At 40.5% G+C, this 72,089-nt stretch overlaps 2 protein-coding genes across 5 annotated transcripts; both read left to right on the top strand.

Annotated features, from left to right (window-relative positions):
* The first annotated feature begins 18,111 nt into the window (after positions 1-18,111).
* PLAG1 (PLAG1 zinc finger) lies at positions 18,112-43,812 on the top strand. 4 transcript variants are annotated; one of them, XM_032796893.2, is made up of 5 exons: positions 18,118-18,229; positions 25,654-25,727; positions 33,612-33,711; positions 36,630-36,988; positions 37,533-43,812. In XM_032796893.2, the coding sequence occupies exons 4-5, from the start codon at positions 36,747-36,749 to the stop codon at positions 38,794-38,796; spliced, it is 1,506 nt and encodes a 501-aa protein (XP_032652784.1). In that variant the 5' UTR covers positions 18,118-18,229; positions 25,654-25,727; positions 33,612-33,711; positions 36,630-36,746; the 3' UTR covers positions 38,797-43,812. The 4 variants fall into 4 exon arrangements, with proteins under 4 accessions (XP_032652783.1, XP_032652784.1, XP_032652785.1 ...); XM_032796892.2 differs by lacking the exon at positions 25,654-25,727 and having other exon boundaries at positions 18,112-18,229; XM_032796894.2 differs by lacking the exons at positions 25,654-25,727; positions 36,630-36,988.
* Positions 43,813-60,423: 16,611 nt separating this feature from the next.
* MOS (MOS proto-oncogene, serine/threonine kinase) lies at positions 60,424-61,473 on the top strand. The gene has a single exon (XM_032796911.1). The coding sequence runs from the start codon at positions 60,424-60,426 to the stop codon at positions 61,471-61,473; it is 1,050 nt and encodes a 349-aa protein (XP_032652802.1).
* The last annotated feature ends 10,616 nt before the right edge of the window (positions 61,474-72,089 follow it).

The following is a 72,089-nucleotide window of genomic DNA, read 5'->3' as shown; positions in this document are numbered from 1 at the left end:
GCAAACAAAATTGTTGTTAAAACCAGTATTTTTTAAAAGCTAAATTTGTAAATAGCAACTTGCTGCTGGTAGACACTCAGATTCTACCCACTATTTGTACCTTCTCTCAGGTGAGCAGTGAAGTGTTTGTTTTATTTTAAATGAGTTATATTCCTGACCCCAAATGTCTTATATTGTATATTAAAATTTTTCCAGAAATATGAGCATTTTGGAGGCTCATCTGAAGTAGAGTTACTGATCCTGCTCAGAGTTCATCTTCCATATTTTTGTTTCTTTCAATCACGTATTCCTCTTTTTAATTTTTGTATAAGTGTCTTCTGTTGCTGTGTAAAATACCCTCAACAAACATAATGGGGAAACAGTGAAACAGACTATGCACACAATTCTGAGAAATGTATAAAGTACAAAATTAGATATTTTCCTCATCTTTTGACTTCAGTAATTTTAAGTTACTTGTAACAAAAGTAAATTTAAAAAATGAGGTTGGTGTGCCTTTCTTTTTTAAGATGACAGTCCCTTTAAACTAGAACCTGCAAGATGTTAAGCTGTTTAATACAAGGACATTAGCATGTACCTAAATTAATTTAGATTGCAAAGTCTATTGAAGGAGCTTAGCAAGAACAGTTTTCATTCTAAATTATTCTCTAACAACAAAAGGCAGAATATCTGAGAAATGTTCAATTAGTTATTACTACTTGATAGTAGTAGTAGGCTGTCTGTAGGATTTAGTCATACTAAACCACAGGTTAAAGTACATAACTTTATTCCTGGGGGAATTCTGTGCCCAAAAATTAAAAAATTCTGCACACAATGTTTTAAAATTCTGCAAAATTCTGCATATTTTATTTGTCAGAATAACACTACATAATCACACCAGTGTCAATTATTTTGGTAATATATTTCAGAATACCTATCAGCAACTATGTTTGTAACAACACAGACACAAAATAATTCCTCCAGGATTAGAGTGTTAATGAAACCCCTATGACAACCCACTTCCTGTTTCTATGCCCCCTCCCCCCGAAGCCCAGCAGGAGGGCCAGATATCTACAGCTCCTCCCCTCCAGATCCCAGCTACAGTCCCCCTCTCCCCCAGTTCAAACACTCACATGCAACCCTTACCCCCCACCACTCAGAGCCCAGCGGCGGGGTCCCCCCAGGCCAGATACCTGCACCCCTCCCTCTCATAGCCCATCTGTGGGGCCCCCAGCCCAGATACTCACACTCCTTCCCCCTCTCTCTCCCTCCCTCCCCCGCCACCCTCCGAGCCCAGGGATCCAGTGGGAGAAACAGCCTGATGCTGGGTCCTGGGCTTGTATGGAGTTACCTGCGTGGCGCCACCCTCTCATTCCTTGAGGGCGTGCTGGGAAGTGCAGCTGCCAGGAACCCTCCAGCTCCCTCCCCCTTTCCCTGGCAGTGTCTTCTATTTGTGAGCTGGGCTCTGCGGGGGACCACTGCCCCCTAGTGGCGGTCAGCAGCTCTGCAGCCCATTTCAGAGGGGGCAGAAATTTTGCAAAAAACATTAATTTCGGTGCCAGTTCTGCATTGCACAGTGGAGCAGAATTCCCCCCAGAGTAAACCTGGAAGTCCTCCTGCTGCCTGACTGGTGAGCTGTCATATTATCCCCAATGATGTGCTATTGCTAAGAGGTCTGAGGAGCATATCGAGCCAAACTCAGGCCTATTGTAACTTCACAGAAACCAGCAGAATTACACAAAGGATGAATTTGACATATACTGCGTACTAATGTACTTCACTCCTTTTGAAATAAGAGCAGTGAATTTTTAAACTGAAGAAAATTTCAAATAAGTCTTACAAATTTTGCTAATAAGTTAAAAAAAAAAACAAACAAACCTCAACAATGTTTCATTATTGTTTTATTTCAAAGCTGCGCCTACATTCACAGCATGGGTGTGTGAAATTAGTGATCACCTTCATCCACAATCATTTGTCACTCAGTTAGGAATCACAGAACCGTGAGGGTTGGGGAAAACCTGGGAGATGAGGTAGAAGTATTGATAAACATTTAAGGGTAAAGCCGCAGTGCCCATACTGAGAAAATGACAAGCTAAGAAATGTTGTTCTAAGAAGTATTTTGCTGTAATCTTGTATGTTATATATGAAAATACTTATTAAATTGTGTTGAGAGGGATATAGCTAATTTAAATATTTTTAACTTTAGTCATTTTATAAACCAATATCATGGTGTTATAGCAGAAGAATAGCAAAAGACAGATGTCTTTAAATAGGCTGTTGAAATAGGACTTGTCTACACATACAGCTGTGCAGCAGTAGTGCTTCAGTGAAGATAGTATTACGCCAATGGGGGAGCGTAATCCATCTCCGCAAGAGGTAGTGAAGCCTTCCCGTTCACATAGCACTCTTCTAAACTGGGGAGTTAGGTCAGTATAAGTACATCACTCAGGTGTGGCTTTTTCACACCCCAAGTGATGTAATTTTACCAATGTAAATTCTTAGGGTAGACCTGGCCTAAGACTATTACCAATACACATTCTGAACATTTACAATTTAAAGCCTTAATAGGAAAGCCATTACATTAAGCTGTTCTGTTTCAAAGCTGTGCAGCTAACCTTTCTAGCAGATAGTCATAGAAGACCCAAACATCCTATCTCTTAACTCAAGCTAATTCTGCAGTAATCTACACTAAAATTAACTCCTTTCTAGTTAGGTTAGCTAAAATGAGAATGGCCATGCTGCAAAATGACACTCAAGCAGCACAGTGTAATTGAATTAAGAATAGAGAGTAGCCATGTCCCAACTGCATTACTGGCTTGAGTGTCATCTGCACTTAAACTTCAGCCTATGCTCCTTTATCGTCCAGCTAGCTTGAGTTAGAGATATTTGTGTGTGGACAGGATTGGGTTAAGGGCAACACTTGAGTTATACCTTGAACTAACTTCATTGAAGACAAACCCTAATATTAGTAAGTGGTGTATATGTAGCTCCCTAAAGCAGCAAGTGGAGTTATCTCAATTATCAGCTCTCCAGCAAGATTACAGAGGACTACTGTATGCATAGTCCCTTACTAAGCAGACAGGATAAATGCTAAATCAAAGCTTTCCCCAAAAATAACTGAAGTGCATTTACTCAATAAAAGCATGATATTGGATAAACTTAGAATGGTAGCTGACGGTTTATCTGTCTGGTTGGCTTGTTGGTTTCTTTGTTTTTGTTGAGGTGCAGGAGGTGTTAGGAAACTTAAGACTGACTCACTTCTCTCAGGAGCTTCTTTTGGACTTTTGTCATCTCTCAAACACTCTCAGTAATCTTATATAAAATTAAAGTAGACTATTGCTTATTTGCGGACGCTAATTCGTGCAGATAGCAGTCTCTCTGCCAACCAGGAAAGACTTCCGACCACTGTAGTGAATTAGATTTCTTAATAGTAACACTTGATTGTTTTTTTTAAAAAAAATACTTTACAGTATGTTTAAATCATGAAATAATTATTAAAATGATCCAAAAATTGGCAAAATAGATTCTTTTTACTTGTTCACTTGCTACTTTGCAGAAGTATTGTTCATGATGGCTTCCCAATCTGTATGAATTTAAGAGGTTACTATGTCCTCAAATTTCCTGACACATTAATCCATGCTAGTATAACATGTATTATCTTTACAGAGATTCCTCAACATTTCCTTACCTTAAAATATCATAGTTTAAATTATTTTTATTAAGAAACTTGTTTCTTAGGAAAACTGTTAAATACTTCTAAATATCTTGCCCTTCATATCTAATGTTTTTGCAACTAAGTATAGATTTTTAATTTAGTATTTGTGGGTTTATTCTCAAATTGCCATATTGTTACATATGTCCGTATAAGTAATAATGGTCTTAATCCATTGCTGTGTACCTCACCAGAACTGATTTCAATCAAGACATAGCTTGATTGTCACAGTCCAGGGTGAGTTTGCAGTTAAAAAACAGCACAAGAAACAAAAAAAAAAAAGCTAGCAGCTCAGGGGAAAAACCCATAATTTTACTTGTTACTTGACTAAGTTTGAGACAGAAAACAGGACATGAATGGGAGGCTTCAATGCTATTTTTAGTCTCCGTTTTCAGAGCAGAACTGTGCTTTAAAGACAAGAATCTACTTACCGAAAAAGTTTATATTTAAACAAGACATGACAGGCAACAGTTCAAGCCTGCAATAAACATATTATAGTAAGAGAACGCCAGGAAGACAAATTAGTTTTTGTTTTGTTTTGTGTTTGTTAATGTGGATCGAACAGGTTGCTTTTCTTTCTTTGCTACGTAATCGCTGTTTCTGAGAGTTTCTCCCTCTTTTCTCTTCCTTATTTAATGACAACTTCTTTTCCATACATTATTATTCTTTCATGCTTTATTCCACGACCTATTACGTTTTCCTCCTTGACCGTTGCATACATACCTTTAATATACTAAACAGGGAAAACGATAAAATAGGGTAAAACTGTCCAAAAACTTTGTCAGCGCCTAAACTGCCCTTTCAAAACATCATCCATTGATTTTTGAATTTTTGTTTTAAAAAACCTCTCCTCCTCTTGATCTCTCTTTTACATCCTTTTACATAGATATAATCATTAAGAAACAATGTCTTCAATATTTCTCTGAAATATTTGATTTTGTAAATTTCCATTTATTCCTCAATTCATCCTTTATATTCTCTCTCTATACATATTATTCACCGTTTCCATTGCTTTTTTCAGTATTACCTTTGTGTTTAATGTATATCTTTTTCCTGTGAGAGTTTGCTTATCTCATTTTTTCTTTCCTCTGCTCAGATAGAGAGTATAACTATCTCCTGCCTCTCAGAAGAAAAACATTAGGGCCTTGATTTCTGTTCTGCTAAGCTCCAGAGTTCTACCTGTCATAGGAGTGCTATGTAAAAGAGAAATGGGTGTGTGTGTGTAAATAGTGCTAAACACTATGCAGTACTGTTTTGAGGTTTTTGTAGGAGCAGTACACCTGCTTCTGTTGCAGTCTAGTGGTGTAACTAGGACTGTCAAGCAATTAAAAAAATAATTGCAATTAATTGTGTGATTAAACAATAGAATACCATTTATTTAAATAGTTTTGGATGTTTTCTACATTTTCAGACATTAATTTCAATTACAACACAGCATATGAAGTGTACAGTGCCCACTTTATTTTTGATGGCAAATATTTGCACTATAAAAAACAAAATAGATAGTATATTTCAATTCACATAATACAAGTACTTCAGTGCAATCTCTTTATAATGAAAGGTTAACTTACAAATGTAGAATTATGTACAAAAAATAACTGCATTCAAAAATAAAACAATGTAAAAGTTTAGAACCTACAATCCACTCAGTTCTACTTCAGCCAATTACTCAGATAAACAAGTTTGGTTACAATTTGTGGGAGATAATGCTGCCCACATCTTGTTTACAGTGTGACCTGAAAGTCAGAACAGTGATGCTGGCTATAACAGTGCCATGCGAACACCAAGATATTTATGTGCCAGATGCGCTGAAGATTCACATGTCCCTTCATGCTTCAACCACCATTCCAGAAGACATGCGTCCAAGCTGACGACGGGTTCTGCTTGATAATGATCCAAAGCAGAGCGGACTGAAGCATGTTCATTTTCATCATCTGAGTCAAATGCCACCAGCAGAAGGTTGATTTTCTTTTTTGGTGGTTCAGGTTCTGTAGTTTCTACATCAGAGTGTTGCTCTCTTAAAATATCTGAAAGCATGCTCCATACCTCAGTCCTCTCAGATTTTGGAAGGCACTTCAGATTCTTATACCTTGGGTCGAGTGCTGTATCTATCCTTAGAAATCTCACCCTGGTACCTTCTTTGCATTTTGTCAAATCTGCTGTGAAAGTATTCTTAAAATGAATATGTGCTGGGTCATCATCTATAACATGAAATATATGGCAGAATGTGGATAAAACAGAACAGGAGACATACAATTCTCCCCCAAGGAGTTAGGTCACAAATTTAATTCCTTATTTTTTTTTTTTTAAATGATCATCATCAGCATGGAAGCATGTCCTCTGGAATGGTGCCCGAAGCATGAAGGGGCATATGATTGTTTAACATATCTGGTACGTAAATACCTTGCAACACCGGCTACAAAAGTGCCGTGCAAACACCTGTTCTGACTTTCAGGTGAGATAGTAAATAACAAGTCGTCAGCAGTGTCTCCCGTAAATGTAAACAAACTTATTTGTCTTAGTAAGTGGCTGAACAAGAAGTAGGACTGAGTGGACATGTAGGCTTTAAAGTTTTACATTTGTTTTGTTTTTGAGTGCAGTTATGTAACACAAAAATATCTACATTTGTAAGTTACGCTTTCACGATAAAGAGATTGCACTACAGTACTTGTATGAGGTGAATTGAAAAATGCTTTTTTTTGTTAGTTTTATCAGTGCAAATATTTGTAATAAAAATAATATAAAATGAGCACTGTCGACTATTCTGTGTTGTAATAGAAATCAATATATTTGAAAATATAGAAAAACATCAAATATTTAGTACATTTTCAATTGGTATTCTATTGTTTAACAATGTGATTAATAGCAATTAATTTTTTAAATCACGGATAATTTTTTTAGTTAATCGCGTGAGTTAACTGCATGAGTTAATCATGGGCCAATCAAAGTGGGAGTACATTTCTTGATAGTGAATGATGAATGATCAGTCATGAAGGAGCCCTGAAAGTGAAGACAAGCGATTTATTTTTGATGCAATAGAGAAGAGGGAGTCACTGGAGGAATGCAGAGAGAGAGGTGACATGTTCAAAGTGATGTGCTAGGAAAATGATATCTGCAGCAGCATTCTGAAAGGATATGAACAGGGCAAGATTGCATTTGTCAAGGCTAGAGAAAAGGATGTTGCAATAATCAAGATACGAGATGAGAGCCTGGGCGAGAGTTTTAGCTGTGTGGAGAGGAGAGGTCATATTTTAGCAATTCTATGCATAAAGAATCCAGAGTCTGGATGTGAGAACTAGGTCAGAGTCCAAGATGATGCCAAGGTTATGGGCCAGAGTGATAGGTAGAATGATGATGAGGTTCAGAGTGAACGAGAAATGGCTAGTTGGAGAGATTAAGAGCTCTGTTTTAGTCATGCTGAGCTTGAGCTAACAGCTAGACCTCCACAAGGAGATGTCAGAGAGACGGGCTAAGACTTTAGTACGGATAGGAGGCAGTAGTTTAGGAATAGTGGAGATACTAGCCCTGTTGAATTTTCTGTCATGTTCCCAATTTTTACATGTAAAAATCTATGACTTTTGTATCATTCCCCATGACCTAGGTCCGATAACACAGCAAATAGTGTTGCAGGGGCATTCTTGACCACCAGCCCTGTGGCAGATGCACAGACTGCGCAGTGAGAAGTCTGACAGGAGGCAAGCAGTGGCGGTTTTGAGTGGGTTTTAATGATGTGCCAGATCCATCACCTAGGCTGAGTGTTGCACTTTAGCTGCCCGTGTGCAATTGCTGGATTACGTTAATGTGCTCTAGATACCTTGTAGAGCATGCCGGCAGGATGCACACTGGGCAGTTGGAGCACAACACGCCGCCTGTGACTTGGGTGGTGAATCCTATGCCCCAAACTCAATTCAGAATCGTTGTGGCTTGCCTACTATCAGATCTGCTGCTGTGCAGTCTGTGTGGGAGGAAAAGCCAGAAGGGCAGAAGGAGGCAGTTATGGTAGAGGAGGAGAGAGGGAATGGGACACTGGAGGGAGAAGAGGAGGATCATCCCGGGAAGCAGGTCTGGGCCTGGAGCTGGCCAAGGTCATTAAGGAATCTAGGTAGCATAGCAGGGTGGCTTTCCTAGGACCGATCCTCCCCTTCTTTCAGTTTGGGGTTTAGGGTGCAGTAGGGGGGCTTGACCTTAGACAGGAAGGTTGGGGGGGCCACACACACACACACACACACCTCTCTCTCTCAGGCTCCCTTCTTAGAATCATAGATGTGTAGGACTGTAAGGGACCTCAGTAGGTCATCTAGTCCAGGGGTTCTCAACTTTTTTCTCTCTGAGTGTCCCTCCTCCCCGCCCAGGCTATTAAAAACTCCATGGCCCATTTCTTCCACACCACTGTTTTGCTGCATATAAAAGCCAGGGCCAGCGTTAGGGGGCAGCAAGCAGGGCAGTTACCCAGAGTCCCATGCCGCACAGAGTCCCGTGAAGCTAAGTTGCTCAGGTTGAGCTTCAGCCCCATGCAGTGGGACTTCAGCTTTCTGTCCTGGGCCCCAGCAAATCTAATGCTGGCCCTGCTTGGCGGCCCCCCTGAAACCTGCTTGCAGCCCCCCAGGGGACCCCTGGCCCCAGGTTGAGAACCACTGATCTAGTCCAGCCCCTGCACTCAAGGCAGAATAAGTAATAACTAGACCGTCCCTGATGGGTGTTTGTCTAACCTGTTCTTAAAAACCTCACTGGAAATTCCACCAGACGTCCTAGCAAGGCAGCTTTCCTGAGACCAATCCTTCCCTTCACCCTGTTTGAGGTGAGGAGTGCAATGGGGAAAATTTGAATTGCATCTCTGGTGAGAGTAGTGCCATGCAGGCAAGTAGGCACGATTTTCTTTCTACACCCTACTTGCCCCAAAGCGTAACCACCATCGTTTATCAAAACGACTTGGCGGGTGATAAAAATGAGCCAAATATGCCAAAAAAACACTCAAAAAGGTTTCAGAAGTTCAAAACTGAACTATACAACCAGATGTGATTAAGCTGTCAAGAAAGGGCAGTGATTATGTGTACTGTCAGCTTTGGCCCATGGGCAAACTGTTGTACATGCCAGTCATAACTGCGAAAATTCACGTTGGCATGAAAAAGCATGTTGAAACTGCAAAAACAGCAGCTAGGAGAGCACAGATATAAAGCAGTTCTTCACCATGGAAGTTGACAACAGCATGCTCTATACCAGAATGTTGGTAACAGGATTCCTCATCAGCCATAACTTGCCAGCTGTGGCGAGCAGTTTTCAGAAAATCTAAGATATGATTGCATTTCCTGATTTTGAAATTGCCGGAAAATATGAATGTGCACACACACAAACAGCCATCATCAAAGTGATGGCAAATGATGATGTAAACCATCTAGTAGAAAGCATTCACCATTTAGTCTACCTACTGATAGTAGCAGTAGAGCAGACACCAGCAAGCTGTTCCCAATCGTGGTTTGACATTTTGATTACAGCAAATGTAAAGTGATCACCTGGTTGCTATTGGTCCCAGCAGGTCCAGAGAGTGCCACTGGAGAGAATATTTTTCAGCTCTGAATCCAAATATGGAGACCAGGAAAATCCTATTTGGCTTTTGGAAGTGATAGTGCCGCTGTCACAATGAGCTTGCACAAGGGTGTTGCAGCATTAATTCGAGAGCAACAGCTGTTTTGTTTTTTTTTTTCTTCCCTGTGCCACCCCTCCCACCCCCCCACTCTATGGGCTGCCTGTGTCATCTTGTGCACATCATGGTTGAGAAAAATGTGAAGTGCCTGTACATCAGTGTTAATTTTTAGCCTTGCGTGCGCTTCATCATTTGTGCCTGAAGGTAATAAGCATTCTTATTTTATTTGCTCGCTGTCTGGACTTTTTACTGCCGTTTCTTATGAGTGTGGGCCACAAACTCATTCCACCTAGTTCCAAGTCCTGTGAGCCTTCTGAGCTAATATTCCACCCAATTTACTGTATAGAGTAATTGCCAAGAACACCATGCAAACAATCAGATAGTGTATGGTGATCCCTGTTGCACTTTCATATGGAAATTCCCACTAAAATTGGGAAAAATAACTTCTTAACTCATTGTTTACTCTCAAATGACTAATAATACTTTTGAAACTTCAGGTTTCTTAATCAGAAGGACTATCCTCTTTTTTGGACTAAATAGTCTCGAATGGTGTTCTCCAGTGTAAGTGACACTCAAATACCACATTGGTGGGTATGGTAAATATGGATACACCTATTCTCCTTTGCTTTATGGCTTGAATCCTTTATTATTTTAATATGATAGTGCCTGCAGGCCCCCATCAGGATCCATTGTGCCAGACGCTGTACAAAAACACACACACATCACACTACAGTGTAATCGTGAGACTAGATACAACAAACATGGGGAAGAAAGATAAAGGTAATAAAGTACTTGTACTGCTTGACAATTACTGAAACTACCAAAAATTTAATAAATAAATAAAATCAGCTATCCCTTACTAATACACAGCTAAACCATCATTCCTCCCATCTGACACCAGGAAAGGATTCTGAACAAAAAATTTTCTGGAGGGAAACTTTGTTGTGAAGAACTAGAATGGTCTGCTGAGACAAGCAACGTGAGAATTCAGTCACTTCTAGAAAAAAGTTAACATCCAAGTTGTCAAACCCCAGGCTATGAGGGAAGATATACAGTAGGGTGCGAACAGATGATTTTTGAAACAGCCTGAACCCCATCGAGGGTGTGCTGCAGATTGGAGCTTGTGCAGTAGTTGACTGGGGATTTCACTGTTCCCATTAGGGAACAGAACATATTTCCCTGGAGCTTTGGTCACCAGCTAGCTTGATTGTCTGTCCTTTCCCCTGGGCTCTCTGCATCCTATCCTCTTATAAAACATCCTAGTGCACATGCACTGTGCAGGACAAGACTGAGCCTGAAGGTTCAAGTGAATGGTACTTCTGGTTTTTAGGAATCAAATTTGTATTGCATTTTGACAGGAATGTTTTAATTAAGGGATCTGATAATTCTGTCAGTTATGCTTGAACAACAACTGTTGAGGTCAACTGACAGGATGACCGGGCCCATAAGTTCAACAAATCTAGGAGCATTTTGAAGAAAAAATAATTTTTTCTATGTGGCGCATTCTCAAAAAATGTCATTTCTTCAAGAGTACTTATCAACTGGAAGAGGGTGAAGTGAAACAAACAGGTAGTTGCAAAAAGGCTGCTTTCAAGCTGCAGCTATGCCTTCTAAATGTAAGGGTTATTCCCAGAAAGGCATACTAGGAATATCTTTCTATCAGAAGGCAACCCAGTTTTACAGAGGGTCAAGAAGAAATCCCCAGAGAAAGTGTTCCCAAGGAAGGAGCTGTTTTTGTGTTGTATGCAAATCCACTGTATTGTGATTTTACTTTTTAAATTATTTTTTGCAACATATAACTCTGTGCATGATATGCTATACCTCACCTCCCACATGTTGGTGAATATTAAAAAAGAACAGGGACTGAAATATTCAGTCAACCAAGCTGCTTCAAACAATGCAGTGTTTTCCAAATGTTTTGAAAGGTGAGCCTCTCTTCAGGAAAATGAAACAAATTCCACACACAATCCTCCCTTCTCCCCCAACTGTGCCATGTGTTGTTTAAGGCCTACCTGTCTTAATTTATATATTTTAAGAATACCCCAGCTTATCTTTTGTACACCATTGGGGGGGGGCACATCTAGCACTTAGGGAAATGCTGAGGTAATCTAACTATTAGCATCTCCCCCTCTTCTTCCTCTTCTGTCCTGCGTCTCACCCCCAAAAAGTGAGAGATCAGCAATCTGTTCCATTCAGAGGCAGACTGACTAGCTTGGATGTGGCTGAACTAAAAATGTCACTAGTGAGTAAAATATGGTCTACAGTAGGGATTGGCAACCTTTGGCATGCGGCCCGTCAGGGAAATCTGCAGGCGGGCCGGGATAGTTTGTTTGTCTGCGGCGTCTGCAGGTTCAGCCAGTTGCAGCTCCCACTGGCGCAGTTTGCCATCCCAGGCCAATGGGAGCTGCAGGAAGGGCAACCAGCAGCCCCCATTGGCCTGGGACAGCGAACTGCAGCCAGTGGGAGCTGTGACTGGTCGAACCTGCAGATGCTGCAGATAAACCGTTCTGGCTCACCAGCGGCTTTTCCTGACGGGCCACATGCCAAGGGTTGCTGATCCCTGGTCTACAAAGACCTTCAGTGGCCTCCGATAATGCCTTCTCTAAGTGCAGAATGAAGGCAAAGCAGATCACCTCCAGCCTCTATTACTGAATTCAGACATTTTCAGTTCCTCTGCCATGGAAAAGTAAATACTGTTTTGAGACTTTATTTTTTATTTTTAAAATGTACATTTGCATTATAATTTTATCACTTAAGTTCATGGCAAATTTATCTGTTAACTCTTACTTTCTATAGCCTACGTCACCAAAGCATGTAGAAGTTAGGCCTTAAAATATTTTTTTAATTGCACTACATAATTGACTGCCAGTTTAAGTGGTGGTGGTATATGCCCCCCCTCTGTGCAAGAGCAGTCCATCTGCATTAAGAGTATGCACTGATGGAACTAACCTGATTTAGTTAATGATGCAAATTTTATTAATGTCTAGTTATAAAGATTTAACACATTATATAATCACCCACAATAAATTGGGGCATAGGAATTCATAGACTCTAGGACTGGAAGGGACCTCGAGAGGTCATCGAGTCCAGTCCCCTGCCCTCATGGCAGGACCAAATACTGTCTAGACCATCCCTGATAGACATTTATCTAACCTACTCTTAAATATCTCCAGAGATGGAGATTCCACAACCTCCCTAGGCAATTTATTCCAGTGTTTAACTACCCTGACAGTTAGGAACTTTTTCCTAATGTCCAACCTAAATCTCCCTTGCTGCAGTTTAAGCCTATTGCTTCTTGTTCTATCATTAGAGGCTAAGGTGAACAAGTTTTCTCCCTCCTCCTGATGACACCCTTTTAGATACCTGAAAACTGCTATCATGTCCCCTCTCAGTCTTCTCTTTTCCAAACTAAATAAACCCAATTCTTTCAGCCTTCCTTCATAGGTCATGTTCTCAAGACCTTTAATCATTCTTGTTGCTCTTCTCTGGACCCTCTCCAATTTCTCCACATCTTTCTTGAAATGCGGTGCCCAGAACTGGACACAATACTCCAGTTGAGGCCTAACCAGCGCAGAGTAGAGCGGAAGAATGACTTCTCGTGTCTTGTTTACAACACACCTGTTAATGCATCCCAGAATCACGTTTGCTTTTTTTGCAACAGTATCACACTGTTGACTCATATTTAGCTTGTGGTCCACTATGACCCCTAGATCTCTTTCTGCCATACTCCTTCCTAGACAGTCTCTTCCCATTCTGTATGTGTGAAACTGATTGTTCCTTCCTAAGTGGAGCACTTTACATTTGTCTTTATTGAACTTCATCAGGTTTACCTCAGACCATTTCTCCAATTTGTCCAGATCATTTTGAATTTTGACCCTGTCCTCCAAAGCAGTTGCAATCCCTCCCAGTTTGGTATCGTCCGCAAACTTAATAAGCGTACTTTCTATGCCAACATCTAAGTCGTTGATGAAGATATTGAACAGAGCCGGTCCCAAAACAGACCCCTGCGGAACCCCACTTGTTATACCTTTCCAGCAGGATTGGGAGCCATTAATAACCACTCTGAGTACGGTTATCCAGCCAGTTATGTACCCACCTTATCGTAGCCCCATCTAAATTGTATTTGCCTAGTTTATTGATAAGGATATCATGCGAGACCGTATCAAATGCCTTACTAAAGTCTAGGTATACCACATCCACCGCTTCTCCCTTATCCACAAGACTCGTTATCCTATCAAAGAAAGTGATCAGATTGGTTTGACACGATTTGTTCTTTACAAATCCATGCTGGCTATTCCCTATCACCTTACCACCTTTCAAGTGTTTGCAGATGATTTCTTTAATTATTTGCTCCATTATCTTCCCTGGCACAGAAGTTAAATTACAGCTATTGTTATCATTATTGTTTGCCGGTGAACTTTAGACATTGTTACCTGTTAGGACAAGATATTAAACAACTTAAATCAAGAATCAAAAAGAACACATCTAAAACCAGTTAACTGAATTCTAAATAAAATAAAGGACCTTTAAACAAAAGAAAAGTCCTAAAGTAATGTCTGTTTTTGTCCATTATGATTCTTGATATCAACACTAGTCTTCTGTATTTTAACACAACCTCCCCCTTTGCTTTTATGAATATATGTTCCTAGTTGATTTCATTCTTTCAGGTTTCTGGCTGAAAACATTTTGTGTTTAAGAATACAGTGGTAAGGGCTTTGTCTGGTAAGTGGCTCCCACTAAAGTCATTAGGAGTTGAGGAATGCTTAGTCACTTAGGGTATGTCTTCACTACCAGTGTTAAAGTGCTGCCTCGGCTGCGCTTTAACATGGCTGTGTAGTCACGGCACCAGTGCTGGGGTAGAGCGCTCACAGTGCTATAAAAAAACCACCTCCATGAGGGGAATAGCTACCGCTCCCCATGCTGGTGTACTGTCTACACTGCCACTTTACAGCTCTGAAACTTGCATTGCTCTGGGGTGTGTCCCAGCTCTCATTTTGTGAGCTCAGGCTTGGCATGGCCCAGAGCTAGGGCCCTACCAAATTCACGGCCATGAAAAACGTGTCACGGGGCCATGAAGTCTGGTCTCCCCCATGAAATCTGGTTGTGTGCTTTTACCTTATATTATACAGATTTCATGGGGGAAGACCAGCGTTTCTCAAATTGGGGGTCCTGACCCAAAAGGGAGTTGCAGGGGGAACACAAGGTTATTAGGCGGGGGTTGTGGTATTGCCAGCCTCCCTTCTGCTATACTGTCAGAGCTGGATTGCTGGAGAGTGATGGATGTTGGCTTAGTGCCCAGCTCTGAAGGCAGCACCCCACCGGCAGCAGCACAGAAGTAAGGGTGACAATACCATACCATGCTACCCTTACTTCTGTGCTGCTGTCTGCAGAGCTAGCGGCCAGAGAGTGGCGGCTGCTGACTGAGGGCCCAGCTCTGCATGCAGCAGTGCAGAAGTAAAGGTGGCAATGCTATACTATGCCATCCTTACTTCTGTGCTGCTGGTGGTGGAGGTTCTGCCTTCAAAGCTGGGTTCCCAGCCACTGCTTTCCGGCTGTCCAACTCTGAAGGCAGAGCTGTCGCCAGCAGCAGCACAGAAGTAAGGGTAGCCATACCACAACACGCCACCCCCATAACCTTGCCACCTCCCCACAACTCCTTTTTGGGTCAGGTCCCCTACAATTACCACACCATGAAATCTCAGATTTAAATAGCTGAAATCATGAAATTTCTGATTTTTAAAAATCCTCTGACTGTGAAATAGACCAGAATGGGCTGTGAATTTGGTAGGACCCTAGCTATAGCAGACACCTGCAATTGCTGGGAAAGTCTTGCTCATCCCCAGTCTGGAACATCCTGAGGGGAGACAGAATCTTCAGGGAATTCAGATCTTAAAATCTAACAAGTCTCTGCTGTTCATGGGTGAACTGTAACTTTTGAAAGGCTCATCACTAGATCAAATTGAGCATATTTCTAGGGGGTTATATCAGATTATATCACTGGTGCAAAGACCACGCCCTAACAAATTTCAATTCCCTACACCAAGCATACGTATGCTAAGAGCTTTTCAAAGAAAAGGCACCAGAATTTTAACATTGTTTTCTGTAGCCTCATTCTTGGAAACGTCTGAACTGTTTTGGCTGAAATTGACCATGCTGGGTGTATGCCTTCAAGCTTAATTTTTTGGAAGATTTCAACCATATAGTTCAACAGTTAAAAGAAACTGAAAATAGGATCTTATAATGGGAAGTGCCAGGCAACCTTAATAAGCCTATAATAGAGTGGGTTGATATTTCTGAGCCTGCGGCAGGTGGAATCAATATTATTGAGTGTGAAATCCTGTGTAAGATAGTACACCTCTGCCCTGATATAACTCAAATTCAGATATAATGCGGTGAAGCAGCGCTCCGGGAGCGGGTGGGTGGGCTGCGCACTCTGGCGGATCAAAGCCAGTTCGATATAACGCGACGTCTCCTATAATGTGGTAAGATTTTTTTGGCTCCTGAGGACAGTGTTATATCGGGGTAGAGGTGTATAAGAATTATTGTCCTGCTTTTAGTTAAAGTTTAACAAGCTATTTTATCAGAGCTTATCAGTCCGCTTAGGAGGCAAGATGAAGCGCAGTGCATTTCACACCACTCTTCTTTATTGGATTGATTAAAGCCTGGAATGTCTTATAATAGGAAATTTTTAAAAATCAAAACCGTTTTCTTTGAATTTTGGGACCTAATATGGTTTGATAACATTGGTGTCTGAGATGGCCACATGTTGAATCCATTTCATGTACCTCAGGCTGGTTACTGTTAGTCCACTTCACTTGGGAAGACTGCCAGCTATCCATTTCCATCTTCTGCAGCCCTAATATTTGTGTGGAGACCACTAGTGGAGTGCATTCTTCTCATCACACCCACCTGCATGGGAAAGGCTTCCAATGACACTTGTTCCCACCCTAGAAGAGCACCTTCACTTTTTGCCATCACAGAGCTTGTGAGGAGGTTAGCAGCAGATTTCTTCCCAGTATGTCACATCAATTTGCATGAAGATGCTGTTAGTGGATTGCTTCCATTTGGCAGTGAAATGTCCAGTGAGATCAAAGTGTTAAATGAACCATTCTGAGTGCTGCATTTGACACAGTGTCCCTTTCATTTTAGAAGCATAGGGTTAAAATGTTAATATACTGATTCTCAAAGGCGTATTAAGATTGATAAAAGTTTTCAATTGATGTTCATTTTGAATGATGTTTCTTCAGAAAAACTCTTTGCAGCCTGTAGGCACAAATAGGACATAAAACATTTTCCAGGCATAACTAAATTACACATTCTCAGTGTAAAAATTTTTCATTGTTTAAGTCAGGAATTTGTGTCATTTGGCTGTAAAGCTTCAGTTTTATTTCCAGCTTTAGGCTAATTAAAAAACAATAACATTGTTTTTTTATTATTATGCAAAAATGTTTGTCTTGAATTAGACACCATGCACATACGTTTGTAATTATGGATAAAGGCTCTGTTGTAGAACAAACTGGGTCTTTACAAGATTTTTGTGGTGCGTAACTTTTTTGTTTGGGTTTTTTAACTAAAAATATTTCTTTTTCAAATTGTTCATTATGCCTTTTCTCACATTGGATATCGTTTGAGTGTTATAAGTAAGCAGATCTTAATGTATTAATTTCTGAATTTTTTGGTATTTATTTCAGTGAGATTTTGTCAGTTTGAGAAAGATATATACTGATTAGCAGATTACTATCATCAGGCTGAAACTTTAGTAACTTTTAGCCTCAAGGTGTTTATTTTTAAGAACTTCGCTTTTTTGTAGTTAGTCCTAATGAACTGTTGCTATGGAATATAATTTTACTTGGTTAATGTCCTAACTATGAATATGTTAAAAGAAAAATATTTTTCAAACTCCTAGCTTAAATAGATAGAAAAGATGGAAAATATTCGGTGGTGGTTTCCAGGATCAGTGAAGTTCAGGAATCATAACTGATGAGCTCCCTGTCTCCCTTCTCTGCTACCATGGTTTTTTGTGAATGGAGAAAGTGCTGGCTTTTTAACAGTGTTGTGCTTGGTTCTTGCCTGGGAGCTCTGTCTCTTCTATCACTCTGGTTACTAGATATATGACCAACTTCAAACATCACTTATTGCTTTGGCTCCTGGAAGGAACAGGGAGTTTTCTCCACTTGCCGTACGCTTCTAGCTGCTATAGGGAATTCTTCCTCTTCTCAAGCCTCTGTTTTTGGGTCTCCTTCCCCTGTGAATAACTCTAGCACATCTGCTGTGGTTTGCAGAAACAACAAGAAATTGAAGTGACTGACAGTTTCACAAACACCTAGGCTTTCTGTAACAGCTGTGAAACTGACAAGAGTTGTTAATTTCATTGCATTGCTGCTACTTGGCTAGACTATGAGCAGCAGTAAAGGCACTGGCCTAATTTTGTCTGCAGACAGAAGAAGACACTACTGCACCTTTTTACACTTGGTTCATGTTTTGGAAGCTTTTCTTCATCTAGATATCTTTTTTTATTATTATTATTATTATTATTTTATTATTTTATTTATTTTTAATGAAAGCTTAATGCCTTTGAGAATTCCCTGTATTGAGATCCATTCTCTGTAGTTGCCTGCCTTCGGTATAGAAACATGGAAGCTTTTGGTCCTTACAGCCTTAGAAGTAGCAAGCTGGAACTGAGGACTCTCCGTTGCCATTATCTCTTGGGCATCTGTTAGGGTTTTCTAGGCATAGCATTTGATGTAATTGGTTTATCATTTTTTGTTTTGTTTTTATTTTAGACAACATACACTTTGTGCTGATGTGGACTTAGTTTGGCCCTGTTGGCTAGCTCTCAGCAGCTGGGATGTCCACTGTTAAGATCAGTGCATCATCTGAAGCTATAATGTTGGTGACAGGTGAGTAAATCCAGTGCTTGATCTACTGTGGTGAGGGATATAATCCCTATGGGTCCTTACAACTCCCCAAACAAAGGTACCTCAAGAAGCCCTTGTTTGAGGAAGCTTTAAAGACTCCTTCATTCCAGTCCAGTGCTAAGCCCTTGATGTGATCAGCATATAGGGATTCTAAAGAGTCTAAGGCCAGGTCTACACTGCGACTTTAAATCGGTTTAATGGCCGATATACCGATTTAACGCTGTATCCGTTCACATGACGTCGTCATTAATATCGATTTTACCGCCTCCTTAAATCGATTTCGGAACTCCTCCCAAACGAGAGGAGTAGCGCTAAAATCGATAGTGATAACTCGGATTAGGGTTCGTGTGGACGGAAATCGACGTTATTGGCCTCCGGGCGGCATCCCAGAGTGCTGCAGTGACCGCTCTGGACAGCAATCTGAACTCGGATGCAGCGTGCAGGTAAACAGGAAAAGCCCCGCGAACTTTTGAATTGCATTTCCTGCTTGTCCAGCGTGGAGCTCTGATCAGCACGGCTGGCGATGCAGTCTCAAATCCAAAAAGAGCTCCAGCATGGACCGTACGGGAGATACTAGGTCTGATCGCTGTATGGGGAGACAAATCTGTTGTATCCAGCTCCGTTACAGAACACGAAATGCCAAAGCGTTTGAATAAAAAACTGCAGGATACACAGCGCTGCGTGACAAGCGTAACGGGAAGCCAGAGACTCAAATGGACGCTCATGAAGGGAGGGAGGGGGTACTGAGGACTCCAGCTATCCCACAGTCCACAGCAGTCTCTGAAAATTATTTGCATTCTTGGCTGAGCTCCCAATGTCTGTAGGTTCAAACACAGTGTCTGGCGTGGTTCAGGGAACAGCTCCTCAGTTTATTTCCCCCCACCACCACGTGAAAAAAAAAAGGGAAAGATTGCTGTGCTATGGCGTTTGCTCAATGCACTCCGCGAAAAAGGCGCCAAAGGGTTGTCTGCTGCCTTCACAAAGGGAGGGGTGAGGCTGTACCCAGCACCACCCGGGGCAGTGTTTTCTGCCCCATCAGGCACTGTGCTCTCAACACGGAAGTGGGAACTATGGGATAGCTGAGGAACAGCTACCCACAGTGCACCGCTCCTTAAATCGATGGTAGCCTTGGACCAGGGACGCAAGCAATCGATTTTGTGATTGCACTGTGGATGCGCAAACCCGATTTTATAACATCGGTTTTGTAATATCGGTTTAAACTACTTCGAATTAATCGTGCAGTGTAGACGTAGCCTAAGGGCAGGTTTACGCTTAAAACGCTGCTTAAAATGCTGTACAGCTGCAGCACTTCAATGAAGATGCTGTTATGCCAGTGGAGAGCTTCTCTCATTGGTGTACTTTAATCCACCTCCCTGAAAGGTGATAGCTATGTCGATGGGAGACGCCCTCCCATCAACAGAGCGCTGTTCATGCTGTGGGTTAGATTGGTGTAACTGCATTGCTCAGAGGTGTGGATTTTTCACACTCCTGAGAAACGTAGTAATTCCGATGTAAGTTTGTAGTGTAGATGTGGCCTAAGTCCTAGTTGGCTAGCTGTAGGGCTGATTGGTGACGTCAGTGTTAAGGGATTTCTTGATGTTTAAATAGCAGTTGTTAAGGTGGGGAGGTGAGTTGGTCATGAGCAGCTCTGCGCTGAAGACCAGTACTGGTGATCAGGAGGTCTATACTGAGGCTGCCTCATCATGGACTTTTGCAAAGAGAGCTTTGATATCGGAAGTGGAACCTCTTTGGCTTTGTTGCCATTCTGAGAGCAGAGGATCCAGTGATCATCTGTGCCATATCTGTCGGTGCTGGATTGCTCCACAGTATTAAAAAAGACCAAAACCAAGTCATTAGTGTGAGAGATGTCACAGTATTGCTCTCCTTGGACTCAACCATTCTTGAGGCCTAGGTGTCAGTCTTTAGCATTGGCTTCTTTGGCGTTGATATTTTCTTCTGGTCTTGTCCCAGAGGTGTCCTAACAGATGGTGAAGCAACACTCTCCTTAATATAACCTCTTATCTTCCTCATCTTCTGTTACTTTGAACAGGGGAACGTCTGCAATCCAAACTTTGACTGTGGGCCCTCTTCTGAAGGAAGTCTAGATTTTGTGTCAAGAACTGCCTGAGTGATAGACACTGAAGCTCTTTCTAGGGTTCTTTACTACCTGGAGATGCCAGGTGCAGCTTATGCCTCCTGACTTGCTTTTTCTGGTCAGGATGACGGTCTGTATTCTGGTCTTGTGATAGACCCACGTAACTGCCTAGCAATCTTCTGATCCTGGAGAGGGGCGGGAGGTGTCTGTTGTTCATCTTCCTTGTCAACAGGAACTGCTGTCCATATTGGTCAATGTGAGCACAATAATCCTGAGGTCAGAAGCTTAGACAATGGCCTCCTGAGAAATCACAAAAGAGACTTCAGCCAGATTCTCATCACCGAAAGAGTTGCCTTCCACCAGATTTGTCTTCCCAGGTATTTTCTTTCCTAGGCTTTGATCAGATTTATGGGAGGCTGAAGAGGAGAGGGGTGCAATGCAAGAGTCTTCTGAGGGTTCACCACCTTTAATCATCCAGGATGAGGCAGTGTGTAACTTATCCACCTAATGTTGTCAGAAGCTTCAAGGAGGAAATCTTGGGACAGCTTTCAAAGGTGCTTGATCTAGAGTCTCACAGTAACCTAGGACAATGTAGGCAGGTGGCCATTCCAAATAATGGAAGCATCTTAGAACCTGCAGAGTATTTTTGACTAAACTCTGCTGAAGTCATATGTACTTCCAAGAGGACAGACTCCATCTATTCTATCCCTGAGAGGGCCTTTGAATATGCCATTCACATCCTATACTTGGATCCCAGATTGTGCCTGATGCATCAGTTTGCCATGAACTTTCATTGGCATCTCTGCCTCTGAGAACAGATATGCCATATACCAGGGATAGGCAACCTCTGGCATGCGGCTCCCCAGGGTAAGCACCCTGGCCGGCTGGGCCAGTTTGTTTACCTGCCGCATCCGCAGGTTCGGCCAGTCGCGGCTCCCACAGGCCGTGGTTTGTCGTCCCAGGCCAATGGGGGCTGCAGAAAGCAGCGTGGGGTGAGGGATGTGCTGACCGCTGCTTCCCGCTGCCCCCATTGTCCTGGAACAGCGATTGTGAGAGCTGCGATTGGCCGAACCTGCGGATGTGGCAGGTAAACAATGTGACTGACGGGTTCTGGGGTCTCATTTAAGAGAGAGGCCTCTCTGAAGGACCTTCCATTTGAGGTCCCATATGTACAATGAAAAGACAAACCATTCAGAAAGATAACCTTGAGATCATCAGACCTCTGTTTCTTTTCCTCCTATAGACACTGAACTCTCTCTTCCATTTCCTTCTGATAACCTTATCTCTGCCTCTTTTGCATGCATCCCTTTATAAGATTGTTTTTTTCCACAATAGTTGTGGATGTTTGGTGTTGTGTTGGTGAAAGGAACTTAACTGGATTAAAGATTGGTATCTGTTGGGGGCAGAATTAAGTTTGCAGCATGTGGTCTGTAATGTGTGTACTATAGTTGTGGTAATGGTATGGTTGAAGGAGAAGAGGGTATGTACTTTTAGGCCTTAAAGGTTCCTTGCTTCAGAACAAAAGTATGTTGTATTAATTTTCTAGGTGGTTTTAATAGTTAGGTGGACCTGTGTGGGGCAGAAATGCAGTGCTGATGGAGAATATTTTATCCAGAAATTTGTCTATTCTTCTAATTGTCACTCCTTGTTTCTGGACCCCTTCTATTTCTGATGTTTCTTTTTGAGATGGAGTGACCATAACTGAATAGTATTACAAGCAAGGCTGCATTATAGATTTCTGTATAGACTTACTTTGTTCACAATCTTGGTACGTTTTAACATTGATTGTTCTTCTGACTGCCACTGAATACTGAGCATATGTTTTAACTGACCTGTCCACAATTGCACCCTGCAGTTTTTTCTTCTGACTGGTGTGATAGACCCAGGCCAGTTGGGAACAGCATAGTAGTAGAAGGGAGATATACTGGCCACTGGATAAGCAGTTTTCTGTTCCCTGAGTGACCAGAGCAGGGGCTGCTCCAGGCTAATGAGAACACCTGACTCCAATTAACCTGCTAAGAGTCAGGTGAGGCTGTTAGGCACCTGACTCTAAGGCCCCTCTGATGCTATAAAAGGGCTCACTCCAGTCAGGCCAAAGGGAGCCAGAGGAGAGGAAGTGCGTGCGAGGAACTGGGAGCAAGAGGCGTGCAAGAAGCTAGAGTGAGTTGGCATACTGCTGGAGGACTGAGAAGTACAAGTGTTATCAGACATCAGGAGGAAGGTCTGGTGGTGAGGACAAAGAAGGCGTTGGGAGGAGGCCATGGGGAAGTAGCCCAGGGAGCTGTAGCTGTCACGGAACTGTACCAGGAGGCACTCCAGACAGCGGCAGTCCACAGGGGCCTGGGCTGGAACCCGGAGTAGAGAGCAGGCCCGGGTTCCCCCCAAACCTCCCAACTCCTGATCAAGCACGGGAGGAATTGACCTGGACTGTGGCTTCTACCAGAAGGGAAGGTCTCTGGGCTGTTTCCCGACCCACAGGGTGAAGCTGTGAGGCGAATAAATCCGCCAATAAGCACAGGACCCACCAAGGTAGAGGAGGAACTTTGTCACACTGGCTAAAGTTTATATAGAACTCATCAATGGGTATGAGAATAGTTCAGATTATTTCTTTCCTTGCATTTTATAGACACTGAATTTCATCTGCCATCTTGCCACCTATTCAATTAATTTTGTTAAATCCCTCTGCATTTTGTCACAGTATTCTCTAATTCTAGGCAATTTTATTATCTGCAAAAATTTACCATCTCATTATGGATTATCCCACAATGGTCCACTCAAGAATTTCTTATGCTTTCCTCCCCAGTACTGATCACTGTTGGCTAGGATATGGGCCTAGGTGGACCACTGGTCTGATTCAATTTGTGATTTCCTATATTCATTTCATTACAATTACTTTAAAAAGGCTGCATTCTTGATAGTTATCACATAAGCGTGAAGAGTGCACGATCTAAGCTCCCTTGCCCCCCCCCCAACTGTTCCATAAGGATAAGATGGTTCTGTGCAACTCTTCGAGTGTTTTTAGTAAGTAATTTATCTATATTTTCAGTCTTCATTCAGTCTTCATTTTGGGAGAAGCTAGTTTGCATTGTTCGGATGCTAGAAGAGTTCTGTTATTACTTGGACAGGAGTAAGTCTTCTGTAAAACACGTGTGCTGTTCATAGCCTACAGGGATACATCTAGAGGGCAGAGTGTTTCCACTGAAAGATTAAATAGATGAGATTATGTATACATATTTGTTATCTGGCAGGTATCCCAGTGCATGAGGTCTTAAAACGTATTCAACTATATCCAAGGCAGGTTCAACTACGTGTCTCAAAAGAAACTCCAGGGAGATACGAGGCTGCTACTTGCGGTTCCATGCATACGTTTACATGGTATTACTCCATCGATTTGGCTTGTCGATATTATATGACACAGGAATCCAGGCTGGTGTTTCATCTAGTCTAGCATCCTATCTTGATAGTGACCAGTTCCAGATGCTTCAGAGGAAGATACAAGAAACCCTGCAATAGGCTTTTACGGGATAACCTTCCCAAGGGAAAGTTCCCTCCCTACCCACATTTATTAGGTTTATGCCCTGAAGAATGAGAGTTTATAGCCCTTTTAAAAAATTTGTTTTTAAAATAATCCTTACTGTTATAATTCTGGATAGTCTAGTTATCTATGTAAATGTCCAATCTTTTTTTAATCCCTATAAGCTTTTGACGATATCTTGTGGTAATAAAACTCACAGGCTAATTTTGTTTAGTGTAAACAAGTTTTTATTATTATTTTAAATTTGATGAATTTTAATTTCATTGAGTGACTCTTTGGTTTTGGTCTATCCTATTAGTTATTTTGTATACTGTTATCATGTCTCCTAGCTAATATAAACAGTCCCAATCTTTTCAGTCTCTTAACATGACCTGGTTTTTTTGCACCACCTCATTCTGTTGCCTGGCTTTCAGTCTCTTCTCTTTCTGCTAGAGCCTGTTGGAGATGGGGTGACTATAAATGCACACTGTATTTTAGGTGAAGGCACACCACTGAATTATATAAAAGCATTATAATTTCAGTGTTTATCCCAGTGTTATAAAAGCTAATAGCAAAATAAAACAAAACAAATAATAGTGGATGTACAAGTGGCTTCAAGCTTTGGAAATAGGCTTTTGCAATTCAAGATTGAGGGCTATTGGATCAATCTCTCTATTAAAGTGGTGGAAAACTTTGAAGACCATACCGGTGCCATGTCTACTGATGAACAGTGAAGATTTTGTAATGGCTGAAATAGGTAGCAATGTCACATTAGGACCCCACGGTTCCTGGTTCAGGCTTCAGCAGGAATGGATTCCTAACAAGGATGCAGCCTGGATGCAGCCAGACTGGATGTAGCTCCTCAGGAAAGGGCAGGGAGCCAGCATCCACTGTGTGCCATGCAGCACTTCTTAGCGATGGCTCCCTGTGCTCAGTCATGGAGGAATTTAGGAGGTGGGACTGTGACAGGGACTAGTGGATCTGTTAATATACGTTAATATAAGTGGATCCTTCCACCATCCCGCTTCCCAACTTGGTGGAACAGAGGAAGCACAGCAGGAAGCTGTGGCTACAGTAGCCCTCAATCTGCAGCAGTGATCATGAAGTGGATCCAAAAGTCTGGGAGTGTGAATGACTCTACTTCCTTCACCGCCTACATAGCTTTTCCACAGCACAGTTCATTTATTCAGGTTGCATGCTGGGATGAAGGCTTTTCCCAAAGAAAGAAATGCTGCGTGAAAAATATCCCTCATTTGTCGTTTGTTTGTTTGTTTAAAACCCAAATTTGTGTTCTCTTCTCAGCAGTGCAGTATCTTAAGTATTCCCAGGCACTTCAGATGCACTAGAGCAACTGGTAGTTTTTTTGTTTCTTCACAAACTTCAAAATGGATGCACAGGTGATATAACTAGCAGCTGAAGAGGGTGGTGGTTGCTTGAAAATAGGGATGATGGTTTACTTATGTGTTTGACTGAATTGCGCCAAAATTTTACTGTATTCTGAGTTGTTCAGAAAGGCTTGCTGATACCAGCTTTGTGGTTTGTTCACCTTTTAAAAGGCAATTTAGCATGCAACAGAAACCTGAGCCTGTTTACAAACCCTACCCTTTAATCCCCATTCAAACCATGAAAGTTTAATAGAAAAAAATCATTAAACTATTAATTGAATATTACTTGAGATTTAAAACAACAAAAGCCATGAGAACTCTTTCAAAATGTATAGGGTGAGGGTGGGGGTGGGAGGTTGTCCTAAGTGTGCTGCATCTTAGGTTATGCTCTCCTAAGGCTTCTGTATTTTAGCTCATAGGGTCACTTGATATACTCAGCCAGCATCAGAGCTCCAGCAGTAGTAGCAATGGCCATCTTGAATAAATGTAAGTGAAAATTTTTCTTTATAGAAAATTGATGATTTATATTAAAGTTATTTCCTTTTTGGGTAGAATAGCAGGTTCTTGGAGAGTAGAGTGTTTTCTAGGACATTTACTGCTGCATAGCAACTGAAAATCTTAGACATGCATACACCCTTTCTCCCACAATGTTCTGACGGGAATAGCTTCAGTGAGAAAACATACTAAAATACAAGGCTATTCTCCAAATCCTGCCCCAGTTTGTACCCCAGGCAGTCATAGGCCATGTCTGCACTGTGGGGGCATAGCTTCAATTCCATAGCTATGCTGCCATTGCCCCGTAGGGTAGATGCAGACAGCAGCAATGGAAGGGGTTTTTCCATTGCTGTAGGAATTCTACTTCCCAAAGGGCCAGTAGCTAGGTCAGCAAACCATTCTTCCATCAGCCTATCTGTGTCTATACTGGGGTGTGTGTTGGCGTAGCTACAGCACTCTGAATGGGCATAGCTACAGTGCTCAGGCTGTGGATTTTTCACAGTCTGAGCACTGTAGCACCGTCAGTGTAAGTTTTGAGTGTACATCAAATCTTAGTGAAGTCAGAGAAGTATTCAGTTGCCATCTGACATAGGGCAGAATTGGGCCCTTAATACACTTTTTTGGCTGTTGTATTTATATGTATCATGTACATTCAATACATGGGTTGTAAAACTAATTTCTGTTTGATAGTGTTATTTCTATCACTTGTGAATTGTAACTTTTTCTGTCTACCTCTCCCGTGTGGGGCATTGTACTGTGCTTGCCCTGTTCAATACTACTAGTTAGCATTTATATAGTACTTTGTGCTCATTAAATAGCTAATCCTCACAATGTCCCTGTTAGGCAGGAAGGTAAATATTATCCCCATTTCACAACTGGAGAAATTGAGACAGAAAGATGACATGACTTGCCCACATGGTGAATCATTGGCAGAGTTGCAATTAGAATTCAAGACTTTCTCATTCCCAATCCCATGCTTAATTCTTCAGACCATGCTACTTAAAAACGGACCCTCCCTTTTGTCATACTGCTAGCTTTTCCAGCACAGCCAGTTCCTTTGTGTTGCCTGCACAGCAGACTTTCAAAGTAAAATTGCTAAACTCATTGGTATGTTCTACTTTTCAGCACATGGTGTGAATGCAGTTCAAAATAACAGAGAAGTGATATGACTGGGAGCTGCATTTTTCTATGCAATTCCAGCTCTGGGTGCCTGTAGAAGAGACATGTCAGTTGTGCTAAATTATTTAATAAAAACAAAACAAAAAGCAAAAAAACCCTATTGCTATATGCCATAAAGTGCATGAATGAAAGATTAGCATGAGTTCATCAATTTCATTTTCACTTTCTACCAATGGACTAGAACCTGACAACCAAAATGTCATTTGACTTTATTGACTACTGAATGCATTCAGCACAAGGTCAGGAGTAGAATCCCCTTCACAAGAAGTGAAAAGTTATTGCTAACCTATTACACCATTTTGCCTTGCTCTGCAACCTAATTATACTTGTTAAACAGTAAACGTCTAACATAGAGATACATAAAACTTCTTTTGAAATGAATAGCTTATGGCTATTAGAATCTGAAGAGATTTTGAGAAGATTGTATTACATTTTATGAAAGATAATAAATGGAAAATGATATCAATTACATAAATGAATTTGATTCTGATATTACTGCTATGCACTCTGGTTATGCTAATTTATGCATATACAAAATTCACCATTGCCTATCATGTGTTCTGTATGTAAAGTGACATTTTCATACATGCAAATAATATTTTGCTGCTGCAGTAGCAGTTTCTTAGCCTTTGTTAGAGAATTAAAGTTCCACCATATTAAACATGAATTTGTGCAAATTTATTTTTATTTTGATCTTGAAATATAAAAATCCACTTGTATACAGGCTTTAGGCACACTGACAGGAGTTCAGTTTACAGCTCCAAAATTGTTTGCACCATAGTCTTTGCAAAGTTCTCAGAAAAGCATCCCTGTGGTGCCAGAGAAATCCTAGAAACAAACAAAAAAAACCACATAACACGCTGCAGGGATCAGATTGGTTAACCATAATCAACTCATTTCCTTTAATTCAGTATATAATTTGGGATATCTAGTAACCCAAACTGAGCTCTGAAGATTTCAAATTACTTAGGTCCATTTTAAACATTGAAAGCACACAAAGAGATTTCAATATTATGGCTTTTTAAATAACAACATATTAGCTCATGGTAGTTCGGTAAGTTCATTTCTTACATGTCCACAAACTAAATAAGATATGCATAGCAAAATTGTTGTGTTCTTTGTGTTCAGAAAAGGTGATGTACACCATTTTGCTAGTATTCATTGTTACGCTGCTATAACATAGTGTAAAAATGAGTTGTTTTCTAATATAAAAGAGATGGTGCTCTGTAGTTTAACAAGCTTAATATCTTTTTTTTTAAAACTTGCCAATACTTTCATGGCTAGGATAGAAAACTTTAGGATTTTGGAGGCAAATGCTTGCTTAACTACCAGTTGTAAGATTATTTCTATTCTAACTTTGGTAGCCCGAGCTATGTTACCAACTCTGTGGGGGGAAAAAAAAAATTCTACTTGCCACTTTGAATCCAGCTTTTTCCTTAGCTTAGAGAGGTGCTCTCTTGCTACTTATGTTTGTCATTAGCTTGAAAGAGACACAACTCCTGTTCTTTCTAAATTTTGTGCACTTCAACCTGTTTCTGTCTACTGTGAATCTCTGTTTTGCCAAGTAATAAAGGCTTAAATTCTGTAATTTTGAATTAATGAAATTCTAAAATCCCTGTATTTTGTACTTTCTCTGACTTGACATTATACTAACAATAGCACAACCATAATTATGCATCCAGTAATGTACTTGCTAACATGCTCTCACTACTTCCTGATGTAATTCTAGAATGATTTTCTCTGTTTTACTTTTGATACCTATGTTTATATATTCCCTAATTGGAAGAGGAATGTTATCTATTACGTAGTTTGCCTGAAGCATAAATTTGATCTCTCACTATTTATACATCATTCTCCTGGTTTTTTTGTTAGGATCATTGAATATATTTTCATTCTTCACTCAGATCTTTTAATTGTTCTACAGTGAATTTCATACACCACTCACCACCCCAGGTGTAGATTTTGCTTTCTTTTCTCCAGCCCATATGTATGTTGCCATTTTACCTCAGTTTCACCTATCTTTTTTTTTTTAACTAATATTTAATCCACAAAAGCAGGGTTCTTTTGTATTGTAGTTTTAGCATATCTAGGAATCCTGATGTTCAAGTAAAATATGTCAACCTCTTTAACTAGTGGTTCCTTTTGTTCCTCAGACCATTAAAAATATTTCAAATATGGCATGTCACTATAATTCCATTATTTGTATCATTAATTACATCCTTATTATACCTCTAATTAATTAATGTTTCCTGGATCTTTCCCTTGCTGAAGTCTAGTTTGCAGACTGGTAGGTTCTTTCATCTCCTTTAGATCCCTTCATAAATTCAGGAGACCTAACCCTCACTAATTGTATTAAAATAAATATTTTTAAAAGAAATGGTGAAACTAATTATTTGTTGTAACATAATTCAAATTCCTATGGAAATAATAATTTAGGCTGCAAGCCCTATTGAGGAATCTTGTCTGATACTTCAACCAAATAATTCAATTGTCTTGGGCTAGATTTTTGGAGTTCAAATCATTTAAAAATGTTTTTAAAATGCAATTAGTTTTCAAACTGTTAAGTTACCTGTAAAGGGCAAACAGGGATTTGTATCTTTTTTATTTCTTTTTCTTTTTTTTTTTTAGTACAAATATTAGAAATTCAAGTCTTGTCTGCCTGGGAAGATTCTCAAAAATTGGAGAACTAGTAGGATTATAGCATCACAATGCCAAGAAAGTAAAATTGGTAAATTTTGAGAGAAGTTAATTTTATTATCAGGGTTTTTGTTTAACACTCCGACAAACCCTTACTGTAATGTATCTGTGCAGCTATGCATGTTGCAGCATAATTGTTCTTCTCTATGAATTTGCCTTGTCACTGTGATCTAGAATCAAAGCTTTCACAATAAAGAGATCGCAGTATGGTACTTGAATGAGGTGAATTGAAAAATACTATTTCTTTTGTTTATCATTTTTACAGTGCAAATATTTGTGATAAAAATAATATAAAGTGAGTACTCTACACTTTTTGTATTCTATGTTATAATTGAAATCAGTATATTTGAAAATGTAGAAAAACATCCCAAATATTTAATAAATTTCAATTGGTATTCTATTGTTTAACAGTGCAATTAAAACTGCAATTAATCGCGATCCATTTTTGTGAGTTAACTGCGATTAATTGACAGCCCTAATTTAAAAATATTCCTCTTGTTGGAGGAACATTGCCTTGCTCTTGTTCTTTAGAGAGTGGGTACATAAGTGCACCTGACTTACCTTCTCTATACCATTTACTCCTTTAATAAATCAGGACATGACAGATGTATTTAATCAGTTATAGTCTTCTCACTCTCTCCTGGTGTGGTAGTCCTTCCAATACTTCTGATTTTTGTCTATCCCTGCCCATCTCTGAACCCTATCTATTTCTACTGGGACTTTTTTAGATGAGTAACCAGAATTGAGCACGATACTTAAGGTGAGGGTGTACCAACAACTTTCATAAGTGCATTTTATTTTCTCTGTCAATCTATATCTGCTTTTGTCTGCAGACAGCTTGAAACAATAGTTCTGATAGCAGAGAGCTGCCCCATTCACTTCAGTGAGGAAGCTATCTTAAATGTTAACTATTTCACTGCTAATCATTTTAGTAGATTATAATTTTTTTTATAATAATTGGAGATATACCTATCTCCAAGAACTGGAAGGGACCTTGAAAGGTCATCGAGTCCAGCCCCCTGCCTTCACTATCAGGACCAAGTACTGATTTTTTGCCCCAGATCCCTAGGTGGCCCCCTCAAGGATTGAACTCTCAGTCCTGAGGTTAGTAGGCTAATGCTCAAACCACTGAGCTATCCTTCCCTCTAATGTACTCTCTTCCTGGTTTGTGGTAATGTCAGATGTTAATACAGGGTAAAGTTAGAGTAGCTGGTTGTAAAGGTCTACATGGATTGGAAATGAAGAATTTAAATTTTGTTCCCCACCTTTAAAGTAATCTATTATTGAAAGAGTGGGAAAGAAGAGCTGTATTCCCTCCCTTAAAGTTTCAGCTGCCCTTTTCATACCAAAATGCTTCTCCCACCTTCCTGGATATGAAACGCCCCGAATATTCCTTTCCGGGTGTCAGCAACCTCAGTCTCTCCTCCGCCCTGCCCCCTCCTCAGTACTTTTTAATGCAGTTATGCATTTTTCCATACAAAACTTTGCAGCACAGTGAAAGTTGGGGTTGTGTGAAGTTGAATTGGATACCTGAATAAAGAATACTGTACTGGAGTGGACAAGGTAGTACAGAGGGAGAAGGTTTGGTATGAGACAGTGCTAGGTAATTCCTGGGGTTCCTGTCACAGAATTTTCAGGGCCAGTGTGCCACAGAAAACATGGGGCTTTATACCTACTTAACTAAAACAGATGAAGAGATTCAATACCTCGTCCTTACAGTTAGGGATTGACTGCAATACATCATTATCATTCAGGAAGCCTTGCAGTAAGAAACAGGAAGAGAGATTTGATATTTATATGGAAAAAGCTAAGGCTGTCGATTAATCACAGTTAATTCAGACAATTAACTAAAATTAATCTCAATTAAAAAAATTAATTACAGTGTTAAAGAATAGAATACCAATAGAAATTTATTAAATATTTTTAATGTTTTTTCTACATTTTCAAATATATTGATTTCAGTTATAACACACAATACTAAGTGTACAGTGCTCACTTTGTATTTATTTTTATTACAAATATTTGCACTATAAAAATGATAAGCAAAAGAAATAGTATTTTTCAATTCACCCCATTCAAGTACCATAGTGCAATCTCTTGATCATGAAAGTGCAACTTATGAATTTAGTTTTTTTTGTTAGATAACTGTACTCAAAAACAAAACCATGTAAAACTTTAGACCCTACAAGTCCTCTCAGTCCTACTTCTTATTCAGCCAATTGCTAAGAGAAACAGGTTTGTTTACATTTATGGGAGATAATGCTGCCTACGTCACCTGAAAGTGAGAACAGGCATTCACATGACACTGATGTAGCTGGTGTCTCAAGATATTTACGTGCCAGATGCACTGAAGTTTCATATGCCTCTTCATGCTTTCGCCATCGTTCCAGAGGACATGCTTCCTTGCTGATGACGCTCATTAAAAAAATGTTAAATTTGTGATTGAACTCCTTGGGTGAGAATTGTATGTCTCCTGCCCTGTTTTACCCACATTCTGCCATATCGTTCATGTTATAGCAGTCTTAGATGACCCAGCATGTTTGTTTTTAAGAACACTTTCTCTGCAAATTTCACAAAATGCAAAGAAGATATCAGTGTGAAATTTCTAAAGATAGCTGCACACTCGACACAAGATTGAAGAATCTGAAGTGCCTTCTGAAACCTAAGAGGGACGAGGTGTGGAGCATGCTTCCAGAAGTCTTAAGAGAGCAATACCCCGAAGTGGAAACTACAGAATCCGAACCACCAAAAAAGAAAATCAACCTTATGCTGGTGGCATCTGACTCAAATGAAGAAAATTAACATATGTTGGACCCCACTGCTTTGGATTGTTATTGAGCAGAACCTGTCATCAGCATGGACACATCCTCTGGCATGGTGGTTGAAAAATCAAGGGACATGACTCTTAAGCGCATCTGGCATGTAAATATCTTGTGACGCCAGCTACAACAGTGCCATGCAAACACCTGTTCTCACTTTCAGGTGACATTGTAAAAAGAAGCAGGCAGCATTATCTTCTGCAAATGTAAACAAACTTGTTTGAGTGATTGGCTGAACAAGAAGTAGGACTGATTGGACTTGTAGTCACTAAAGTTTTACATTGTTTTATTTTTGAATACAGTTTTTTTTGGTACATAATTCTACATTTGTGAGTTCAACTTTCATGATAGAGACTGCACTACAGTACTTGTATTAGATGAATTGAAATATATATTTTTTGTTTTTTACAGTGCATATATTTGTAATAAAAATAAATATAAAATGAGCGCTATACACTTTATATTCTGTGTTGTAATTGAAATAAATATCTTTGAAAATGTAGAAAAATCCAAAATATTTAATAAAATGGTATTCTGTTATTGAACAATAATGCATTAAATTGTGCATTTAATTGCAATTAATTTTTTTAATTGCTTGACATCCTTAGAAAAAAAAGTCATGGCTTATTTATATACACCATAAAGAAGCAAAAAAGAGAATGAGTTATTTTTTTCCCTCCCTTTGCAGATTAACTTCTAAGCAGATGATATTTCCTGTATAATGTGTTGGGCCCACCAGAAGTCCCTTTCTTAGATAGCTTTTTTTTTTTTTTTCTTTTTAAGATTAGTGCTGTGTGAGGACTTTAAATAAATCCCTCAAATATTGGGCCCAGCCTTAATTTCCAAATCATTCATACATAGTAGTCTTTTACTTTTTAGATAAATCCTTTGCTGATATGTAATCTTTTATTTTATTGTTACTACCAAATGCAGAACTAACTGAAGTTCTATAAGTGGACTTACGTAAATTTTAGTCATTAATTGATACTTGTTATGCAATAAATCTATTCAATTTTAATCAGCATTAGATCCAATTCTATACCTGGGCTATTTCTCTACCTCTTTAATTTTCCCTTCCTGTACCCCCTGCTCCCCTTTCGTCCCTCTTCCCGCCCCTCCGCCTTTCTGAATATATTGGTTTCACTAAAGTCTTATTCATTCTTTCTTCCTTGTTTTTCAGGCCAGCAAAAATGGGAAGTACTGGATTCTGGTTTCCTCCAAGAAGAGTCAGCGGAACTGGTTAAGACCAAAATCTGAGGACTTTACTGGGCTACCATCAGGTGTGCATTAAAACAAAGGCTACCATAATTCATTTTTAAGTATGCACCTCTTTTAAAATGGTATAAAATGTATGATGTATGTAATGCAGTAGATTTTGATAGCGTATATCATCATTCATCCTACAGTTGTGAAAGCACCAATGAGAGTGAGAATTTTAAGTGATATGTTGAGTCACAAACAGGCGTTTTTACTCATATATAAAATTCGTTCAGCTGGTCTTTGGAAAATGTAATATTTGAGTATCAGTGTTTTTAAACTTTGTCTTCATTGCTCAGTCTATACATCCACAGGTGAAAAGTGAAATTTTTTTTATATTGAAAGATAATTCTGAAGTTCTTCATTAACTATTGTAAATACCCTAGGAATAGCAATCAGAACAACATTTTTAAACAAATCACTATCCTAATCATAGGGTCAAATCCACTCTTAATTTTGTTTTAACAATGCATATTGGGTACATTTTTAGCACAATGAATTCAAAATCATCTTAATTCGTTTGGATCATGGGAAAATTAAACATTATTAACTCTGCTTGATCCTTTTCAGCATTCTGTGATTTATTTTTGAGACAGAGGTTAGAGAACTGGAGGCTTTGAAGGGGGGAGAAATATAGTACATATAGAGGATCAGTGATTTCAATTACAGTGAAGTTAGTTTAATTTTATTTCTCAAATTCTGATTACAAGGGACTTTGGTAAATCTTTTTGTCCACAAATTTAACTTAACTTTAAAGTTGCTGGGCCAGATCCTCCTCTCATATCAGTATAAATCAGAAATAACTCAGTTAAGTCATGGAAAAATTGATCTGGGCTTTTACCCTTATGCAAGTGAAGAAGAATTTGGCCTCAAGTTTCCGATTGACTGATTCATTTAATCACTTGATAGGGGAGGAGGGCTGAAACTAAGCTTCTTCTTTGATGCCTATGTACATTCCCACTCAGGAATTGGTTCCCCATGCTCCCATCTCATGAGTGTGAATGTATGGAGGCAAGTCTTGAAGAATCACCATTCTTGAAGACACTTCTCTTCTGTTACTGGTTAACTTAAAAAAAATAATGCTGTAGTTAACCACTGATACAGCTTTATAATAAACTTTCAGTCTGATGGTTTAAGGTTGCAGTGTTGCTAATCCTTCAAATTAAAAAAGCACAACAGCAAAAATATCATGAGATTTCAAAAAATAGAATAATACCTTCTTGGTCTGTCAATTCATGCTTTTACCCTTTAAGAGAGGAGGCATATGCAGACACACTCAATTTATTTTTCAGTTTAAAATTCAATCTGAAATGTACATAAAATGAACACACATTTTAAGGAGGACCCTTTCTCTCTTTTCCTCCTGACCAACAGGAGAGAGACTTTCCTTCACGCTCTCTCCGGCTCTCCTAAGTGGTATGTCCTGGACACTTTTTTTTCCTTCTGCTTTTCTTCTTCAAGCTGAAACCCCATTTCACTTGGGGATTGTTCTCAAGTCCTTTTTCCAAGCAATGTTTGCTACCTCATTGTCCCCTAAATGGAAGCCCAGTGGCAATGGGGAGGAGCAGACAGCTGATCCAGGGGACAGGCTGCCTTGGAAGCTAGCTATCCTCCCTTCACCACCAGCTAGGGACAGTTCATTTTGTTCACTAGGGGAGGGGGCATTAGCTTGGAGCAGCTGTTGCCTGGTGCTCTTTGCCTGACTCCTGGCTGCTCTTCCCCACCTGTCCCAACAGCTGCTTCTTTTAAGCTGCAAGCATGCAGAAGCACACAGCAGGGAGCTAAGATACTGAAGGAGGCAGCAAGCTTGGGAATAGTGTCTTCCAATGCCAACAGAGAGCTGCACTTCAAAACCATCAGCTCAGGCTACTGGCATCAACCTCTGGTGTGTGTGGCAAAACTGCATCTAGAACAGTTGCTCAGCCAGAATTCCTGAGCTGATGGTACTTGTGCATTGGATTTTCAAAAACTGGAAATTACTCATTGCAATAGAAATGCCAAATTCAACTCCTTCAAATCCTGCCTTTTATATTGAACTCTGTCATTCATTCTGGTTCTCTCATGTTGCCTTTTACCATGCTGTTGTAGATCCAGCTTTTGATCTATGTCACACTGGATCCTTTGGTATTTCAAATCGCAGTTGAGTTTTGATGTTTAAAATAGTGCTATAGTACTTTTGGCAATAAAAGATTGTAAAACACTGTGAGATCATCAAAAATCAGTTGCTACCGTGTATTACCAGATTAAGAATTCAGAACTACTCTTTCCAACAGACAATTTCAATGGGATAGACCTCCTCCTGAGTGAGTTTCTCATGTGTTTCACAGATCTTAATACCTCAAGCTAGATTGTGATCCTTCTAGAATGAATGAATAAGTGTTTCCATCTTGATCTAATCTCACTCAACATTTTCTCTATTTTATGATGTAGGAATTATTTGGGGAGGATGGATATTTCCAGTGTTGAGCTGAAAAAAACCTAATTTATAGATATCTTTATCCATATCAATTTTGACTTAGTACAGTATATAGTTGCAGGAAAATTTCACTAGGCATTAACTGGAACGTGTGTACTTTATTTATATGTACACAAGTACAGTTTAATCCCTTGCGAAATCTACAGCTGCCAAGAGTCAGCTTTATCTGTATAGTTTTGAGTAAAGTTATTTTTGATGCCTTCTGTAATCTTTCTGAAACATTGCTATTCTCCATCAGTGCCCTAAGGAAAAGTTACAAGGTATAGTGTCAGGGCACATGTGGATCTGTTCATCCTGAGCAATGCATTTTAAGAATTGTGACAAATAGCATAAAGAATCCAACAGGTATTACATTAGACCAGCTGAACCTAATTTTATTAAGTTTTATTCAGAAGCATCACATAGCAAGTAAACTTCAAATTAAGTTTAGTTACAAACTAGTTGTTTCTTATTTTTTTTTTCCAGTCCCCTTTTGCTTTCTTTTACGACCACATGAAACTTGAGAAGCCATCTAAAGCTAAATCATTTAGTGGAGTTGGGCAATTCCCAAGTGTCCAACAAGAAGGCCTGGTTTAGGCTGCGATGGCCACTGTCATTCCTGGTGATTTGTCAGAAGTAAGAGATACCCAGAAAGTCCCTTCAGGGAAACGTAAGCGTGGTGAAACCAAACCAAGAAAAAACTTTCCTTGCCAACTGTGTGACAAGGCCTTTAACAGTGTTGAGAAATTAAAGGTTCACTCATACTCTCACACAGGAGAGAGGCCCTACAAGTGCACACAACAAGACTGCACCAAGGCCTTTGTTTCTAAGTACAAATTACTAAGGTATTAAACTCTATTTATCTTTCAGATTATATTATCTATTTTATGTTGGCCATTTTAAGCCTTGTAAAAGTATATATTTGTGTACACATTCTTCAGCTGATTTGCAGAGAGGAAATGTTAATTAAAGTAGACATTGGTTTGTTTCTAGAATTCTAAATTACAGTATGTAAGTTTACCAGTTAATGTCTTTGGGTTTGTTTTTATAAATGAGAATAGAATTTTCATTTGTATTAGGAGTTGCAACAAGAAAAGTGTATGGACTGAGAAAATTTTGGCTATGGACATTTACACAAGTACTTTCATACTTGCCCATATCCGTGTTCTAGTAGCTAAAACCACAAAAAACTAAAGTGTCAATTTAAATGTAATGTTCATGTTTTGCTATATTTAAATTTGTCAAACTATCTTTGTAGTGTCCTGCTGTCAGCAAAAAAAGATTCTGTTGTGAAGAAACGTTAGTGTAGTATTTAGCTGCCATTAAAAAAATGAACACTTGTACTTTTTGATCAAAATAATTACTTACAGAATATATCTGTGTTTAAAGGCATATGGCTACTCATTCTCCTGAGAAAACCCACAAGTGTAATTATTGTGAGAAAATGTTTCACCGAAAAGATCACCTAAAGAATCACCTACATACACACAATCCCAACAAAGAGGCCTTTAAGTGTGAAGAATGTGGAAAGAACTACAATACCAAGCTTGGGTTTAAGCGTCACCTGGCTTTGCATGCTGCAACAAGCGGTGACCTCACCTGTAAGGTATGTTTGCAGACATTTGAAAGCACGGGAGTGCTGCTGGAGCACCTAAAAACTCATGCAGGCAAGTCTTCGGGTGGAGTAAAGGAGAAAAAGCACCAGTGTGAACACTGTGATCGTCGGTTCTACACCCGAAAAGATGTCCGTAGACACATGGTAGTGCACACTGGAAGAAAGGACTTCCTCTGTCAGTACTGTGCACAGAGGTTCGGGCGGAAAGATCACCTAACACGCCATATGAAGAAAAGTCACAACCAAGAACTTTTGAAGGTCAAAACAGAGCCAATGGACCTTCTAGATCCCTTTACCTGCAATGTTTCTGTGCCTATAAAGGATGAGCTGCTTCCAGTGATGTCTTTACCTTCCAGTGAGCTGACATCAAAGCCATTTACAAACACTTTGCAATTGAATCTCTACAACACTCAAATTCAGTCCATGCAGAGTTCTGCGTCTGCACACCAAATGGTCACCACATCATTACCCTTGGGAATGCCTTGTCCAATAGATATGGAGTCTGTCCACCCATCTCACCAGCTATCTTTGAAATATCCACTCAGTTCTACCTCATATGCAATTTCTATGTCTGAAAAAGAACAGCCATTGAAAGGGGAAATTGAAAGTTACTTAATGGAGTTGCAAAGTGGTATTCCTTCTTCATCACAGGATTCTCAAGCATCCTCATCTAAATTAGGGTTGGATCCTCAAGTAGGGCCACTAGATGATGGATCTGGGGAGGTTTCCCTTTCTAAAAGCTCTGTTTCCATTAGTGAATCTCTAAATACTCAACCGTTGGACTTTTCTCAGTTGTTCAGCTTCATACCAGTAAATGGCCCTCCTTATAACCCTTCTGTTTCAGTGGGAAATCTTGGAATGAGTTATACACAGGAGGAGGCACATTCTTCAATGGCTCAACTTCCACCACAAACACAGGATCCTCACGATCCTAGCAATAGTATAGGTCTTGGGTCCCTGCACTCATTGTCAGCAGCTTTCGCAAGTAGTCTAAGCACAACCACCACCCTACCACGTTTTCATCAAGCTTTCCAATAGGATGTACAAAGCTGGCTTATTACTGTCTATTTGTAGAAATGCCTTAGGTAATCATTTTTAACTTAGTGCCTACTATAAGACATTACAAATCCTCTGCTTTTGTACAGTACCAATCTCATGAAGCCAGTAAGAAATTTAAATTAACTTTTACAAGTTTTGAAAGTATTTTATTCTCAGCTGTGTTTACTTTGGTTTTTTAAAAATGTCTCAATGTATTGTTTGAATTTTCACTGCTAATTGACACACTGATTAAAAAAAAAAAGAAAGCAATTCCTACTAAACTTTGACACACACCCCTTGTTTAAAACTTTTTTCAAATGTATCAGTCATTCTGTTTTGTCAAGTAAATGGTAGCTTGACCATTTTACATTTTGTGCATTTTGTAATAGAATCCTAATTTTTAATTTTACACGCAGCTTCCTGAAGATCTTCAAATGAACTAAATGGTGGTATCTTATCTGGTCCATAATCTGAAATATTTTTTTTAAATTAGTATAGAATTCAAACTTCCTTGTTGGAAATGTGTACATACTTTTCATTTTGACTTAGTCATTATGAAAGGTATTAAGAACTTACTATTTTCTGGCTTAAATTGTTGCTCCCTGTATCAAGATTGGATAAGAAGCAATTTAACTTAATTACTCATCGACAAAATTATTCTTGCTTAATTGGCCAATGTGTCAAGTTAAAATTGGAACTGTGCTGTGTTCTTGTGACTCTGGTGAAGGGAAAAAGAGGCAAAATTAATGGCTGACCCTGAAATATAGGAGTGTTGTAATTTTAGTAGTGCAGAATATTTTGTCACAATTTTTTATTTAATTCTTAACTTGCTGTTTTTCTTTTGAGTAGTATAGAAAAAGTACTGCATAGGAGTCTTCAGATTTTATATTCACGTCTGTAGGATCAGTCTTTCCCAGCTGCCACAGCCAAAGTGTGGGTCAAGTCCAGCCAGAAGTTTTATATCTAGTGTCAGTTCAATGTGAGTCTGCAGTCAGAGAGTGAATGTAAATTTTCAGATATCAATTTTCATTTTTTAAAGTGGAGTGGCTCTTTTCAGTTGTGTGACGTGGTGTGTTATGTCCTCCTAAGCGACAAGTTAAATGTTAATCTCACTTACTACACCTGGGTACTTGGCTGGGGACTTTTTGCCCATTGCCAAGGTTTAAAGACAGGACTCTTAGGAGTGAAGTAAAAGCATATTGCTTACACCACTTTTACCTAATCTGATATACCCCTTATAACCAAAAGAGAAATAACTGATATGTAAATGCAAGCTAGATTTGCTTTAACGCAATACTAATATTCATTTTCCTTGTCATTTTTGGATAAGGAATTAAAAAATAAAAATGAAATACATTAGTATCACTCAGTAGTGAGGATGCTTACAAGGTTTTAAGTGGTTAAAATAAATATACTTCACAGAAACAAAAGTTGCTCCCATTGAAGGAGCTTTTGCTCCCAATATTTTATCATTAGCTCCTACTTTTTTTTCTCTAGGAGCAATATGCAGGTGTAGTTTTACTATTTTATACTTATATGTATTTAAATTTTATTACTGAAAGATAATGTTTTTATAAATGTGTTTGTGTTCCAAAGGCATTAAAATAAGGATGTATTAGTAAGGATAATACCTTTTCAAATTCTGCAAACTACTCCTAGATGTTGAGTTTAGGAGCATATTATCTCAAAGTGGACTTTAGCTCTGCTTCATGACTGCTTCCTTTAGTTTCTATGAAACAGATTGCTTACCTACATCTTTAGTTGAATGATGTGTTCAGTATTGCTTCCTCCTTCCTCCACCCCAAGCATTTTAAGGAAAGAAAAAGATTGTGTGAAAAGAGCACAAAATAAACAGAACAGAAACACTTTAATACTAGTTTAAACCAGCAAGCATAAGATAAAAAGCAAGTGGAAAGAAAGTTACTTTATTCTGGATCTTGTTTAACCAGTTTGAGCTGAAGATAAATGGATTCCATTCCCTTAATGGGCCATATTGTATGTGGAACTGAGCATCTTCAACTTCTGAAAAGTTTTGGGTGCACAGAATCTCACAGAATCATACCCTTCATAGCCACATTTGTCACCCAGAAAAGGCAATTGGAGACAGACAATTCCATTAGGTTGTGTTTGTCAATATACGCAGCTGTTGGAAAATGAATATGCATATCACCAATTTCAGAACTACAGTGAATTGTTAGTCTGGCAGCAGGGAAGGCCACTTGTTAGTGTTGCAAATTAGTTTAATCTTAACTGCCAACACAGAACATTCTGACAGACCTATCCCATTACTTAAGGGAATGGAAGTGGTGTGTATCTAGCATTTAGAAAAAGTGCCATTTGTTTATCAGTTTTAGTTCTGATTAGACTTGATTGAAATTTTTTTTTTGCCAGCATCCTTTTTCTTAGTATATAACCAGAATCTTTACTACTAATGGTAATGCCTTAGCTTTGTAAAAAGGGATTGACATTTCACTTCAGAAATAGGGACCTCAGACAAGATATTGAACCTCATTCAGTCAGGGCTTCAGTTGGTGGCTACATGATGTATGTTTGCTACTGAACTAGGATGTATGAATATGTGGAAGCAGATTGACACTGTAAGCAATATTAACACATTAGTGCTTTAGAGTATATTTTAGGCAGAATTATTATTGGCCACTATTAAAATGTCAGTTTTTAAACCCTACTTTCTTGTTACCGAGTTGATTTTTATTTTTTCAGGGGAGGGGAGGGGAGGGAGGGAGGCTGGCTGATCATGCACCACTCTTTGTGCAACTTTTAAACTTCTAGTATGTCTTTTTTAAATACATATATTTTTGTGTACTTGTTGCTTGTGCTTTATTTAGTAGTAAATTGTGGAATAGAGTGATTTATTGTTAATTTCACAGTAGCGGTTTTTAAAAACCATATACTGACTGAAACATGAGCCAGAGCTGATTGCTTATTAAGCTAATAATGAATGTTAAGAGTACATATTTTCAGGATCATTTGCCTAGTGAGCTATACATGTATTATAGGCCAATATTTTTTAAAATAAAGCTTGTTCAACCTCTATGTTACACATATTACAAGATATAGCACTTTCAAAAAGAAACCCTAAACCTTTTAAGAAAATTTCTTACAGGTTATGCTTTTTATTATAAAAACTTTTATTATAACTTGTTTCAAGTGCCATTAGATTACATATATGTAGGACTTTGGTATAATGCTTTGTGTACAAAATGGTAGACGTAATTTTAAACAGGTACATTTTTACAGTGTTTTCTTATCAATTTGCTATATTGCACAAAACCAGTGTGTCTTTCTTAAGGCTTTTACAATGGTTTTTTACTAGGTTTACATGTTTCAAACTACACTGTCTTCTACTGCCATTTTTAACACCAATAAAAAAAATTAGTCATGCGTTCCTCACCAATTATAAACTGTGCACTCTGGAGTTTTGGATGGTAAACTGTCATCGAATTTTAAAATATCCTATCTTAGCTATGCTGCTGTCTAAAATGAACATCTTACACCATTAAATTAAAGGGAAGCAGGACTGCACCCTTGGTTATGTCTGCTTGTCTCATACACTGGTTTAGCAGCTCATTCTACATCCTTTTCAGTCTGTAGAAGGCCTATGAAATGTACTTTGCTATAAACTGTGTAGACACTCAGCTACCCATCCTGCAATCCTCCTAGTGTACAATTAAAACCACCACCTATTTAACATTACACAGAAAGTCAAAATAAAGTAATGCATTCTAGTTCAAAAGTGTATCTGGAAAGTCCCAAAGCCCTTATACAATAAGGGTGTCTTACTTTGTTGGAAGGCAGTGTTTTTTGATAGCAGTTATCTAGCCCTGGAAGTGACACAGAACTATTGCTAATCATCTGTAAACACTTTTCAATATAAGCTTCAGTGGTACAGTTGAACCAGAATGAATGTTTATCTTCTCAGAAACACTCCTGCAATATTGTTATATTGGATCATGCTGCTAATGTAACTTGGGATACAACTCCTCTCATGGTGCTACAAACCTTTCTGTCTCATTCAGATGTATTTTTACCCCTAGAAAAAGGACTATACTAGACCTGTAGGTATACGATATATTTTTATACTGTGACTTAATTTGTCATTAATGAACTTTGTACAACACCACAATGTATTCATGTGCACTTGCAAAAGGAAAATCTTGGACATGCAAATGTATACCCAGACAAGCTCGACTTTTGTTCACAAAACTAGAGAATGACTGTTAGTTAAAATGAAATGTGGGCTTTTTCTATGGTGTGGAGTGAAGAACATACTGTATGTTGCTAAGAGCCCTTTGAATTTAGACAAAAACTGGGAAAACTATATTGGGGAATGGATGATGTACCTGAACCTGACTTGGATTGCTGAAATTGTATTTTTGGCTAGTGGGGAAAAAAATGTTTGGACTTGTATGTTAAAATGTTTTAATGATAAAGATTGAGTCAAAAAGAGAAAGCAAAAAAACAAACAAACAAAACCAACCCTGCATTCCAGACTGAACTTGTATATGTTTCTTGCATTTAAAATTGCTATCCTGTGATATGGGAAATTGAATTGCTTATCATGTATATGTACTTTAAAATGTATTCACAAACTACTGTTGTATTTGTATAAAATATAGACAAAAAGATTGCATATATATTTTTGTGTATAAGCTCTGTAAAATAGCAATCACATTATGAAGCTGCAGCAGAACTTCATTTTAAACATTCACATCCAAAGAAACAGACTATTTATTGTCCACATACCCAGATTATAAAATATACCTTGCTGCTATTAAACAATAGTGCTGCAGCTACAGTGTTATGTTTGCTGTACAAAAATATGTGAACTCCACAAAATATATCAATAAAGTTACAGAATGGTTTTAGTTAATGTATAACGTATGGCTGGCATTTTAATAGATAAACATGGTTGCATGTGTGGGGTTTCAGAAAATGATCATAAATTACAACTGACACATTAAACACATTTATTTTCATTCTGCAAGGATTTAACAACTTGTCTGATTTAACACTGGTAGGATGGCAGTTATTCAGAGACTCGTAAAACAAAACATAGGCATCTGCATTACATGATTTAGCCATGTGACAAATCGGAAGATCCTACTTTCACTGCAGTGTGGTAGTCGCATCTCTACACTGAAAATGAGGATTGAGGAAGCTGCCACATTACATGTTGAAGCCCACTGTGAGAAACTGGCAGGTGAGTTTGAGATTTCTTCGCGCACAGGAGATTGTGATGTGTTGCGTGATCAGACAGAAATATGGATAATTCATGTTGACTTTGCACTTGCTATTTGTAATTATTGGAAATTATGCTTTAAACAGGACTGTTGGCTCATTTCCATGAAAAAACATCCTGGGAAGTTCTGTGGGGCCAAAACACTACATACGCATGAGTCACTACAGTTAAGGCCTCCCTAAAAACAGTCAGTGACTCAGCTGCTAGTGCATGCAGATGGTAGTGCTATGAATCCAGTCAAAATCCTATTCCTGCCTCGCTGCTGTCTCCCCTTGCTCCCATTCGAAGTAGATACTTCCACTAACTTATGAATATCTACTTGGAAGCTAAAAGACTAACAGCTGCCTGACAGTAGGGTTAAATTCATGTTCCATCCATTCTCAACAGTGTATTTGGGTTTATGTTTCTGGGAGTATATAGCTTAACCCTCACCACTGACTACATTTCCTGCTTTTGATGTCTCTTCCCATATTAAGAAGAAAAAAGAAGAAAAGGCAGAAAGGAATTGGAAAGAGATTTTGCTCCTGTGAACAATGGACCTAGATGTTTCACCTACTTTGAGATTTTTCTTTTTTTCTTTTTTTTTTTCTTTTTTTTTAACTTCATTGTCTCAGATTTATCTCTCTCCCCTGCACTGGCTAGTGTCAATCAAAAAAAAAAAAATATCTCTCCTGTACCATGGGTTCCTCATTTGCTTGGGAGGATTGTTTATAGTGCTGTAGTGCCAAAAGACACTCACGAGAATCTGGGCCTAGCTCTATATACATGGAAAGATATATTCCCTGTCCTGAAAAGCTTACAATCTGAATTAACAGGCAACATAGAAACAAAATCTCACATTAATTACTTTTTTTTTTTTTTTTTTTTTTACATTTCCCCCTAAACCACAGTCCCCCCCATTTTAAAAAAAAAAAAATCCTTTGTCCAGGTGCCTCACCTAGTCTCTCCACTGGTGCTGCATAACATGTCGTCCTTTCCAACCTGACATTGCCAGGTAGAAATAGAGCAATTTCTACAAATGGTTGGACAGGTGGGGCACAGACGGTTGACTGGTATTGTAGAATGGATGATAGGACTAATACTTTCTAAGGGCCTGGCATGGTCCCTTCTCCTCTGGCTGGCATTTCCAGCTGCCTTCTCCAAGGGTAGGGGACAGATACCGAGGGTTTCTACTTCCTCATGGGACTACTGTTTAGAGTAAACCAGATGCTGGAGCCCTTTTATACCTCCTGTAAGCCTGCCCTACTGCTAAAGACCTCTCAGCTGGGAGAGTATTTTTTTTGTCACCTGCTTTCAGCATATCCTCATTTATTTTAGCTTGGGGAGTGCAGAAGTAAATACTACATACTGGTTGTACTAAATGGGCACTAGCTCAGCCTACCATCTCAGTTCCTGCAAAGGATTAGCACTGCCGCTTCAGGGATCTGGATATATTTTATTTTTTGAGTCCTCAGCTCTGTTCTCCGCACAACAGAGAAGGGGTTACTGAGTGATCCCTGGAAAGTTCAGAGATGTTATCACTTCAGCTATATTAAACTAAAAGGCAGCTTGGAACTCCCTACTATTTAGCAGCAATATCTGTGGTAATGAGGAGATGGGGGCTCCACTATTTTTCTTAGCAATATATTAGTGACTTCCTTATCTTCCTTATGACTAGGGAGGAAAGCCACTTGGTGCTCTTTTTTTTTTTTTTTTTTTTCCCCCTCCTTCCCGTGGATTCCCTAATATGAAGAAAATTGCTTTGTTGGGAGGGAGGATTTAGAACACGTTTCCAAAAGTATGGTCTGGGATCCACTGATGGTCTGAGAGTGAGCTGACTGGTCACATGATATTGGTTTCTCCATTTTCAGTTGCTATAGTCTATTGTCAGGTGCAAGTTTACTTTTAATTTTCTATGTTGCCAATTGTAATTGCCAGAGGAATATTATGTTGTCATAAATGGGCAGGCGGCCCACAAGATACTCGATAATAGAGTAGAGTCCATGCGGTGTAAAAGTTTGAGAAGGTGTGCTAAATGATTTAACCCTTGCTTATAGTGATTGAGCAGAGCTTTTAGGCAAAGAACTAGTGACGCCTCATCCCCAGATTTATAACTGTATTGGGGATGGAGATGTTGCGGCTATAAGCGTGCAAGAAAGTGGTAGAAGTTCTAGCCAATCTTCTCTGGCATTCTCTCTTCATACTTCTACTTTGATCATTGTCACTCAGAAGTTAGCGCAAGCGTGGCAACCATCTCCCAAGTCCTAGAGCATAAGTTCGTGGGTTCCTCAGAGAAGGCAGTGCAATTTTCTTCGTAGATGGCAACAGTGTTATCTTCACTTCTCACGTATTCCTCACTGAAGGCATGACTTGTGAAAGGCCTGGGTCCATTTTGTCCTTTGTAAGGCTTGTGTGGTGTCAGCTTCCATCCTAGCTTTTGATTTCCTGTGACCGATGCATTTCTTGTGCATTTATCTTGTGATACATTTTACCTTTTTTGGGGGGCGGGGGGATTAATGTCTTTGGAGTAGTATATGCTACAGCATAGTGGTGATCTTTATTGTTCATAGGCCTCTAGTGGGCAACAGAGATGCTGTTTGCATGTACCTTCTCTCTTCCCTCCACCCTGCCTTCTTGAAATATCAGACAGACAGATGGGTTTGTTTTTTAATAAGGTGCTAATAAAACTGTGGTCTTTTAAAAGGCACATGATGCATCTCTACATGACAGTGTCCTTGGCTCATATCTGCCCTGTTTGGAAATGGAACACCAATAGGAGTAAGAACTCCCTGGAGAGGCAGAGTGCTCCAGGAACAGCAAGGATCGCAGGCTTCCTCCTTTCCCCCCCTCACCTGCCCCAAGCTAATCCCTGTAGGCACACAAAGCAAGAGAAAACTCATTTTACTTAGGAGTGAATGTGCTGTGAAGAGTAACCCTTCTCTTCTCTCTCACCAGGAATAGAGAGAGGTCATTGGACTCACTCCATGTGCATGCCTGTTCCCCTCGTTGCACCACACTGAACATTGAGACAAGTAGCAGTGGAGAGGTGAAAAGACTGGAGGCCGTGGGAGGATTAGTACTAGGGAAATGGACCTGGGGCGGTGGAGTGTCATAGAGATAGAAAGGGTGGTTTGGGAGTGTGGAGAATAAGTGGGTTTTGGGATGTGGGGGTTTAGAGAAGATGAGGGGAAAGGAAAGACATGGGGAAGTGATTGAGATGAGAAGCCAAGGGACAGAAATTGAAAGTAAGTACATGAAGGAAGAAAAAACATTCTTTGAAGGGGGAGACCGGAAGAGTGTAGAGAAGCAGAGGGAAGAACACTAGGATATATAACAGAAGAAAAGGAAAGGAAGTGTGAAGGATGATAAAAGGAAAGAATGATAAAAGCAAGGGAAACCCAGTAAGTTTTAAGTATTTAATATTTTGTTTCTGAAATAAAATAGTTCTGCCTAGTATGCATGTTCTATAATAAAACAGAATATTTAGGCTGCATAATTATATTTTCAAGTTGGGAAGTAACCAGGGCAAGGTTGCCTCCTTGTGCATGTGCATTACAATTAGTCTCTTCATGATCTTTACCCTGTATCAGGTAATGCAAGATCAGATGTTCCCTACTGCTTTAGACCGATGTGTAGCATCTTGTAAGTGTTACATTTGTGCATAGTTATATTAATTCATTGGCATAATGGTTCACTATGTCTTCAAGGACTTAAATTGGGAAGATAAATTCTGTGATGCATATTTTTAAAATGTAATCAACAGCCAGTCACTGTACAATTTCTTTTCAACCTGCAGCCCAGCCTTCTTTTTATGCAGCTCATGTTATAAGACAGTTAATTGTAAAAATACTTACCTTTTTAGCTAAGTGGCTTCTGGTGGTTAAAGACTGAAATATGTTGGGGAGACCACACCACATTGTTGCATTACCCCTGGGTGGGCTATATATGCCACTGACTTTCACTATTACTTTAAACCAGTGATACTCAGACCTTAGTGGTTCAGGAGCCAAATTCGAAATTAATATTACCCAAAAGAGCCACAGTAGTATGAATTCATTGTTTCATTTTGTGTATGTATGGGGGATGGATGGATGGATGGATTCTCAAGCAAAATGACTGACCAAATATTTTATCAGCTGCAATTGGTTAATAGCATAGTAAAAGCATCCTGAGTGGTTAGTAATGAAATCACACAGTGTTTTAATATTATGCTGCAACGAGCCCCAGGAAACACATTAAAGAACCAGTTGCGGCTCATGAGCTTCGGGCTGAGTATCATTGCTCTAAACTGTTATATTTAATCTATAATATGTTGTGTAAAAATGGTGATAGTGTGTCCTTGTTCATATAAATCACTTCTGTGGACTCTGATAGAGTAGTACAGGGTACTAGAAGATGTTATACAGACTGATGTCATAGAAAACACACACACACACACAACTGTTTGCTCAAACTTAAACAAAAAAACCACCATGCGGACAGACCAATGCTGGAAAAGTAATTTATCACCAGCTATGTCGTCGGGCTTTTTGTTGTTTTTTTAATTAAAAAAATAAATGGTGGTTGGTTTTTTGTTTTGTTTTTGTTACAAGCTCAAGCTGGGTGAGACAGCCAAAGGTTCATATGGGTTATGCTTCTACATCTGATTTCCAAGCAGGCTGAAGAGGTTCTCACAAATATTTGATTTGTCTAAGAGAGACGGCAACTGCTTATAGAGTATACTGAGTCCTGCCAGGAAGGTACCTGTCAGACCCTTACATGTTTTGACAGATACAGTTTCAGCATGAAAGTTCTTCAGGCAGTGACTATGAACGTAAGCCCACCTTCTGGCTTACTGCTTTTATAATTAAATTAAATATAAGGGACAATATGTGATATTGTTATAGGTAACTTCATCTCTCTTCCTTTTCTTACAGAATCAGTGTTCAATTTTAAAGTGGGAACAGACCAGTAAAATATGCCAGGGCGGGGGACTGTACCTCAATTGAACACTAATGTAATGGACATAAAGACAAATAGCCATGGAATAAAACCCAAACTCACTGCAATCCTACACTGGGCAGGTTTACCTACCTCTGACAGATGGCTGAAAGCTCTCTCCTTTTTTACACTTAAGTGGAATGCTTGTCATGCCAGTAATGTATTATGGGATTAGCCAGTGTTCGTACCTCTCCATCTCTTTGCGAGAGGACATCCCAAAATACTTTGTACCATTTATCAAAGGGAGCCATCATGCTTATTGTGTTACAGATACAGTGCTGGAACTGAAGCAGGAGATGGACCTGTGCTCATGGTTGTTCATAGGACTGGAAGATGGTAGGCCTCGGTGACACTTTGTTCATTACTACTAAACATCCTCTCACCTGCAATGCAATATTCAGATCCCAATCACCACCATTATTACTGTTGTACTAGGACAAGGAGCAGTCAGTAAGGGTACGTCTACACTACATGATTATTCCAATTTTACATAAACTGGTTTTGTAAAACAGATTGTATAAAGTCGAGTGCACGCAGCCCCACAAAGCACAATAATTCAGCATGTGCGTCCATGTAGCGAGGCTAGCGTCGATTTCTGGAGCGTTGCACTGTGGGTAGCTATCCCGGAGCTATCCCATAGTTCCTGCAGTCTCCCCCGCCCATTGGAATTCTGGATTGAGATCCCAATGCATGATGGCAAAAACAGTGTCGCGGGTGATTCTGGAGTAAATGTCTGTCACTCATTCCTTTCCTCCGTGAAAGCAGACAGCAGTACAATTCATATTCTGCCCTTATTTCCTCTGGGAGCCCTGCGCGGAGACGGCTATATGCATTTGGCAACATGTGAGCCCGTTTGCCTTTGGACTTGTCACCTTGTCTAATGTGTAAACGGGATGCTGTGACAAGAGGCTAGTTATACTGCACGCTACACAGCAAGCCTTCATTTGCGCTTTCACTAGGTGAGCAAGATGTATCAGTCGTTTGCTGTAACTGTCTGCGTGTGCCATTTGTAACATTGGCGATGAGATATGGTTATCAGTCGTTCTGTACCATCTGCTGCTGTCATGGGTGCTCCTGGCTGACCTCACTGGGGCAGCAAAGACAATAAATGGGAATGACCCCCAGGGTCATTCCTCCTTTGTTGTATCTAAAATAGTCAGTCCTGCCTATAATAGTGGGCAAGTGTACAGAGAAACCATCTGTGTACCAGAGAGCACACTCGCCGCTCTGTGTCAGATCCCACAGAAATGATGAGCTACATGCCATTCTAGGGAGTGTCCCTGCAACAACCCGACCTGTTGCTTCCTCCTCCCCAACCTTCTGGCTACCGTGGCAATGTCCCCATTTGTTGATGAAGTAATAAAGAAAGAATTCTAGGAATAAGAAAAACTGACTTTTTTAGTGTAGATAAAATGAGGGGGAGTAGCCTCCAGTTGCTATGATAGTCAGGCAGGACATTAAACAGTGGGGCGGGGGGAGCCCAGCATCCCACTGCTATGATAGTCCAGGCAGTACAGAATCTTTTCTTTAGATGTGAAAGGGGGGGAGCTGATGGAACTCAGCCCCCAGTTGCTCATGATGGAGGACATTACCAGCTGTTCTGTACATCTACTGGAATGAACGCAGGGTCACTCCTATTTTTTTACCCAGGCGCCCCTGGCCGACCTCACCTGAGGCCAGCCAGGAGCCTCAGCAGGATGATGGAGGACAGCTATCGTCCCTTTGTATATGGTACTGTTCTGCCACCGGGTGAGGGAGAGGGGAGAGGTTGGCTGCTATTCATTTCCCTAGCACCGTTCATCTACCAGCAGCATGCAGTAGACTAGGGTGACATATAAAAGTCAAGAACGATTTTTTCCCGCTTTTTTCACAGGGTGGGAGGGAGGTAATTGACAACATATACCCGAAACACCTGGACAATGTGTTTGACCCTACAGGCATTGACAGCTCAGCTAAGAATGCAAATGCTTTTCAGAGACTGCGGGGACTGTGGCATAGTTGGAATCCTATCAGTACCCCCTCCCTCCCTCCATGAGCGTCCATTTGATTCTTTGGCTTTCTGTTACGCTTGTCACGCAGCACTGTGCTGTGGACTCTGTATCATAGCCTGGAGATATTTTTCAAATGCTTTCTCATTTCGTCTTCTGTAACGGAGCTCTGATAGAACAGATTTGTCTCCCCATACAGCGATCAGATCCAGTATCTCCCATATGGTCCATGGGGGAGCTCTTTTTGGATTTGGGACTGCATCACCACCCGTGCTGATCAGAGCTCCACACTGGGCAAACAGCAAATGAAATTCAAAAGTTCGTGGGGCTTTTCCTGTCCTCCTGGCCAGTGCATCCAAGTTCAGATCGCTTTCCAGAGCGGTCACAGTGATGCACTGTGGGATACCGCCCAGAGACCAATACCGTCGATTTGCGGCCACACTAACCCTAATCCGATATGGTAATACTGATTTCAGCGCTACTCCTCTCATCGGGGGGAAGTACAGAAACCAGGTTAAAGAGCCCTTTATATCGATATAAAGGGCCTCATTGTGTGGACGGGTGCAGCGTTAAATCGGCTTAACGCTGCTAAAATCAGTTTAAACGCATAGTGTAGACTAGGCCTTGGTGATGGAAGCCTGTTGACATCATTCCCAAGCCCACTGTAGTGTGAGTGCCATGTTTACTCAGCTAGCTCTGTGAAAAACCATGATCCTACTCCTAAACTACAAGCTTCAAAATCCAGCATTGCCCTTTATCTCTCAGCTGCCCTACTGGAAAAGTAGGGAACCCACAGGCTATTAATTAGCTTTCCAAGTATTTAGGTGCCTCGCTGACATTGATTTCAGTGGGAGTTAGGTGCCAAAATACCTTGGAGGATCTGGGCCATAAATTCTAAGGCCAGAAGGAATCATCTAGTGTGACTGGTGTATCACAGACCTTAGAACTGCCCTGAAATAACTCCTGTTTGAACCAGAGCAGATCTTTTAGAAAAACATCCAATCTCTATTTTAAAATTTCCAATGATGTTGAATCTGCGATAAGCAAAGGGTTAATTACCATCACTGCTAAACATTTACATGTTCTTTCTGCTCTGAATTTTCCAGTTTTGATTTCCACCTATTAGATCTTGTTGTACGTTTGTCTGCTACACTGAGGAGTCTATTATCAAATATTTGCATTGGCCTAGCAGTTAGATCTTCTAGTACAGTTACCTGAATTTGTCTGCCATACAATGCCCTTATTTCACACCATACCATCTTCATACTGTTAACAGGCTTTGACACTATTGTGGCTTGTCTCCTCAGAATCTGACCGGTGTGCAATCCATGGCAGGGTGGCACATAATAAATTATTTAGAAATGTAGAAAAGCAAAGGGTTAGCTAAATATTCTAAGTCATCTTTTAAACATGAATAAGGGTGTTCTTATGTTCTTCCACTCTCAGCCTAGGAGGGAGAGATGATGAAAAAGGTCATCAGCTCCCAAGAATAACCTGGGTTGGATCAGCCTTCTGTGAGCACAGTGTTCATTTAGTGCCACAAAGAGAGAGAAAGCCAAACAGACATCTATTAGGCAACACCTTGACTGAAAGTCAGGCCCAGCATATATGACTCATGAATTGTAATCCCAGTTGGGATCGTCTAGTTTTGACTAATGTACAACACAGGCCATAGGACATTCCTGTATTAATTTCTGTTTGAACAAGAGCATGAGTTTTTGAAAAACATCCACTTTGGATTTAAAAAAAAAACAAGTATGGCTGTTAAAAAATAAAGTAGTGACAGCTGTAGCAGATGTGCTCATTGAGCGTATTCAAATTCACATACAACTACTTGAAATGTTTTACCATTTGCTTCTCCATCCCATCTGTCCTGCAGAAGGACCCAAGCTCTGGAATACTGAACTGTCTCGTGTTCATCCACAGAATTTGATAACAGTTGTAACTGTTCAATTGCAAGATAACCTGTGTATCTCCATTGTCTTCAAATTATGCCATCAGTTACACTTTTGCAATCCTACTGACGGCAAAAAGATGTCATGAATATAAAATGAGTGTACAATCTGAGGACCATGAGCATGCATACTGAAGGCAGTATCTGGACTGTAAAATCTTTTATTAAGGGTGATGATACATGAATCAGAAAGAACATAGCTTGACTTTCAAATGCCAAACTGAGGGTGCAAGGACTGTCAGAAAAAAAAAGTATTTTGAATTGTAAACTGAGCAAATTTGATCTAGAAATAATTGAATCACAGATGTAGAACCTTACAGACATTTTTACAAAAGGATTTTCAGAGTAGAACTACAATTCAAGTTAGGGTTGCCAGCTGTCCGGTTTTTGACTGGAATGCCTAGTTGAAAAGGGACCCTGGCAGCTCCAGTCAGCACTGCTGACTGGCCTGTTAAAAGTCTGGTTGTTGGCACAGGCAGGCTTCTAGGGTGACCAGATGTCCTGATTTTATAGGGAGAGGACAGATAGCTCAGTGGTTTGAGCATTTGGCCTCTAAACCTAGGGTTGTAAGCTCAATCCTTGAGGGGGACATTTGGGGATTTGTCCTGCTTTGAGCAGGGGGTTTGACTAGATAATCTCCTGAGGTCCCTTCCAACCCTAATAATCTATGATTCTATAGAGACAGTCCTGATTTTGGGTTTTTTTTTTTCTTATATAGGCTCCTATTACCCCCCCATCCCAATTTTTCACACTTGCTGTCTGGTCACCCTACAGGCTTCTTACTCAGCTCCATGCGACTCCCAGGATGCTTCCAGCATCTCCCTCTGGCCCCTAGATGGAGGGGCGGCCACAGGGCTTCGCACGCTGCCCCAGCACCAGCTCAGCAGCTCCCATTGGCCAGGAACTATGGCCAATGGGAGCTGAGGCGGTGGTGTCTGTAGGCATGGGCAGCACGCAGATCCACATGGTCACACCTCTGCTTAGGAGCCAGAAGGTGATGTCACCACTTCTCGGGAGCTGCCTAAGGTAAGCACCACCCGGAGCCTGCACCCTGAACCCCCTCCCATGTCCCAACCTCCGGTCCCAGCCTGGAGCCCTCTTCTGCACCCCAACCTCTCATCTTTGGCCCCACACCAGAGCCTACACCCCCAGCCAGAGCCCTCATCACTCTTGCACCTCAATGTCCTGCCCCAGCCTGGAGCCCTCTCTGGCACCCCATCCCCCTAATCTCTGACTCCACCCCAGAGCCTGCACCCCAAGCCAGAGCCCTCATCCCCTCCTGCACCCCAACCCCTGCCCTAGCCCTGAACCCCCTCCTGCACCCCAAATTCCTCATTCCCAGCACCACCCTAGAGCCTGCACCCATAGAGCCCCCCTCCCCCCAGCACCCAAACTCCTTGACCCCTGAAAATAACCAAGTGAGTGAGGGACGGGGAGAGCGAGCAACAGAGGCGGGGTGGATTGAGTGGTGGCTGGGCCTTGGAGAAGGGGTGGGGGTGGGGCCTCAGAGAAGGGGCAGGCAATGATGTTCATTTTTCTACAAATACAAAGTTGGTAATCCTAATTCAAATCCTAAAATGATAAATCTGAATCATTTTGCATGATTTTAAAGCTTTTCAGTAGAAACCTCTATAAATCTCTTCTTGGAAGGTATACAGCAACTAGATACTATAGGCTTGGGTGTATTAGAAATGCAGAGAGAGTTCTTGTGGGGAGGGAAATACAACAAACTATACAGCGTTAAATTCCCTGAGGTAAAATCAATTCTAAATGTCAGTTTTGTGCTCGTCTTCATATTTGAGGCCTAAAATATTTCATACTCATCTAAAGCATGCACATCTCTACACCCACAAACACTAGTGCACATTAATCAAATTCCAACTCCACCTAAAGAAAGGGAACAATTGATCATTTTAAAAAAATGTTTGCTAATAACTTGCTATGGATTCCCTACAGTGTCACATCTTGTCTGAGTCTGTTGTTTAGACTGTAAGCCCTTCCAGGCAGGGACTGTGGCGGTTTGTTTTTACTCTTGTACAGCAACAAGCACATTGTCAGAATTTAATTGTAATAACGAATAGAAACATGTCCTTAGATATGACTGAGGGCAAACAGCAATGTTCACTGGGACTGATCCTCCATTCCTTTTGCACTGGAACTCTCCCTGACTCGTAAGGGAGGCTTGGGTGTGCCGCAAATGCAGTATCAGTTGTTACTTTTTAGAAATATTGCACTTAACTAAGGGTTGATCTTCCAGATGTAAATATTTTTTGCCATAGATGATTTCATACGTATTATACTGCAGCTCTCATGAAATAGGACATATATTGCACAATTGTCATTTTAAAGATAAACCATGAAACCCTGTTTTTAAAATTCCTTGTTACATATATGTTCCTTATGACACCTTAAGAGTTTAAAGCTGAATTGTACCCACAGCTTCCACTGATGCTTTGCAGTTAATGCAGCTTTCTCTCTCTTTGCACAAGTCTAGAAAGAGAAGCCATTTGTTGGTGGTCTGGTTGTGCTTCCTCTTCACGTGCGCTAACGTGGTGACATAGGTTGCTATGAAAGGCTCCTTTGGAGGAATTGCATTGGATACAGTAGAACTGCTGTACTGGGAATTTTATTAAATAAAGGGGAGTGCTCCCCCTCCTGGTCAATAAGGATCATGCCACCAGATATAGAAAATGGTTGAATAGATAGGCATATTCATGAGGGTGCAATCTCTTTCTCTTTTCTGTACTTGGGTAACTGGGCCCAAACACTGGAGGGATTTGGGAATAAGTATAAAAAAGACACTCTTCACTAATGTGCTATGTAATGTATTGTGCAATGTTACTGTGTTATATGAAAATCAAAGTTATTAAAAGTTGGTTTTCTTTCTAAAATTCTGCTTCAATTACATTCAGACTGAAAGAGGCCAAGGATCCCTCCTCATTCCCTGCACCCTCCCCCCTAGAAACTACTGTCATGCATAGGATATAGTTTCCTCAAGGGAAAATACATTTGGGGACCTAAAGAGCTTTAGCGTATACCTCTTCATTACCAAAATCTAATTCAGTGAACACCAAGAGAATAATGCAGTTTGCTTTCTCTGTGTGTTCATGTTTTGGGGAAGAATGGACATCATCAGTGTGGAAATCATAATTGTCTAACATTACACGGAAGATGACGGCAAATCAAATAAATGAGTGGAGGGGAGAAGAAACTGAACCATCAACATCCAAGCAGAAAATCCCTTATAAAATTACTTTGAAAAGGACTTTTAAAAGAAAAAAATAGGGTGTACTACTTGAAAGGTGCTTAATCAAAAAGTGTAATGTGTTTAAATGAGTTGATCTTAAGAAATTGGTGCCCTTAAATTTATTCCTCCTGTTCTTCAGTCTAATACTTTTCCTGGCACAAAAACCAGAAGCTTGACCTTATTTTATTTTACAAGTACTGAGGGCCTGTAGTGACCTTTGAGGTCAATATAGTGTGGCCGCTCAGTACCTCTGAAAAACAGAAACATGGGGGTGGGGTGAGAGGACAAAGAGGAGTGGAAGAATTCACGTGAAGGGGAAATCCTCATTCTTGAGTAAGAGAATGTTCTTAATTTAAATATTCCTCCATATAACCCCCCAAACCTCTCATCCAGGATTCAAGAGCCTGTCTTGGTATGCTGGAAAGCATCTGTAGTAAACAGGTTTCAGCCACCTAAAAGATTGCAAAGTCCCGTGAGAACCAAAAGCAGGGACTGTCTGTATAGGTGACAGCACAGTGGGACCGTGACACATTACTAGAGCTGGTAGGGGCTGCCATAAAAGAAAAATAGTAATTAATTAATTAAAGTCTCCTGTCTACATTATGGATTCCTCTATTTACTGTCCACATCTCTTACACCTTATCTCCTCAGTTTGGCTAAAATTGGTATCTGCACAGGAGGTGGCATTCACTACCCGAACACCCAGAAGGTAACAACATGCTTTATGTCTAATTTATGAATTGCACCCAAGTCTGCTAGGCACTTTACAGACAAATAAAAGACAAGTTCCTACAGGGGTGCTGGAACAATTTTTATAGTGGGGGTGCTGAGAGCAATTGAACCAAACTTTAAACCCCATATATAATGGAAACCACTTCAAACCAGGGGGTGTGGCAGCACCCCCAGGATCCCTAGTTCCAGCACCTATGTATCCCTGCCCCAAAGAGCTTACAATGTAGCTAAACACACCATGAGACACGTGAAAACAAAACTCAAAGGAAGTGGGCTAGGGAAAGAGGAGGACAAGGGTTATAATTATAGGGTCATGACTTTGCTTTAGGGGTCGAATACATATTGCCGAGGGGTTGATTTGTCTACTGTTGTTTATTTTATTTTGATTTAAGCACAAATAAAAGCATAGAACCATTGCTCTAGGGTACCCCGACACTATTATTATCATTGGTTATTCCCTAACAAAAACCACATTCCCATTCCCCCACACACACTGCACCCTCTCACCACCATCATAATTCTTCTCCCTCACCAAAAGCCAGGGGAAAGAGATAGGCTTTGCAGCATGCCCTAAGGCCATAGCTTTAGGATATTTTGAATGAAAGTTCCAAAGTTAAGACAACTCCCCCGCCCCTCAATCACTGTGGACCCAGCCTCCTGTCTTTTATAATGAGCTCAAGTAACTTTACTGCCCACAAGTGTGGCAGTAGAGCACAGTGGGAGAGGTAATTTCACAAAGAGGCAAGCCATTTAGGCCATTATAGGTCATAACTAACACCTTGAAGTCTATTTAGAAGCTAATAGAGATCTGCAGAATGTGGAGCGCTGGTGTTATATGCTGATCCATGATACTCAACAAGTGAACCACCAAGTTTTCACATCCGCTTCAGTGGCTCGATGGATTTAATACATAGCTCCTCAGAGAACCTGTTGCAAGGTGGCAAAGGCATGGAACACAGCACTGAGCTCCATAAGCAGAGGAAATGGGCATGTTTGCTGTGGTTTTACTATCTGTTTTATTTTATGAAAATAGGATTAAAAACAAGATATTCGTGGAAGGGGAGCTTGGTGGGATAGGAAGAGTGGAAAGAAACTGTGAAAGCACAAAAAGGTAGGGAAGAAAAGTGGGAAGAGAGCCTGAGAGGGTGGAAAAGAATAGAGTATTGATGAGGTGATAGAAAACAGGGGGAGGGAGAGAAGGGAAGAAGATAAGCACAGAGGTGAGGGAGTGGGAGGAATCACAGTGAATAGAGAGAGAATCGGAGCAGGATGAGAGCCAAACAACCAATAAGTCTGTCAACCAGCAAGCAAAAAATGATGATGACACTAGGATGCTGCTGGGGATAGGAGGGTGAAACATCCACTTTCACTGTTGGCTGTGGTTACTCTGCTACACAGGACCTCGGGGCTCCTTCTGCTGCTGGGTTTCTATGTAGAGGATGTGAATTGGGATCCAGCTCCTCGGGAAGCTGACATTGGGACCCAGTGGCCTTGGGTAGCTGCTGCTGGAACCAGTGGGTAATGGGGGCCCTCTGGTAGGCCCTGTCTTACTGTCTGCACCCTGTGCTGATTCTGGACTAGAAAGAGCACTGAGCCACCCCATAGCTACTCCTGCTGCTAGGCTCTCATAAGACCTCACAGACCAGCGCTGATACAGGCAGCACCCATGCAGTCCCAGCACTAAGCTGGCTCTCATTTGTGGGTTGTGAGAGACTGAAGTCTTTGAGGCCTGCTTGGTTGGCTACTCTAGAGTTCAGGGAGGGTCAGAGGATGCCAATGGGGATATCAGGCATTCCCTCCTGGACCCAACTGCTCACAGGGACATCTGTAAATGTAGTCATGGTCCTTTCTGAGGGAGAGAATGCATGGTTGTACCTGTCTGAGAGAGGCGTGGTCTTCACTACACTTTGAATGTCCCTTGAAGCCACTAGGCTGCTTCCTGTGCATCCTGAAAAGAAAAAGGGTCACAAAAACTACAACTACTGTTGGAGCAGCATCAGTCAACAGAGTTAGTGCAGGCCAAAGCCCAACTCAGAGGAAGCAGGAGCTAGCACTTCAAGGAAGTAGGTGCTAAGAACTAGGGGCTAGATTTTCATAGGTATTTACATACATGAAGTTGCAGATAGGAGTCTAGTGGGATTTCCAAAAACACCTAGTCGCCTAATTTAAACCAATGGGAGTTAGACACCTAGGCATTTTTGAAAATCACACTAGGTACTTAGCTGCAACTTTAGGCACCCAGATCCCTTTGGAAATCTGGCCCTAGATGCCCCAATGCATCAATGAATATAGCTGGTGTCTAGAAAAGAAAGAGTTGCCACAAAATGCTCTGAAGAAATGAGAGGAAGAGATTCAAAGCTCCAAGGCACTGCAGAATATTTGGCCCAATTTGTCACAGTTGCCCATTGGAGCACCTTCACTCACCAAAGTCCAAAAGGAACTAGTCTGGAACACTTGTGGATGCTTTCATGCACTCCAGGGCATATAAGATGCCTTGTGCTAAAACCGATGGTTCTAGAACTTCGAGCTGGAGGCGTTCCTGACTTTGTGCCCAAGGACACAGAGTGGGGAGTCAGTACAACTGTATCCTGAGAGAAATAATTTTTTTCTTTCTTTTTCAATTATAGTTTTTTGTTCATTTTATTGTATTTATTAACTATAATTCTGGGTAAGTGTTGTTTTATTTTCCTGACAGAGCAGCTCCAGTAACTCCTCCAACTTATTTACTACACAGGATCTAAATAAAACATTTATCCTCCTACTAAGCTGACTGGGTGGGGTGAAATGTTATAGGAGGACTAAAGGGAATCACTATTCATTTATTATTTACTACTTATAAATAGATGAAACATTACAACATTTTGCCTTTACCCTGATATTATCATTGTCTCCCTCTGTACTGACTTGAGCATCCAAGTAATTTTGTTTTGTACCAGTTATATTTAGGTGGCAACTAATCATTCTCTTAACTAACTAATCAATATTAGCTTTCTGAGTGTCAACTGCTTCCACCAATAATAGCTGACAAGTAGTTAATGCACCTGGTGACTATCAATCTTGCCTACAGAGAAATATTTTACTTGATCACTGTGGTCCATTTACTCTTGGGATATTTTCTGATGGCATTCAGTTGTGGATATTTTAAATAACATTTTATCTTGTGATGAGAAATGATACAAAGGCAAGTATCCCATAGAGTGAGTTAACATATTTTAGCCTAAACCCCATTTGTATCAAGGAGCTTTCTTTAAAAGCCTTGGTTTGTTTTCCTGAGTGCAATTTGTTTTCAGTGCTGGAGAAAAATGTTGGCAGCTGAAACTGATTGGGGTTCAGCTACCTGGTGACAGATGCAACTCATTTGGAGAGACAGAGAGAGCATACAAGAGGCTGGAGGGGGAATACTTAGCTCCTCTTTTTTAGAAGGCTCTCAGCCTTTTTGTTTGTTTGTTATTGTTAATGCAGCACTTGTTCTTATTCCCAACTCACTATGCCTTCCCCTATCCCTCTTAATCGTCTCCTACCCGTGGAGTTTTCCCCCTCTGTAGACCTGCGGCCCTGCAGTAGCCCCTTGGTGCTCCCTGGAAAGGGTGGAAAACTCTTCTTGGGAGGAACTCCTTCACCAAGGGCTCGTCGGCTGCCTCCACGCCTGGCCTGGTGCTCTATAGACTGGGATCAATTGTGCCTCCTACAGCCCCTGGGCTCTGGGGGCTTTGGGTCTGTCTACAAGGCGACCTACCGTGGGGAGACAGTGGCTGTGAAACAGGTGAAGAAGTGCAGCAAGAACCGGCTGGCATCACGGCAAAGTTTCTGGGCTGAGCTGAATGTGGCCCGCCTACGCCATGACAATGTGGTACGTGTTGTAGCTGCTAGCACATGTGCCCCTGCCAGCCAAGACAGCCTGGGCACCATCATAATGGAATACGCGGGCCGCACTACCCTGCACCATGTCATCTATGGCACTGGCTGCCTGCAGGGAAAGGGAGAGGATAATGGGGGTGGATGTGGCGGAGAACCCCTAAGCATAGCTGAGTCCCTGAGTTATTGCTCTGATATTGTGACTGGCTTAGCCTTCCTCCACTCGCAGTGCATTGTGCATCTGGACCTGAAGCCTGCTAATGTGTTCATCACCGAGCAGGGGGTGTGTAAGATTGGAGACTTTGGGTGCTCCCAAAAGCTGGAGGATAGTGTGTCTCCAGGTCCCCAACTTTACCAGCAGGGGGGCACATATACCCACCGTGCCCCTGAGCTCCTGAAAGGGGATCAGGTCACCCCCAAAGCAGACATCTACTCTTTTGCTATCACCTTATGGCAAATGGTTACCCGAGAGCAGCCTTATTTGGGTGAGCGCCAGTATGTGCTCTATGCCGTGGTGGCCTATAACTTACGTCCATCTCTGGCTGCTGCAGTCTTCTCCGAGTCAGCCTCGGGCCAAAGACTTGAGACTGTTATTTGCAGCTGCTGGAGATCTGATGCAGAGGAGCGTCCCAGCGCAGAACTGCTTCTTCAAAGCATCCACTCCCTGCAGGATAGACTGTAACAATGTAGCAGGTTCTGCAGTGTCTTTCTTTTTTTCCCTTTTATTGCTGACTTTTTTCCTTCTCCTCCTTTTTGTGTGTGTTGCTGCATTCGTGTGTTGTGGATCTGACCCTTGTTTCTTCCAAAGGGTTAAAAAAAAAAGAAATACCTGTTGTGAGATTTTTATAAATAAAGTGATTAAACCCAGCTTGGTCAGTGTTGAAGAAAAGAATGGAGGTAAGACTATCCAAAATAAGTCTGCTGTTCTGGGACTGGGCTCTGTCCTGCCTTGCTCAGGAGAAACTAGAGAATGAATCTGGACTTTTAGTCTGTTTCGAACTTTGTTTTTTGAGGGGTGAGGTATAAGGGTGTCTTATGTCCTCCTTATCTTTTTTTTTTTTTAAAAAAGATATTTTTATAAATGCCTCAAACTAGAGTGATGCAAGTCATGTAATAATCTGGCTAATTATTTCCAAAATGTGAGATTGGGGCAGCACTTTAAATTGCCTCAAAGAAACTTCTTATATTTGTGTATTAATGGCCTTCCTTTTCATTCCCAATTCCCCAAACAGATATTGATCATACATCCTATGAACAGATGTACAGAGAACAATGAAACATTGAGTATAATTGAAATCTATCTACCTCCACTTCCTCAAATGTCATCTCATTTTATGTGAAATGGGTTAGGACTAAAAATATTGTGTAGCTTGTTTGCGTGTTTAGCAATCTCCCAATGAAATAAGGTGGCTTTTTCATCAATCTAAGGTTTTCAAGGTAAAAATGGACTCTACAAATGCTGTATTAGCAGGTGTATTGGGTTAAGAAAAAGATGCAGTGTTGCCAACTGTTATGGTGAATCTATCTGTATCTGATCGTTTACTTATAGCACCAGCCCCTGGAGTCATCAGAGAATCACAGATTTCACATATTCAAAAATAGTTCGTTTCTGGTCACCATGCTGCAGAGAGCATGGAAAAGGTAAACCCAAAAGGCTCAAAAAAACTGAAAGGAAATAAAAAGAACCCAACATTTTAAAAGCCAAACTAATGACTTGAGGGGGGTCTGACTCAACTTTTAGATGCTTGGGGTTGTTTTGTCACTAAGGAAGACCATTTAGAACAGCTGGGAAACAGATGCCCTAACAATGTTAACATTTTTAGTGATATTCTAATTGAGAAACTACCACCACTAGATCATCTCACCTGTGTTGCTTGCTTTACTGTTATCTCCCCTTCATCTTATCCATTTGTTGTCTTTTCATAACCTATGCTGTAAGCTCTCAGGGGCAGAGACTGTCTTTAATTATGTCTGTGGAGTGCCTAGCATAATGGAGCCTTGATTGGTGTCACTGTAACTGATGATTACAGCACTAATTGTCCAGATTGTAACTCTTATTTAGAACTATGAAGACTAGACTGCTATAGTTTGTGCTTTTTCAGCTCTTCCCTTTATGCCTCATTTTTGGAAGGGGGAAAGTGGTGGTGGTTCAGTCCAATTTTGTTTTTTCTCACTCATCTCTGTTCCTTTAAGGATTAATGTATCACAGGTCAGAAAATGTCTCATGAAGTCTTGGAAAGGGGTAATTGTGAATTTTGAGGCAGAAATTCTAGTCTTAATATCAAAACATCTATAGTGTGATCAGAGAATGAACACATTTAAAAGGGACTCCTAAATCTCTTAAATGATTTTATTAAGGAGAGCTTTGAAAAGCATACTGAAGTCTAGAAAATCCTAAAGATAAATATTAGATTGTTTTTTCTTCATGTTTCTTTTTTCCTTCAAAACATGCTTTATGGAGGTTGTGTGTGGCAATTTACAGTGTACCCTGATCACTGTGGCTTGCCCTATAATATGGTACAACTTATGTCTTATAAATTGGGATTGTCTTATGAATTTTAACATGAATTTACCATATTGAGTCAATTGGCTGTCTTGGAAAGGTGCTGACCAGAGTGCATTTAATGTAAAACCTAATTTAGAATATAATTCCCATCAAACTATCCACATATGGGACTAATGGTCTGCAGACATCAAATTTTAACAAAGTGACACCTAGTGTTCTGAATGCAGAAGAACACCATAAGACTAATGGATCTCAACTTGTATTACTGTAGCTTCTGATAGTTTGTGTCAGGAGTGGGGCTCCCTTGCAGTAGGTACTGTACAAATGTTTACTAGTCTTTTCAAAAAGACTAGTAGTCTAAACAGAATGAAGTGTCCAGGGTGTATAGGTATCGAGTTGAAAAACAAAAACCTTTCAGACTGTAAGCAAGTTCCCCACCACCACAAAAAAAAAAAACTTATTCCAAGTCTGTGTGGCAAGACAATGAGGGGGCTGGACAAATGCTATGGCTGTCTCAACAGAAAGAGATCGATCTGATAGATATTAGAAATCTTATGAATGAAGTGACAAGATTCAGATACAGTATGGATGCATGGGAAAAGGAGTCTGAGATGACCTTGGAATTATGGGCTTGGTCAACAGGAAGGATGGTGCTATTCTCCATTTGCCAGAGTGGTGAGGCCATATGGTGACTCAATCCATCCTCATTTCCTGAGGTGACTGCCACTGGTCACTTAAAAGGGCTTTACTAGCTTTTGTAGAAACTTTGGGGGTGGTTTATAGCAGTTTGACTTGTGATCATTCAAGAGGATTTCTCTTTATTGCCATCTCTGTTGGTGTGAAAAACTGTATCATGACCACGAAGTGATGCAACTGCAACTTTGTCTCTGATATCCTCTGGCAGGATACATGTTTCAGTGGGCTGTGTTTTGAGACTTACACTTTGAACATAAACAGCTAAAAGTTGTTAGATTCTTTTCATTTTTGGAAACCCTACTTTACCAAATACCCTTTGTTTCTGTGGGGCTCTATCTCCTTTGTCCACATCTTGCTATATCCATACAAGTGGATAGCAGATCCTTTAAAACACTTTTGTTCCAATAATCTACTTCCCAAGCCATGCCCCAAAATCATCAATACATAATTAACCATAAATTGGGGATATAACAATAGCCTTTCACTTAATTCTGGCATGGTAATGGCAATTAAATTTGGTCAGATGTCTTAATTACAACAGAGGTTATACACTTGTTTGATAACCCTGGATTCCACAGGGGCCAAAATCTTGGTACCACTTCATAGACTCTCTATTGAACTCGTTTCCAATTTTGTCTTGTAATTGGACAAACTCATGTATCTTTAGCTGTAATATATCCCTAATGTTGATGAATATCTCCATATATGGACAAAATGGTCAATATGAGTGTGTTTTGTAGAAATTTTCTGATAAAGTAACAATTTAGTGTAAAGATCTGCAAAGCAGAGCTGCTCTAGCACAGAAAGACTAAACAGAACGCTGGATTAATAGAAAATTTTCCACTGAAACTTTTTTTAGAAAGAAAGTCATGACGTAATTAAGAAACAGATTTGATTTAATCCTGATGCTATCAAGTTGAAGCCTCAATAGCCATTCTACATGGAAAATGAGACCCAAGTGTATGTGACCAAACCAGTCCGGAGTGCTCTAAAAGTGTTTTGGATCAAAATGAAAAAAGTCTAATTTCCCTTTTTGAATCAGCCCTTTAGAGCTTGGAAATATTCCCGATATCAGCAGTTAACTTGATCAGCCAAGTGACCAGAAGGAAAAGATGGCTACTCCATGGGTCATCTTGAACTGCAGTGACAAAACATGTAAGGAGAATGAAAATGGATGGAAGAAGAGATCAGATTGGAAATGGAATGTCTATAGTGAATATGAGGGACAAGGTGAGTAAGGTAATATCTTTTATTGGACCAACTTCTATTTGTGAGATATGCTCTTCTTTCTACTGGAGGATTGAACTGTGACCACTGACTTGCTTTTGGTAAGTCACCTAACTGCCATCACATAGTAATAGCTTGTCTCTCACCAGCAGAAATCAGTCTAATAAAAAATATTACCTCACCCACCTTGTCTCTGTCATATCCCCGACAGGGCTACAACAATACTGAATACAGTGAATTTTGTCACTTTGTATTACTTTGGCTTGTCCTTCTGTAGCTATTGCTACTCTTATGTTTACAAACAAAGTTTAGGCATCCCTTCTTTGGGATAGGCACCATGTTTTTGTTCTGTAGAGTTCCATATCACCTGAGAGTTTAGCTGGACTACTCGCATACTTAGAGTTAAGCTAGTACAAAAATGTATGCAGGATCATGGTTCTGGTTTCTAACTTTAACTCTTCCATTATAACTGGAAGTAGTAATGAATATTTTATTTATAAAATCTTAAGGCAAATTATTTCAGCTGTTTCTGCCACAGATATTGTATGTAATCTTGGACACATCTCAACACCTCTGTGCTTCTGTTATCCTGCCTCATGGTGAAATGGGGTTGGTTTGTTTGTCAGTTCAGACAAGAAGTGGGAATAAAAAGTCTACTGGCTCCTAACCCAGTGCTCCATCTAAGACATGGAGTATTTTGATAGGGAAAACAACTTCAGAGCCTACGTTTCCCAGAACACATTCCTGAGTTAAGCAGCCCAGTCTGACAAGGAGTAAAATGGACCAAATGTTCTGCTAAAGAGTTAAATGGTTGCACTTGTTTGTACAGTGGTTCTCAACCAGGGGTACCTGTACCCCTCGGGGTATGTAGAGGTCTTCCAGGGGGTACATCAACTCATCTAGATATTTGCCTAGTTTTACAACAGGCTACGTAAAAAACACTAGTGAAGTCAGTACAAACTAAACTTTCATACAGACAATGACTTGTTTATACTGCTCTGTATACTGTACACTGAAATGTAAGTACAATATTTATATGCCAGTTGGTGTATTTTATAATTATATGGTAAAAATGAGAGTAAGCAATTTTTCAGTAATAGTGTGCTGTGACACACTTGTATTTTTGTCTGATTTTTTTTATAAGCTGTAGTTGTGAAGTGAAACTTGGAGATACGCAAGACAAATCAGACTCTGGAAAGGTGGAGAGAGACTGCAGTATGTGTGGTGCTAACAGCATATTTCATAACTTAACAGACTGTTCTATTACACATGTGCTAGGGTCATGAAGAATAAAATACATAAGTTGGAAATTTAAATGTTCAGCTGTTAAGAAGCTAGTCTCCTGAGTAGGGGACTAAGGGATGTAAGAAATATTATATAACTTTACATATTTACTTTAGGGATGTGTTTTCCCTCCTGCTTAGTTCAAAAACTTATGCTTAAACTTTCCGTAACAAACACCTTCAGAGAAAAATATGGAAAACTTCAGTTGAAAAGATGAGTTTAAAAACGGAGGCTTTAGAAAGTGGGAACTGCTTTCTTAACAATAGCTGGTTTTGGTAGCAAAACGTGTAATATGGTTTAATTTCTTGTCCTTGCATGTTTTCTCCAGTGGCTCAGTTTAAACCACAGTGAAAATGAATGCTTTAAAAAAAGTTTGTGGTGTTGAATGACACTGCAGAGAGATTCAGCTGACAGCTGTCTGCTGGCATCTGACTGAAGTAGGTAACCAATATCAGGTAATAAAACTAACAGATTCCAAGGCCAGATCTAGTCTGATCTGCTGTATAACATAGGCCACAGACCTGTCCCAAAATTACTCCAAAGCATAATCGTTTAAAAAAAAATCTAATCTTGGATTTTCCCTCACTGGCAACTTTTAAACCATGCAACCTTTGGTAAATTCTACCAATGGTTAATTATCCTCACTTAACAAATTTACACCTTATTCAGTTTGAATTTGTCTAGCTTCAACTTTCAGCCATTGGGTTGTGTTAAACCTTTATCTGATTGAAAAGCCCATTATCAAATCTTTGTTCCCCATGTAGGTACTTATAGACTGTAATTGTTAACCCAAAACCTTCTCTTTGTTAGACTCAAGGAGCTTGGTCTATTTAGTTTATCACTATATGGCATGTCTTTTAATCCTTTAGCCATTCTGTGACTCTTCTCTGAACCCTCTCCAATTTATCAACATCCCTGAGAACTGTGGACGTCAGAACTGAACAAAGACTTGCAGCAGTGGTCACACCAGTGCTGAATACAGAGGTAAAATTATCTTTCTACTGTTACTATCTTGCTCCTGTTTATGGATCCAAGATTGTGTTAGCCTTTTTGGCCTCAGCAATGCACTGGGAGGTCATGTTCAGCCTGATTATCCACGACAACCACCAAATCCTTTTCAAAGTGACTGACTTCTTCCAAGGATAAAGTTTCCAATCCTGTGAGTGTGGCCTACAGTCTTTGTTCCTAGATGTGTATATTTACATTTAACGCTATTGAAATGTATATTGTGTGCATCCAATGTACCAAGTGATCTGGATCAGTCTATATTAGTGGCCTCTCTTCTTCATTATTTACCACTTCCTTAATTTTTGTCATCTAAAAATTCATCACTGAAAGTTTGATTGTCTTCCAGGTCATTGTTATCAATGTTAAATAGTGTATGTCCAAGAACCAGTCCCCGAGATACCTCACCAGAAACACACCTGGTTATGTCACTTCTGCAAATAAAGTGAATGGAGTGAGAAATTAGAGTTTTCTTAATTTACTAAATAAAACTGGTCCTATTAACAAGGATTGAAACTCTTAGACGGGCCAAAACTTTTGTTGGAAAACATTCTTCAGGTTTGACTATGTAATGCTTGTACTGAACTTTGAAAAAGTAAAATGTTTAACTGCTGTAATTACAAAGAGCATTTAAAAAAAATTGTCCAGGTCACACAGGGTGGCACAAGCCAGCAACACTCTCCTACTGGGAGTGTATGTTCAGAATGGTTCTTAAACACAATTTTAAAGCTGGAATTTCTGTTATGTGGGTGTGGTAGGTATATTTCCATTGGACAGAGTCGGTCCTTAGGCAAACCTTCCAACCAGCTGGGTTCTTTGGACTCCTTTCTACTGGGGATTGGACTGAGATCAGACTTGCATCAGGCAGGTCATCTAACCACCATCAGATAGTAATAGCCTTTAGTCAGTACTACTCTGGGCAGAATGGTGGAAGGCTCTGTATTCCATTACGAATCTCTAAGAGATCTAATACTGCATATTTTTCTCTTCCTTTCCCCAGTCACTGCTGTGAATGCTCTTCTGTGCTAATGGATCTTGTTGTCTGAAGCTTAGACAAACACTTTAAACCTAAATTTTACTCTCCCTCTTAAGAGGAACACAATCTTTTAAAATAGTTTAAAACGTTTTATTGGTTAAGTGCTATAATTTACATGATGCCTTCTATAGATAATACCTTTCATGCCCTAAAAACTTGCAGTCTAAGATAAAACCAACAAACTGGCTTTGTTAGTACATGGTGACCAAGGAAAAATCATCATGTGCTATAGTTCCTTTGGGGGTATCCAATCATTAAGTTACAGCTGCATGTGTTACAGACCCTAACTGCACCACATGTGGTTTTCACATTAAGATACTGTGCAACTCACTACTGTAGGGGATGCACCTGCTTGTGTTCCTTCTGTGAAGCAGAAATACAGCGGGTATGATTGGAGCTAACAGTTGTGAATGCATCAATCAACTTTGTTTTGGGGAAAATATATCAAGTGGTGTATTTACATGGAAGTGTGAAAATTGGCATCTGCATTGGTGTTGTAACCAAGATCAGCTGGAATTAATGGACTAAGCTTGTGCTTTGTTTCATGTCATGTTAAAGCAATATACAATTTTCAGGGGAAAGCAGCAGAGAATCCTGTGGCACCTTATAGACTAACAGACGTTTTGGAGCGTGAGCTTTCGTGGGTGAATACCCACTTCGTCAGACGCAGGTAGTGGAAATTTCCAGGGGCAGTATATCCACATGACTAGCAAGCAGCTCGAGATACGAGGTTGTTAGTCAGGGAGGTGAGGCCCTGTTCTAGCAGGTAAGAGGTCGTGAAAACAAGGGAGGAAACTGGTTTCTGTAATGGCAAGCCATTCAAGTCTTGTTGAGTCGCAGAGTGATAGTGTCAATCTTGCAATGAACTGAAGCTCAGCGTTTTTCTCTTTTGAATGTCTGGTCTGCTAATTTTTGCTGCAGGGATAGCCACATTAAGGTCTGCTATTGTGTGCCAAGGGAGGTTGAGTGCCTCCTCCTAACAGTTTGGTATGTGCCATTTCCGAACTGATTGTTGTCCATTTAATCCTTTTCCGTAGTAGTTGTCCAGTTCTGGCCGGGATGTACATAGGACTGGGCACTGTGCGCATACTCGACGGCGTATATACACTTGCGGGACGTCGCAGGGGTTGATGAAGGACCAGGATGTATGGCTGACTTCTGGGTTAGGTCCTATAGTGAGGGCGTGTGTGTAGATAGTGTGGGCAGAGTTGGCATGAGGTTGTGTTGCACTGATTGGTTCCTGAGCTAGAGTTACCTATGCGTACGCGTGTGGCAGTTGCGGTGAGTTAATCACGGGTTTCAGGTTGCAGTTGTCTGTGGCGCAAGGATGGCCTGCCACCGCAGATCGTGAAAGTGTGGGATCATCTGTCCAGGATGGGTTTAGATCCCTGATCGAGCGTTGGAGGGTTTTGAGCTGGGGCGCTGTAAGTGGTGGCACAGTGGAGTCCTGTTGGTTTCTTTCTTGGGTTGCTGCAGTAGGAGGCTTCTTGGGTACATCGTCTGGCTCTGTTGATCTGTTTCCTAATTTCCTCGTGTCGGGTATTGTAGTTTTTGAAGAATGCTTGTGGAGATTTTGTAGGTGTTGGTGTTGTCGAGAGGGGTTAGAGCAGATGCGATTGTACCTAAGTGTTGCTGTAGACAAAATGGATCGTGTGATGTGCCCAGGAAGGATGGAGCATGAGGTAGGACAGACGCGGTCGGGTAGCGTCTTTTTGATAGAGAGTGGTGTTATGTGACCATCACTTATATATGCACACTGTGGGTGTCTAGAAAGTGGATCTCCTGTGTAGATTGGTCCAGCTCGAGGTTGATGGGTGGGGTGAAAGTTGTTGAAATCGTGGTGGAATGTTTCTAGAGCTCTTTTCCCATGGTCCAGATGATGAAGATGTCATCAATGTAGCGTAGGTAGAGAAGGGGCGTGAGTGCGACGAGAGCTGAGGAAGCGTTGTTCCAGGTCAGCCTAAAACATATTGGCGTATTGTGGGGCCATGCGGGTCCGCCATAGCAGTCGCCACGATCTGGAGGTATATATTGTCATCAAACTTGAAAAGTTGTGTGTGAGATAAAGGCACAGAGCTCAGCAGCCAGTTGTGCTGTGGCATCATCAGGGCTACTGCTCTCACGCCTTGTATTCATCTGTGTGTGGGATGTTTGGTAGAGAGCCCTCTACATCCATGGTGGCTAGGGATGGTGTTTCTGGCGAGTGAACAATGCGTTGTATGTTTCCTCAGGAAATCAGTGGTGTCACCGGCGATACTGGGAGTGTGGTGGCATAGGGTCTGAGTAGAGAAGTCACATATCCAGACAGTCCTGCAGTGAGAGTGCCAATGCCCGAGATGATGGGGCGTCCAGGATTTCGGGTTTTGTGGATCTTGGGTAGTAGAGTAGAATCAACCTGGGGGCTCTAAGGGGTATGCAGGTATAATTCTATCAGCGCCACTTCCCTCAGATCCACTGAGGAATACACAAGAAACTGGCGGCAGCTACTCAGACAACTCCACTAACAACAGAACAATCAGCATACCAGCATATACAGCCAAGCCTGAGGTACAATGAATTCTGCTCTAACCCCTCGAACAGAGACCAACACTACAAAATCTCCACCAAAGCAGATTCTCAAAAGCTACAATACCCGCACGAGGAAATTACGGAACAGATCAACAGAGCACGACGTGTACCAGAACGCTCTCCTACTGCACAAGACAGCCAGAGAAGAAACAACAGGACTCCACTGGCCATAACTTACAGCCCCAGCTAAAACCCTCCAACGCATCATCAGGGATCTACAACCCATTGGACAATGATCCCACAGCTTTCAACGGATCTTGGGTGGCATCCTTGCCACAGAGCACAACCTGCAACCTGAAACGTATTCTCACCAGCAACTGCCACACCGTACATAGTAACTCTAGCTCAGTGAACAATCACATCAACAAACCTCGATGCCAATCTGCCCGCATATCTACACCAGCGACACAGCTATGGACCTAACCAGATCGCCATACCATCACTGGTTCATTCACCTGCAGTCACCAATGTAATATAAGCGCCATCATATGCCAGCAATGCCTCTGCTAGTACAGTCGGCCAAACTGGACAATCACATACGGAAAAGGATAAATGGAACAAATCAGATATCAGGATGGCAATATACAAAAACTGTAAGGAGAGCACTTCAACCTCCGCTGGCCACACAATAGCAGACCTTAAGGTGGCTATCCTGCAGCAAAAAAACTTCAAGGACAGACTCAAAGAGAAACTGCTGAGCTCAGTTTCATTTGCAAATTTGACACTATCAGCTCTGGACTCACAAAGACTGTGGAATGGCTGCCAATTACAGAACAGTGTTCTCCTCCCTTGGTTTTCACCCTCTACTGCTAGAACAGGGCCTCATCCTCCCTGACTGAACTAACCTGTTATCTGCTAGCTGTGCTTGCTAGCGATAATATATACCTGCCCCTGGAAATTTCCCTACCTGCGTCGTGACGATGGGTTCACCCACGAAAGCTCACGCTCCAAAACGTCTGTTAGTCTATAAGGTGCC

Source organism: Chelonoidis abingdonii, chromosome 2, assembly GCF_003597395.2.
Source record: "Chelonoidis abingdonii isolate Lonesome George chromosome 2, CheloAbing_2.0, whole genome shotgun sequence".
Classification (NCBI taxonomy): Eukaryota; Metazoa; Chordata; order Testudines; family Testudinidae; genus Chelonoidis; species Chelonoidis abingdonii.
This window is presented reverse-complemented; position numbering and strand designations above follow the sequence as displayed.

What these genes read in the sequence shown, in the direction of transcription:
- MOS (XM_032796911.1), top strand. Translation starts at nt 60,424, where the DNA reads ATGCCTTCCCCTATCCCTCTTAATCGTCTCCTACCCGTGGAGTTTTCC.
- PLAG1 (XM_032796892.2), top strand. Translation starts at nt 36,747, where the DNA reads ATGGCCACTGTCATTCCTGGTGATTTGTCAGAAGTAAGAGATACCCAG. An exon ending in TCTAAGTACAAATTACTAAG is followed by an intron (nt 36,989 to 37,532) that starts GTATTAAACTCT and finishes CTGTGTTTAAAG; the next exon opens with GCATATGGCTACTCATTCTC.